At 42.8% G+C, this 65446-nt stretch overlaps 5 protein-coding genes, 2 non-coding genes and 1 pseudogene across 7 annotated transcripts; 3 read left to right on the top strand and 5 right to left on the bottom strand.

The window, feature by feature from the left end:
• Positions 1-27991: 27991 nt before the first annotated feature.
• Positions 27992-33028, bottom strand: LOC149115819 (uncharacterized). Its single transcript, XM_089285215.1, has one exon. It carries the CDS (start codon positions 32237-32239, stop codon positions 28244-28246), a length of 3996 nt encoding a protein of 1331 aa, XP_089141341.1. The 5' UTR covers positions 32240-33028; the 3' UTR covers positions 27992-28243.
• A 385-nt stretch (positions 33029-33413) lies between these two features.
• LOC149115817 (uncharacterized) lies at positions 33414-38328 on the bottom strand. The gene has a single exon (XM_089285220.1). The coding sequence runs from the start codon at positions 38326-38328 to the stop codon at positions 37831-37833; it is 498 nt and encodes a 165-aa protein (XP_089141346.1). The 3' UTR covers positions 33414-37830.
• LOC149115818 (uncharacterized) lies at positions 34253-35436 on the top strand. Its single transcript, XM_089285218.1, has one exon. It carries the CDS (start codon positions 34253-34255, stop codon positions 35195-35197), a length of 945 nt encoding a protein of 314 aa, XP_089141344.1. The 3' UTR covers positions 35198-35436.
• A 549-nt stretch (positions 38329-38877) lies between the features above and the next one.
• On the bottom strand, positions 38878-40077 carry LOC149115816 (uncharacterized; annotated as a pseudogene).
• Positions 40078-40824: 747 nt separating this feature from the next.
• Positions 40825-43437, bottom strand: LOC149115815 (uncharacterized protein F54H12.2-like). Its single transcript, XM_089285216.1, has one exon. It carries the CDS (start codon positions 43128-43130, stop codon positions 41742-41744), a length of 1389 nt encoding a protein of 462 aa, XP_089141342.1. The 5' UTR covers positions 43131-43437; the 3' UTR covers positions 40825-41741.
• A 2087-nt stretch (positions 43438-45524) lies between these two features.
• On the bottom strand, positions 45525-46809 carry LOC149115814 (uncharacterized). The gene has a single exon (XM_089285217.1). The coding sequence runs from the start codon at positions 46710-46712 to the stop codon at positions 45621-45623; it is 1092 nt and encodes a 363-aa protein (XP_089141343.1). The 5' UTR covers positions 46713-46809; the 3' UTR covers positions 45525-45620.
• Positions 46810-50638: 3829 nt separating this feature from the next.
• Positions 50639-50710, top strand: Trnam-cau (transfer RNA methionine (anticodon CAU)). Its single transcript has one exon. It is a non-coding gene; the product is annotated as a tRNA-Met (tRNA).
• A 462-nt stretch (positions 50711-51172) lies between these two features.
• Positions 51173-51244, top strand: Trnah-gug (transfer RNA histidin (anticodon GUG)). The gene has a single exon. It is a non-coding gene; the product is annotated as a tRNA-His (tRNA).
• Positions 51245-65446: the final 14202 nt, after the last annotated feature.

Raw genomic sequence — 65446 nt, 5'->3', positions numbered from 1 at the left:
TAGGATTAAAGACGATCCAAACCAAAAGGCCTGGAATTAGTAAATGCTAGCGAATGGAACGCACATTTTCCATTCGGAAATTCCGTTTTAGGAATTTTGGCCAATTTTTAAAGAAATCCTGTTTTCACAAAATTAATCTTCACTTACATTTCATCCGAAATTTCCTGATTTTAAACAATTATTAGATGAATTTTTTTGTGATATATCCGGAATAATCAAGGTCGAGGTAAATCTCATCAGCTGACGCCGAAGACTGATGCTGATAACACTAACATAACACTACATTGTTTTAAAGAAAACAACGACAAACGTATTATCGCACCGAACACAGTTTATTTTCGGCAAGCCATGTTCTTACTTCGCTGTCCGTGAACTTGACATTGCTCTTGGAAATCAAACATTCCGCGCGCAACCTACGGATAGCAGATTAGTGAATAATCTGTAAGTTGCGCTGTTTCCCAGAATTAACTGTAGGCTTTTAGCCTATGAGAAGACAGATGGCGACTACAATGTATAATAATTTGGGTAAATGGTAAACAAGCAATATCACCTTTAATTTTTGAACAACTCAGACCAGATCTGGATTTATGTTTGCTGATACATTGATATACTCGTGAACGAACCATGAGCTAACCTCGAGCGTGTTCATGTCTTACGAAAAATAAATGGCATGCAATGCATGCAGAAGCGATGACGTGTACGTGCTGTTTCTAAAATTGTTCCAGGAAAATTGGAACATAAACAGACAGGCTGATGGTTAAGCTTAATTAAAAGTAAAAGTAAGATACAACCTGTGTAGGAAGTAGCTGTATTGTAAGTAGCTTTGCATAGTTGGGTTTTGAGAGTCCAAGCTTACTTGTTCCCTTTGTTCAATTGTTCCTCTTTGAACTTAATAATGCAATTCACCCCTTTCCCTTTTGTTTACTTTTCGAAATGGCCGGTAGTGAGACTTAAAAATTTTTATGAAATAAAACAATGTAAAAGAATATTGTGATAGATGTCCCCAAGAGAAATCCAGTGGCGGATCCAGACTTTCACCAATACAGTTTATTTCACGTTTCACAGATAAGTTCAGATATTTCAGTGCTCATACACTGCTCTGACAGTGCTCATTCAATTGAATTCACCTTGAGACAGCAAAAAGTCCGGGCTAAACAGCGCTCACCAATACGTGAATTTATTGTTGATCCTTGACCTATCGCGTGTGCAACTTGCTTGTAGATCTAAAGTTGTATGTATAAATGATGTGTTCGTATTATCAGTTTGCCGGTGAGCGCAAATTTATCCGATATTGCATAAAGCACAACCCACAATAAAAATCTTCTTTTAAACGCTGAAATTAGATACTCCGCGGATCCTACAAACTGCAAAAGACAGCCGCAAAGGATAAGTTCCTAGTTCCCCGAAACCAAGGATGGCGAATAAACTCTTTCTGCTGATCCTAGAAGCTGCAAAGAAATGAATAAACTTGCATCTCTCCGGATAAAGTGAAAGTTGTTGTTTAAAGTACATCAACAACATACGCAAACTTGAAAACAACAAAAAGTATTTTCACAGTTTCTCTCTGAAATGAACACCTTATCTTGAAATAACAGACATTTGGCAACGCTAATTACCTCACGGGAAATTAATTTGTTGTTTTAACCTTATACCTGTTCTTAATGAAGCTTCCTATTGATTTACCACTGACAAAACCATTATCTATTGTTTAATCACAATCACTCTTCCGTTGAGAGAAAATTTAATATACCACATTTGTAAAACTTTACAGAATACTAAAAACTGCAAATAAATTGTAACTTGAATTCATTATCACTACTGTAAACCTTTTGTTTTATTACAAAAAAGACCTGTTTTCCATTGTGAATGGTTTTCAGCTCAAAATCCTGTCAGGGTTAAATCACGTCCTCTAGACTCTTCTGTTTGTTTTTTCACAAACCAGACCTAATTTGTGTTCTTATCATGCGCGACAGTTATAAGCTGTTCTCATTACAGCAAAAAGGATTAGTTCTTTAGCGAATTACTTTTTTTTTAAAGTTGAAAGATACATTACATTGCCTCCAGGTAAAATATAAACAATAGTATAAACCTGAACTTCCCTCTCACATGACTTGAGTATTCTTTGGCTTTCATGTAAATGTTGTGTAACCCAACGGCTGCTCTGTTTTCCATTAAAGAGACCATTATCTAAGCTACATTAACCCATTCTGATCAAAGCAAAACCTTCAGCTAGCTGACCTTTTCGTTACACTATTCCCCATTGCTTCCTGCTATCTCAACTGGTTTCAAATATAAATGTTGTGTAACCCAACTGCCGCTCTGTTTCTACTTAAGACACCATAATCCAAGCTACATTAACCAATTCTGATCAAGAAAAAAACTTCAGCTAGCTCACCTTTTCGTTACCTACACTATTCTCCATTGCTTTCTGCTATCTCAACTGCTTTAACATGGAACTTCTTCAATTCTTTTCTTCAATTCTAGTTAAATTTCACAAATATTTCAGCCCACAAATATGTTTAGTTCAGCCCTAAACAAAGCTCTCCAATACGTAAATTAAATGTACCACCCTTGACCAATCGCGTGTCCCAAACACACAATGCTCTTCTTCTAGTACAATTTCACCACTATTTCAGCCCAGATATATTTACTTCAGCCCTAAACAACGCTAGCCAATACGTAAATTAAATGTACCACCCTTGACCAATCGCGTGTCCCACACACACAATGCTCTTCTTCTAGTACAATTTCACCACTATTTCAGCCCAGATATATTTACTTCAGCCCTAAACAACGCTAACCAATACGTAAATTTAATGTAGAACCGTGACCTATCGCGTCTCCCAGCCACATAAGTTCAGTTCAGATATGCCGCTCTGTTTCTACTTAAGACACCATAATCCAAGCTACATTAACCAATTCTGATCAAGAAAAACACTTCCGCTAGCTCACTTTTTCGTTACGTACACTATTCTCCATTGCTTTCTGCTATCTCAACTACTTTCACAGCAAACTTCTTCAATGTTTTTCTTCAATTCTAGTTAACTTTCACAAATATATTGTAGCTACAGCAGTTAAGTTGTGCGCGCGCGATGTAAGACACTTGAAGCGGCGCGCGCTTCTGCAACAAATTTGCACGCGCAACATTGCGCAAGTTTTCAACGGGTTTCTTATTTAAGCTGTTTTATGCTTAATTACTATACTTTGTAGCTTTAAGAGTACTATTTTTTAGTCATTGGAAGTTTATTTGAACGTTTATTCAGTTATTTCATCCGTATTTGTTTCGCGTGTACGCTACCCCTTTTCCTAGGTCTTTCTAGTAAGTTCTGTGGTGTCGCAAAAGCACACGCGTAGCGCCGCGACACCCACCTAGCGTTATAAAAGAGTAGTTTTTTCGTTAGCAAGATCAGTTGACGCAAGATCTGTTAATTCAACGCAAGTTAACAAGTTCCCCAACTTTATCATTGTTCTGGTGATCAAGGCAGCACCAGGGTAGTTATTTTTTACGCTATTTTAGTTTGTTTATGTAAGCGGTTTGTATCTTTAGTCGTTTAGTTCAGTTTCATCGCTTGTGAATTGTAAATTTAACTCTTAAGATTTTAGATAAAGTCAAGTTGTATACGACATCGTTTTACCGTTACTGTAAATCGATCTTAAGTTTTCTCCTTTCACTTTTGTAACTTTCGCAGTATTTGAAATGTATTTATATCCTGTTATTTTCGCAAGCTAATGTGTAGTTTATTTGTATCTTTTATTTTAGTTCTCACGGTGTTTGTAGAGTTTTCAAGGAATTTTAATAAACAGCAGTTTGTGAACCGACGTTAACCAAATCACCATAATCCAAGCTACATTAATCAATTCTGATCAAGAAAAAAACTTCCGCTAGCTCACTTTTTCGTTACGTACACTATTCTCCATTGCTTTCTGCTATCTTAACTGCTTTCACAGCAAACTTCTTCAATGTTTTTCTTCAATTCTAGTTAAATTTCACAAATATATCAGCCCACAAACATGTTTAGTTCAGCCCTAAACAAAGCTCACCAATACGTAAATTTAATGTAGAACCTTGAGCTATCGCGTTTCCCACACACATAAGTTCAGTTCAGATATTTCAGTGCTCATACAATGCTCACACAGTGCTTATTTACTACCTCCCAGACTGTATTTCCCTCCCACAGAGCGGCGAGTCGTGCGCGACATAAGCGCAGCGCGACAAAAGTTCTACGCTGCCTATTCAAAAGAATGCGATGCGTGCCAACTTATAAGCTCTGACTGCGTCATCACTTAATAAGCCCTTTTGATCAGGTTAACTTCATAGTCTGCTGGCAGATTACGCGACAATGACAAAACATCTGCAAATAATGAAGCTCGTGCACGAAGAAACAATCCATGTAGAAAAATCGAACTACGGTGTAGTTAGCTGGGGTGCCACCGTTTTTTTTTTTTTTTTCTTTTTCTTCTTGTGTGATCTGTGAGAGACTGGAGAGTTAGATAGCTTGCTTCATTAAGTAAAATCATTGCAGCCCCCGAGCGAATACAACTTTCTTTCAAATCTCACACTGAACCACAAAGACTGCGAGTGTAAAATGAGACGCCACGATGTTGTAAATTCCTTTTAGAACTTTTTCCAGAGTTATTACAACAGGCGAAAAGCTTTTGCGGAAAAAAATATTTTGTGTTTCTAACTTGACAGTCGCCTATGGAAGCGAAAGGCTTTCGTAAATTCTACCCTGTTTGCAATGCGGTGAAACATCACCGTCGTCTCGCAACGTACGCTTCCTCGGCGTGAAAAAACTCGAAAAAATTCAACTGTCGATCGGGAAGACACCTTTATGCCCTTGCAATGTTTAAAGTTCGACTTCACTAATATTTCAACGAAAAAAAGTCAAACAAACAAATAAATGGCATTTTTAAAGTTTTTAATCATTGTTGTTATGTTTCCCTTGCAAACTACTTAAACAAACAAATTAAATGCAGTGATTTAAATACCATGTGCGCATTGCGGACATGTGTGGCTCACGGGTTACTCTAGTTACTTAATTGACTTCTGGCAATACTCGTCAATAGCAGTTTTTTTAAAGAAAAAATAAGGAGGAAAACCAATGAATTGTGCCTTATTTCCAGTTCGTTTGTATCTGAATCTGGAATGACTTTTGGTGCATACGACATGAGGTACAAGAAGAGCTGCACTACATGAACTGCATTGCTCCGATGGATTTACCCATTCTCGATTGAGCCACTCTACCTTGCCAAACATGTTTTGCTTGTCGCCTGAAGACGAAAGCTGTCTGCTTCACGCGACTCAGCGCCGCTAGGTCAAGTGCCCGGGTATTTGACAAATCACAATAGGCGGTGAATAAGGTCGAAGCGACTATGCTCGCAGTGTAGCTGCGAAAGATCTTCAGAGAAATCAAGGATTTTTTTTTTATGAATTACATACACACATCATGGAAGCCATCGTATACGATTCTATTATGCGAAACAGCAAGGTCGCGTAACATCAAAACGGTGTTCTTATTGGTTTCAAACCTAAAATAAGTACATGGATGTTCTTCACCGAGAAAAGGGGTAAAAGAAAAAAAAAAGGACCACTGGCTTTAAAAAAAAAAAAAAAAAAAAAACAGAAAAAGCCGACGGATCCTAAAATCGAACTTTGGGATCCACTGGATTGGAACTCGAGTGCTAACCATATGTAACACTTAAGAAACCTTGCTCCAAGGGGAAAAATCATTACAAAGCTTCAGTCTTATCTGAAATTGGCTAGCAAATATGCGACGTGGCTAACAAATTTCCCGTGACGAATCCTAAGAGCGTCTGCCTAGGAAGCTAAGTTCGCATATTTACGATCGTTCTTAGGAAGTATAAATACTGTCAAGTTCTAAATTAAAGTAGCTTACCTTAATTCCCACTTTTCAGTGTGCGCGTGAAACAAGAGCCGAAAACCGGATAGCTAAGGCATGCAACGGCGCATAAGTCAGCTTAAAAATTGAAGTTTGTGTTTTTAACTTGCGTGTTGCCATTTTTGGCTAGCAAAGGATTAAGGGTTTTAGAGAAAAAGGTGAATGAAACACAGGTATCAAAAACTGTGTTCGTTCACCTTATAGGATTGCATAATTATGTTGAAGCATCTCTGGAAGTGCACTTTCTTCGCTCCGCTTCAGTAAGTCGAAAAAGGTCAACCGTCTGTCAGGATGACACGTTTATGTTCTTGCCAATTTAACATTTTAAAAAGGGCGACTTCACAAATATTTCAACGCAAATAAGTCAAAACAAACAGATAAATGGTATTTTATAAATGGATAAATGGTATTGTTGTTATTTTTAATTTGCAAACTACTAAGTAGTTTGCAAAATAAAAATACATCAATGTTTAAAAAAAACAAGTTAAATAGAATGATTAAAATACCATGTCGGCTGAGCCCTTCAGTATGAGGGTTTTTTTTTGTTATTTTAATCGCCTTAAATTCAAATCCCTGACATTTACACTTTACGTCTACGTTCTATGGATACGTAATTATAAAGGTCTTTGAAAGTCATTATCAACTTAATCAACAAAGGAGAAAAAAGCTGAAATCAATCTGATAATCAACCCAACGTTGTAGTGCCACGATATGTTATTCTAGCATCAACACCCCGTCGTCTCTACTTTCTACGCGACGGCGTTTTAGCAGAAATTGTTAGAAAGCCTTTACGTAGAATTGAGAACATAGTCTGCCAGTTAGAACCTATATTGTCAAACGATGACGAAAACTACTTGAAAAGGAAACTTTTGTGAGACCTCCATATTCTCTAACTCATAGTTATTTCACTCACGACTGACGTACGGTGATAGCTGCTCTAAGAAGCCAGTCAAATTGTCAACTTGGCTGAAACACGAAAAGGGTCACTAGGTTTGCTTGATAGCAAAAATTGTTAAAGTGGGTTCTGACTGGATAAGCGAAACTTAAAACAACTGTGAACTGCAAGGCACTGGAATACGATTAGCAACGGTAATTCGCGGACATCCTATCTCCAGTAGTCGACTTTTTGTCAGCGCGGAACAAAAATGCCGAAGTCGCAAAAAGTCGACCGTTTTCCACCTGACTGCAGTGACGGAAAACCCGGCTATGCTCGGGTGAATTCTACAAACATCACGCAATTGGACTGAAGAGGACACTCAACGAAGCAATTTAAATAGTAAATATCAAAGCGTAACTCTTGTGGTAAAATATCCTGATTCTTCTATTTGTTTTTACTGTGTTCAATAAGCTTGTAAAGTGCGATTTGATGTTGCAATACCGAGCCCGAGGAAAACGCTCTTAGGATCCTAATGACCTTTGTTTCCTTCACCGTGCACTGTGAGAACAAATAAAACATGTTTTAGCGCCCATGTTGTTGTCGCCATGTTATAAAAGACGGCGTTCAGACAAACACATATTATGTGATTCTTTCGATATACAGAACGGGAAATTGGTTCACGCTTTTAGCTGTGCGTATATCGAGATATTGATGCACTTGGGAAGTTTGAGCAACTTGGGAAGTCGAGCAACTCCGACGTACGTTTCTTTCGTGCTCTCCAAACTTTCCGCGTTCATCTATAACTCGATATACCGCACGCTAAGCATGAACCAATTATTTAACATGCCGGAATAGTGACAAATGCTTAAGCTATGTATATTAAACAGAGGTCTTAAAGCGTAAACTACTTCCCTTTTCAGCACTGAAACAATAGTGGAAATAGCCGCAAGTCTGACCTGACAGAAGACGACGAGATTTCAAATTATAATGATAGCTATCTTTGCACGACTTAGGCTCTCCTCAAGCGGATATATGCTCTTAGAACAAATTGCGAGGAAAAAGTCGCGATAGGAGAGCAACTAACCGTAAAGAGCTCCTTTACTGTACACATGCAGGCAAACTGTGGCTACATGATAATAACCTGCGCTGAGTAAAGATCATCTATAGACTTATTTAACTTTTTTTTTTTTTTTTCATGTCTTTTTCTTTAGTGTCCCCGCGTGTCTCGTGATGTTAGGGAGTGTACCGTGTTCCTGATTTTATCTACGCCCAACTCAAGTGCCATGGATTTTGATTTAGTGCGGAGCACGTGCTGCAGTTTTCACTGATCAAGATTCCTTAAAATGTACTCAGGTTTATCTTGTGTGGAAGACCAAAATTTAAAAAGTGATGATTTGTGAATGTTTTGATCTTGATGGGCAAGATCACTGACTCTCATAATGCATGATTGCAAACAGAAAAATTATAAAAATAGTCATCATTTTGAGTTATTCATGCATAATAAGTTCCGTGAGAAATGTTAGATGACAACATAACCTGAACCATATCAAGCTGGATCTCTTTTAAAACTAGATCTAGCCGGTTTATTTAACTCCTTTTTAAATCGCTTTATTCTATAGTCTCCTGTCGTCTCTCAACGCTTCCTCGGCGAGGAGCGTTTCGTGTGACTTCAACGGAAGACTACCATAAAACAAGCCCCCAAGAACAAGTCTGACCTCTCACTCATATTTTATCAATTATCACGTTTCCTGACATTCTTTTCTGAACAGACGGTCAATAAGCGACCGTAGAATATATTCAATCCTATTTAAGAAATAGAAAACATGTACCATGTTTCTATCGAGTTATAGAAACACAAGTGGAAGTTTACAATGTTCTTGCCAAATCCTAGGGAAAATCTGCATTGACGATAGTTTAGCCAGTTATTTCTCTAGTAGTTCAAATATATTGACCAGTCTTAGCAATCGCCAATTCTTTTAGAAAACTGTGTCTGACTGCAAAAGAAAATCATGCTGCGTGACCTGAACTAGACGAGCATGAAACCAAAATAAATAGCAAAACAGAATGTCGCATCTTCCGTTATAAATGAGAGTCCTTTTTAAAAATACTCCTCCCTTGATTCAACAAAAATATGTAGCTTGAATATTTCTTCATAAACTGCGTTAAGGGTCGCAAATTCTTGGAAGTTATCCCCAAAATACACAACTTGAAAGTTTATGCAAATTATGTGCAATGCAATTTGAGCGTAGTCACAGGACTTGTTTTCGCGAAGGAATATATCATGATTCGTTTTGGCTCTCTCGAAAGGGATTATTCGCTATCCAAAGGAGATATGACTGTTGGAAAGGGTTTAAGATCGCAACACGGCAAAGATCTTCATCTTCGTGATCTTCTCACTCCTTACACTCCGTCTCGTCAGCTACGTTCATCTTCTAAAGAACTTCTTTCCATTCCGCACTTCAATTTGAAAACATATGGCGCAAGATCTTTCTCTGTAGCAGCTCCTACACTCTGGAACACTCTTCCGTCTGACATCAAGAACAGCTCCTCAGTGTCCCTTTTTAAACATAAACTAAAAACGTTCCTTTTTAAGAAAGCATTTTTATAACTTTTTAGCGACATTTTTTTATTTTTACTTTGTTTGTGTTAAGTGTTTTTAATATTTCTAACTGTAAAGCGCTTTTGAACTTTTAGGATATTGGCGCTATATAAATATTTTATTATTATTATTATTATTATTATTATTATTATTACACAATTTACTCGGATCGCCACGACCAGCAAACAAACTTCGTACAACATCTGCTAGCATGTAAAAAGTAACCACCGTAAGTTGTAAAAAGACCTCGAAAATTCTATGCAAACAACTTCTCCATCAATGCGAAGGCAGGTGTGCTTCATTCTTGAACCAAAATGGTTTAAACTCACAACTTGCGATAGGATGAGGAGGATACTCAACGAAGCAACTTGAATAGTAGATATCTAAGCGGGACTCTTGTGCTAATATATCCTGATTATTTAATTTGCTTTTATTGTGTCCAATACGCGTTTTCGTAAAGTACGATTTGATACTGTGGTACGAAGCCCGAGTAAATGCTCTTAGAGCGTCTAGTTATTATTTGTAATACCGTTAGTTTATTAGTTGTCTCTAGTCATTGTTATCAATTTTAGTCTCTTTGGTTCTCTTGTTGCCTTCAGTTGTATTTTAGTTGTACCTAGTTGTACATTAATAATTCGTGTAAACATGACCCGCCTAGATTAGCTCAGCTATCAGCGGGCATGTTATAATTGTAATTTTAACTTGAAAACAAAAATAAAAATGCGTGTATGTATGTGTGTATGTATGTATGTACTGAACAGCACTTTACTTTACCTATTTTAAAGATGATCCGGTATTACAGAGATGACGATAAATTATAAGCAGAACTTTAAAATAGCCATCTTCGTGAGTCTTCTTTTCCTTTGTAGCTTTAAACCAGCTGGTTGTTTCTATGTCTCGCTTACGGGACGTAACTGGTACAAACCCAACAGTTTACAGTTTAGCCGAACAGTGTATTGTTTATTTATTTCCATTTCCGATTACTCAGATTGCCGGTCTCTTTTCTTTTCTAAGTTTTAAAATGAATTACAATGCTATATACTTATTAATTCTGGTTGAAGTACAACTCCATGTCCCATATAGCGATTTAAGTTCTAAGGGATCGATGTTTTATTGTTGTGGAATGTTCAAGGAAACCGAAATCTCCCGGTTGTTGAGCCACCAGTTCCTGTTCCGCTACTTTTGTCGGCAAATCGCCAAAGTCGCTTGTTTTTCTTAAGAACTGCATTTTAATCGCAGGACCAAAGGTCTGACATCCTGATGATAGCTCTGATGGATGCAATTGAAGTTTGTCGCCTCCAGGAAGTGTTCCTATGACAGAGTGCTACTAAACAAACAGTGTTTCATACTTAAGATCATTATAAGATCGGTTATATTTCTCAGCAGGAGGTATTGATTGTGCCTTCTGGCGCTCAGTATTGAGGAATTTAGCATGAAATGTTTTCTTTCTACGTTTAGGTCTGATAAAAGGCGCAAGGTCATGCTTCTTTAATTTAGGTCAATCTATCATCACGTACAAACTATACTTAGAAACGAATTGAAAGTTAACAAAACTGTTGAATAATGCCATTCAAAACGGCGTCAAAACCCGATTTAGAACGCTCACAAATCCAATATCATGACTTTAGAAATTAAAAGTTCGATTTAGTTCGATTGTCCAATTATTTTTGTGTGATTTCGATTTGGTTCGATTGCCGAACTCAATCGAACTCAATCCATGGATTGAGTTCGATTTAGGTCGTTTGAGTTCGATTGAAATACAGTTCGATTGGATTCGATTGACTATGCCGGGTATATTCACTTGTATTCTTCACAATATGACCAGCACAGTTGGCTTGATAGCTCAGTTGGTAGAGCACTCCACCGGTATTGCAGAGGTGATGGGTTGGGATCCCGTTCAGGCCTAAAATAATGCGTTAATCGTGGGTGACATTTTGTACATGTGTATAATGGAGAATGTATAATTTCAAGCCTCAACAAACCCGATTATATTTGCTGCATTAGCATCATGAGTGTTTCAGTTTTTGATCGAGCTAAAAGAATACCAGATTTGCAGTCAATTAATCCACCGGCGTCCCAAGCTCACGTCTCGAGAAAAGCTAAAAATAAATGAATTCTCAGACACGTACTACGAGTTTATTTATGAAAGCGTTAAGTGCACGTTGTGTGAGTCCAGGGCGGTATGATGCTTAGTGATTCTGAACTGACGCAGCGTTACGTCACGCGAGGAGCCGTTGAAAATTTGAACAATTTATAAGGGAATGTATTGGGAACGAAATACGGTCAATTATGAACATTTTACACGTAAGATTAATAAAACTTACTCATTTCTTGTGTGTCCGTTGTGATTTTTTGTGATCTCTGCTTTCTTTGCCATCACTGTATTCCGTTCATAAGACGATAACAGTGATGGCAAAGATAGCCCGAACGCTTTCTCGAGACGTGAACTTGGGACGGTTGTGATTAATCTGGAGCATTCTACCTTCGCTAACGAAAGTCGTATGCTGATTAAGAAAAATGTAAACAACGTCTAGCTGACTCAAACTTTCGTTCTTTTGTTTTCAGATACATTCACTTTTTCATGAGTTACCTTTTTGAGGGGGACATGGGGATTTGCGGTGTTGCGGTGTTGATGTTTTTTTAATGCGGTGATGCGGTGAATAAAAAATCTCAACTTGCGGTGTTGCGGTGATCTCAAACCCCACGGTGTGCGTTGTTTGTGTTTTTCACGCTGCGGTGTTCGGTGAAATGAAATAGTTTGCGGTGCTGTGGTGTTTTGATTTACCTTTCTCAAACCTAAATTTGACCAAACTTCGTTAATCCATGCTAATTTATGACAAACACGTACCATTGAGGTTAATAATTTGTAACAAAATACAGACCATCACTTTCTAGTCAATCTTCAATATGCTTCGGCTGTCACTTTTATTTCTCAAATAAATCTTTAAATAAATTAAATAAGCACTTAAGTCGGACTTGATTGCTGTTCGACGAAAACACTGCTTAAATAAGTAAACAAACATCTCGCGAACATGATATGACTCGGCTAAGAGTGGCCGGTATTTTTTTTTCCTTGAAGTGACAGAGTCTGATCTTGACTAAAGTATTAAGTCATGAGGGGGACATGGGGATTTAAGTTGTTGCGGTGTTGATGTTTTTTTTTTTTTTTTTATTGCGGTGATACGGTAAATAAAATCTCAACTGTTATGAGAAAATTCGCCGTTCCACAGACAATTCTTTATTATTTGGAAAGTTATAGGAAAAACCGACAGTAGCCTATTTTCAGTTAACAGCTAGAGTTCTTATATAAGTTTTGTTCTTCATTGTACTTTGCCGATTCTTTGTATACCTGAGCGTGTGCAACGCTGTTCCACTAACTTTCGTTTACAAAACAAGAAGTTCGTTATCGGGTCATTTGAGTTTCTTTTATTATTACAATCTACTTTCCGTTCCCCCAGGAACTAGCCAGCTGAACTACTTTTCACTAATGAAGTTTTATTAGTTTTCTCGGAGGTTAGCCAGCTGAACTACTTTTCACTAATGGAGTTTTAATGCTGTCTATTCATAGGATAATTTTTCCTTGCTGTCGGTAAGACCAATTCAGAATTTCAAATTTAAGTATCTCACTTTTAATTTCCTAAGTTTGTTCTATCTTAATCTCAGCCTGTGTTATTTTAATCCTAGCACTCTATTTTTAATTTTGGAAGCCTCGTGGTGTTGATTAGAATTCGCTACCTTAATTAAGTACTTTCCGCTCGTATTGTATACTTGAAGTTACGTTAGCATATTGTAAACACTTGACGTGTAAAGGATGATATATAAGCAAGTACGTTTGTAAAGCTTTTTCGATTACATCGATTACATCGGCTACATCGTTACGATTTTACAGCGGCTACTCCGCCGAGTATGTCAATTTCACCCTCGACGTTAGAGTGCAGAATAAACTACTGTTGGACCAAGTTATGTCTCTTCCTTGACGTCCGTAGTGAAGACCATTGAAGTAGATCCTCGTGTACCAGGAAATCGTGACGAATTTCCGTCCCCGCAGCCAAGCAGTGCTCTCCAAGAGTTAGATTCCCCCAGTTGTCAGTTCAAGTGTCCGTTCAGTCCGAAATTTACAGTGTTGCAGGAAAAACTTATCGTCACAGTAGTTTACCGAGAAAAACCTATCGTCACACAACTTGCGATGTTGCGGTGATCTCAAACCCTACGGTGTGCAATGTTTGTGTTTTTCAAGTTGCGGTGTTCGGTGAAATGAAATTGTTTGCGGTGCTGTGGTGTTTTGATTTACCTTTCTCAAACCTAAATTTGACCAAACTTCGTTAATCCATGCTAATTTATGACAAACACGTACCATTGAGGTTAATAATTTGTAACAAAATACAGACCATCACTTTCTAGTCAATCTTCAATATGCTTCGGCTGCCAATCCGGAGCTGTTTTCATTTATACGTAACTTGACAAGTAACTTGACTTCTGCCACCCAGAGCTCACTGTTCGGTAGACACGTGGAGGAGTGAGGACAGAAACAATCCTGGAAATTCTGGAAACGCCAAGGCCGAATACAATGTATTATTGACTGCGCAGCTTTTTCCTACGAAAAAAGGAAAAGGCGGCGAAAACTACCGGCCACAAAATATATTCAGATGTCGTGTCGGCAGGGAAGAAAGAAGGCTTTCTAAGCTAAGGAAGCTTTGTAACTTACACACGTTTACTATTTTTTTCTCCTTTTGCTATTCGGCTTCGTCTAGAGGTCATTCTGATACCGGTCTATACCCGCTCCGCTTGACCTTCTAGCTATTTTTTTCAAACGATTATCGATATCGAACGCAAACGCAGCTAGCTCCGGAAAGCAACACTTTCAGTCCAGATAGGGGTTCAGTCCGTGAGTTTATACACCAAGAAAAGTGAGCGAAGTAAAAGAAGAGAGGGATCTGGGGTAAAGGCCATCTCTCGAGGCTCCTCTCTTTTTTCTTCGTCCGCTTCCTAACTTCGCGCAAGGTTTCTTCACAAGAGCAAGAAAACTGATTTACAGGCATCAGCAGTATCGACATATGCACAATGAAAAGGGTTGTGATGTGTTTATTTTGTGGAAAATTGTTGAGGTATAAAATATTATTGTAAGTGTACACTCGAATCATGGCGCTAAAAATACGTGTTGCGGTGACGGTGTTTCGTTGACTTTTCTTGCGGTGATGCGGTGTTCGTTAATTTTTTTTTTGCGGTGTTGCGGTGTTCAGACCCCCCCCCCCCCCCCCTCCATGTCCCCCTCCTTTTTGCATTCTTCTCAAGGAATGTACTTTCCTATCAAAAGATGTGAAATTAAGAAATAGGCGGTGTGTAGTTTATGAACTATGTAGGAGTGAAGTAACGTTCAGTTACGATCACGTAACTGTCAAACGTTACAACTCCGGCACTGAACAACGCTTTACTTCAACTATCCTAGAGATGATCTGGTATGAAAGAGAGGATAATAAATTACTAGCATAAGCATAGCATAGTATTCTTACATTCTTATATTTCTAATATACAGTACAATTTAATCAATGCTATAAATAGATATTTAATTAATTTTATATCTACAAGGCCCCTATGGATACCAGCCTTGAAGCTGAATGGGTACCTGGTAGAAATAAAGATTTACATTAATTTTCTTTACTAGCAGAACTTTAAAGATGACGTCTAGCAAACTATACCCAACAAGCCTAACCAAGATTGTAGAAATTACGTACGCAATGTTTCAGGGACTTTCCAAGAGACGATTGTACAAAGAATATATCAGAAGAAAAGTCAACAACGCGCCAGGGGTTAATTTGCGCCCAAAGTTTTACATTTGCGAGTACTCCTTCCTTCTCCCCCAAAGAAATAACGTGACTTGAGCCCGTGATCCAATCCAACCAGTAACTGGTCAGCGGTTAACTTTAGAAAACACACAATCTCGACGAGCTCTAAACCTGAGCCCGTGATGTAGTCACATGATACTGGTCAGCGGATAGCTTGTTGTGACAGCTGTCAATTAACAATAGCGTGGACGCCCAAAATCAAAGATGTAGCTATGGTAATGGTGCTACTCTCTTAGTTTTCAAGGCATAGGCGTAAGGACGGACGGACGTACGTACGTACGGACAGTCACGTGACCAAAGGTTACCAAATTTTCTAAGGTATGGGGCTCCGCTCGGGCGCCTTCGGCGCGCAGGAGCTCCGCTATAAACATTGAGGTGCCAAGACTGCGCAGTACGGATTGGAAATCATCTGTAAACATAGCCACCTTTTTTAGTGTTCTTTTCCTTCGTAGCTTCAAACTAACAAATTGTCTTTATGTCTCACTTACAGGACTTAAGGACGTTAAACATTGCTTAGATTTACGGTCTCTTTCCTTTTCTATGTTTTTTCCTTTGCTACTGTAACGCTATATACTTGTTGATTCTGAAAGAAATACAAGTCCATGTTCCGACGTCGTTACGTACCAACACAACGGTCAAACGTCGGGCATGCGCGAATGGATACATTTTTGGCAGCCGCGCGCCAATTTCCCGCGCAAACATTTCAATGAAAACATGGGAAACAACCGGTGTCACGCAAAATTTACGAAAAAAAATTGAAAAGTTCATAGAAATCTGTAAAAGGAAAAGAAAGTAGGTAAAAGGAATACTTAAGACCTTTCAGCCACAAAGTTAATTAAGTTACCGGTATTCTGTTAATTTACCATTTTGTTTTAAGCGTTACCAAAAACGTTTATAAGTCTTGAAAACCCGTGTCGAGCCGACGGCGTAGTATATTTTTGTTTGTTTTTATTAATCATACGATGCGTGACGCCGGAAACGGACGACAGGCGGTGTGTAAAAGAAGAAAAAACTGGAGAAGAAAAAGACAATTGAAGTGATTCGGCTTCGCTCAGGCGAGCTAGAAAACTTTTGTGAAGGTCTAGGAGGATTCCGTCTGGATCCTGGATTTGTCTGAAGCACAGGAACGAGATGAATCGAACTACAAACGATGTTCCTGTCCATCGTCATCGGGCATAGCTGGCCAAAATACCAATCCCAAACCGCCTGTACCAGGTCTTTGACCAGGTGGGAAAATCTTTTCCAAACTACAAACCCGGGGACAAACTGGTACACTAAATACAAAGTCGAGGCGGGCAAACAATTCAAGAAGCGCGGAAAATACATACCGCGGAAAGGAAAGACCTGCAACAAGCAGAAGGTGGAACAATTTTTAACTCTTATTTCTGTTAGCTCTCGTTGTAAAAGCTAAAACACAAACAAATATATAAATAACGAGGACAATCTCATTTATGGGATGTCGATGACTCACAAAAAGAACAAGGTTATGAAAATGTTTTGGCCGCCTTTAGTTGCGCCATAGCTCGCACATGCGCAGACGTTTGACCGCTGTGTTTTACGCACCTATATAGCATTTTTAAGTTTTAAGGTAAGAGGTTGATCAATGTTTTATTGTTGTCCGCTGTACGTGGAAACCGAAACGTCCCGGTTGTTGAGCCACCTGTTCCTGCTCCACTACTTTTGTCGGCAAATCCCCAAAGTCGCTTAGTTTGTGACTAGAACTAACCTTTAATCGCAGGACCGAAGCGTGACCCGTCATCCTCATGACAGGTCCAGATGGACGATTGAAGTTCCTCGCCTCCACGATGTGGTGCGAAGAGGTTCCTACGAGAGAGTGAAACTAAACAAGCAGGCGTAGTCCTTGATCGATAAAAATCGATACCGGAAATCCATCGATTCAATCGATATCAATCGCCAATTGCTATCGCTCGATATTTCCAATCAATAACAATCGAACTCACCGAAAATGTTTCTACTCGGTTGTTATCGATTGACAAAAATAGGTCCGCAATGCATATTTGTGAGCTTATGCTTAGTTTGGTTCCATTCGGTTGGAGTGTTGTTTTTAAATGTCAGTATCTGGGAGTTGAATTGCGACGAGCGAGAAGGCAATCACTTGAACCTGATATGGGTGTGGAAATGAGTGAATAAAGTAACATAGATTTTTTTTATTTCTGACAACAATTTAGTCAAGTCGTTGCAAATTGTAAGTGGGAAATTTGTTGCAGAATACTGTTTACTTAGTAACTTTATCCTCTAATAATAATTCTTTATTTAGCTCTTAGGCCTTATGAGACATAACACAACAACAATCTCTCTTCATTTAGGTTTATTTTATGCAGTATGTTGTGCCTTGTCCCATGTGAGTTTAAAGTGCACCTAACCCATTTTTTTTTTTTCATTAAAACGAATCCACTTGTTATTCGAAGCATTTGGGTGAAAAAAGTTTTGAATTTGGTTGAATCCTCGATTTTATATGCCCTTTCAAAGTCGCGCTTGAATTCTTACGCGACCGCGTTTAGGGAGTCTGGGCGGCAGTTGCTGAGTACGTCTACCCAGGGACCAAACACAATATCGCCTCAGTCAGCTCTCTGTATTTGTTCAACAAAATGGAAAAATTGCTGGTTGGCTTTAAGCGTAAAATTTTGAAAATAGCGTTTGGACGTCTGCGGAAGTAATTCCAGTGAGAGTTCTTCAATGGTTCTCACAGACTCACTCCGCTTGTTTCGGTTCGACAAAATCAACCCTTCGTTCACGTCTTTACGTCGTGTACCATGGACCGTTAGTCACGAGTAAATTGTACAGTATATCTTTCGTTAAATCTGGGATATTATTGCAACAGCCGATAGCACTTATGAAAGGCGTCTCTGAGCACTTTTCAAATATCTGTTGCACCATCCTGAAGGAAATAAGAGGACGTGAGATATTCAACCTTCCTGGGTAGACGTCGCAATAGCCACTGGACCCATTCTCCTCAAACTCGGTCGCGAAACAAAATGGCGGCGTTTTGGTTCAATTTTCGAGATTTCGTCGGGGCACAGAAAATCGAGGATTAAACCGAATCCAAAAATGTTTTCGTAAAAGTATTTCAAATAACAAGTAGATTTGTTTTAGCGAAAAAAAAAAAAAATTGGAGCTAGGTGCACTTTAACTCTCTGAGCTCGGCACCGTTTACACATGTGAAGTGAACTTGTACTGTGTAGTGCTAAGATGGTTTACTGCAGTAATGACTGAGCCTGTCACATAATAACATCAACAACTGGTTAACTTTTACAAAAAAGCCTCAAACCTTGAGTTGCAAAAGATTGCATTCTCGAAATCAGCGCCTGTGACGTCATCTAGCTGCAGATTATACAATAATCATGTCAAGGACACTTAAGGTCACGGGTAATCATGTCAAATTCGCGCGCTTTGTGTTCACTTGCTTGGCGTCAGTGCAGAAGCAAACACGTGACTTCCATTTTTTTCGTTCATTGTATAATAAAACAATTATTACATGCGGTTTTTGTGATATCCAGAATAATCAAGGTCTCGGTAAGGGTTATCAGTCTTAGCCTTCGGCTTCGGCCGATAACCCCTACCTCGACCTTGATTATTCTGGATATCACAAAAACCTCATCCAATAATTGTTTATAATTAATTTAAGATTAAAGATATAATTAATGAGTTAATATTATTATCGTTTCTGTACTTTAAGACTACTAAAATAAAATCAGGGGAGAATAATGACAGAAGACATTGATTTAATTACTTAAGAGATTTCAGTTCATGAATAATCTTGTGTGTCTGAAGAAAGGCATTTTCTTTGTCCAGCATACTTAGTAAAAGTTCATTTTTAATTCTAGCTTTGACGTCAGTTTTTTATGCGTTTGTCCTCTTATTGATGATAAATTGCGTCATAACAACAGATGACAGAACAGATGAACCATTTGGTTTTAATTGGCCAAAAGAACCTATCAACTCCTGGGGAGGGCAGCCATATATGGGCTATATAGGTATGTGCCGCTGCGAAGGGTATGGTTTTCAAGCAGTTTACTCTAGGATAGGGTATATAAATCAGAGTGTTTGGGTCTAGAATAGGGTATAATTTTTGACAAAACTGACTAGTTGGTTGAAGATTTTATCTAGACTAAGGAAACCAGGAATTGCCACTCAAAAATATAAAAAAATCAAATCTGCAAGTTTAAATTTACGCAAATCAGCCTCAACAGTGTCGATAGATGGGGAGATTTAGGGAGTTTACTCTAGTATAGGGTAGCAAAATTCAGCTGAACTAGCTCTGGTATAGGCTAAGGGTTCCAGGGTCCCAGCGGCACATCCCCACCCAGAAATTCCCAAAGTACCCCCCCCCCCCCGGGCCATCAACGCTCTTGCTGTCTTCTTTTCTTACATCCAAGCAAGTGCTATTAGGCTAAACTTCGGTGAAAAAATACTTAACCTCGAGAAAACGCTGAACACTTGGCAACGAAGAAGTCTAACTCTTTATGGAAAGAAAAACATGGTCATTACACTTGGGACATCTAAATTAATTTACTCAGCTGCTTCCTGTTCCAGATGACTACGTACAAGAAGTAAATACGCTAGTTTTTAATTTTATTTGGGTAGGGAAGTCCCCTAAAATAAAATTAAAAAAACATTATAATTGGAGAAAAGAAAGCTAGATGGCAGATTGAAAATGTGTGATATTAAGATCATAGAAAAAGCGCTCAAAATAGCCTGGGTCAAAAGAATTCAAGACGAGTCACAAGCCTCCTGGAAAATAATCCCCAACCAGCTCTTGCACAAACATGGTAGTCTTGCTTTCCTAACAAAATGCAACTTTGCAACAAGTATACCAGACCTTGATGAAAAGCTTCCCACATTTTATAAAAAAAAAAAAAAAATGTTAGATTGTTGGTGCGAGTTCAAAATCTCAGCGGGCATCGATTCCAAAACAAATCCTAAAAACGAAAGGTGTGGAATAACAGGAAAATTCTTGCAAGAAAAAACCTGTTTTTTGAACAAAATTGGTATGACGCAGGCAATACCGAGATAAGCGGCATACTAAACCTAAATCACAACTTTTTGAAATGGCATGAGTTTGCACTAAAGTCCAATTTGAATGTTCCTTTTGCCCTCGTCGCGAACGAGGGCAATTTGAAAAATGCGCTTTGTTGCATGTCGACTTTGTTTCGCGTTGGAATGAAATAAACGCGTTTAGATCAAACTCAGAAGCGATACGTTTCTGAAATTCCTTTTCAAAATTCGTTTGAAGCCGGAAACCAACTTACTGCAGGCGCGTTCAGCCAATCTGTATCAAGTAATCATGATTGATTATCAAAATTGCCCAGAGTAAGCTCAGTAGTGTTTAACCTGAGTATTGCTTGATATTTTTTGTAATTAGCTTTGTGAGTAATGTTAGTGTGTGTGCGCGAAGCCTTGCAGCCGACTGGTTCAAGGCTGCCGGAGCTTATCCCGGTTTCTGTAGCATGAAGCGGCTAGGAGTATTTCTACTCCCCCTGGACGGGATGCTAGTCGATGCCTCCAGGAATCAGGCTTCTTCGCCAAAGTCGTTCTTCAGCTCCAACTGATGGTAGAGGACTTCTACAATCATGACCTCACCGATTCTATATCGTTGACGATAAGACAGAGATGTCTCAGGACAAATGTCGTTTTATGCAAAACGCCGAAGAAACAGTGGAGTTAAAAAATGGACACTATCAAATCTCAGTTACCATCCAAAAATCGTCAGGCCTCAGTACCAAACAACATGTCTCAGGATATGCAGCGCGCAAACTGGTTGAAAAGAAACTGGAGAGAGAGCCGAGATTGTTGAAAGATTACAAAGCCTTCATGGAAGACTTACGCACGTAGGTCCGCGTCAAATGCCGTACTTCACATGAGCTGAACCCAATTCAACCAATTAGGCTCATGTGAAGCTCGGCGCTTGACCCTGATTTTATTTGGAGCGGCTGAGGCGTTCTTTACGCCTGGCCAGCCGAGAATAACGCTTGGAGACCGACTTTGGGTCAAACCCCGATCTTCACATGAGTCGAACCAAACGCATAATCAAAGGTCTAAATGCGCCATTTTGACCTTACCTTGAAAAACCACTGAACAAGACCGCTTTTGTTATTTATTTGGTGTAGCAGATCGGTTCGACTGAATCAAATTCGACGTTTGACTCAAACAGGCGTTCTTTTAATTATTTGAGTCGACCCAAACTGTCATTGGGTTCGGCTCATGTGAAGTACGGGGTTTGACCCGGGCCTAAGAGTTGTTTGTTGCGAGGCTACAAACTTCGCGTAGTGCAGTTTCACATAGTCCGTGCTCTGTGGAGAAATGCAATGACTTGCTTATATGGAAACACTACATCAGAATATTTTCAGTTAGATCCACCTGCTATTGAAAGCTACTTTGCATGAACATTTGTACTGAGTTTTAAGGCATTTAAGGCATTTTTTGTACAACCATTTGACAGTCAGTGAAGTGGATGTTTGAAATCCGTCAAACTAAATTTCATGTAATATACCACACAAGAGAGACAGTGTTTCATCGGGATATCCAAACACCGAGAAGAGAGTTGAAAATACGACGGGCAGCGGAATATTATTGACGAAATTCGAGGTGTTTGGATAGCCGATAAAACACAGTCTTGAGTGTTTGATATATCTTCTCAATCGAAACAAAAACTAAGGAGTGAAGAGAGAAGTAAAATCGTCAAAATCTATGCTAATTAAGACCTGGTATCCAAACTTCCTTCACGGTTGTGATTTTCTTTGTTTTTACTTGATGAACTATTAATGAGTTTGAGAAGTAATTAATCACGAAATCCTAATAGCCAGTTTTACCACACAAAAAAATGTAAATAAAGTAGAGGTTAAGTGTGCAAGTGGTTATTAGTGACTGGGGCCTATTGTATATTCAGTTGTGTAGGTAAAGCCCCTTATTTGAAATGATCACCAGCACATTATTTAATGCAAACAAAAGTTGTTTTAATAAAGTTCTCAACCAAGGGTGAAAATGCGTATCTGTCAAAAGATTTAACCCTCGTCTGCCCCTTCTTGTTCACCTCCTTAACATTAGCGCTACTCATAATTTTTGATTAAGTTATATATCTAGTTCACATTTATGCAATTAGCGTTGTAGTTGTCCCCACCTTTGATGAATGGTGGCTCTTGCTGTCATCACTCCATGAAGTGACAGGATAAGTGTTAACGCTACGTAAGAATAAAACCCACAAGCGTGGCAAATTAACCCCAGCAGGGTTGTTGTCTCCATTCATCAAACTGATGCATTCCTCCTCATTACCATCTTCAGCTGTGCCCCTTCCCCAAGATGTCATTGCTCTGTTGCTAGTGGTCAATGCTTTAGCTCCTTCACTCTCTGAAATTCCTTTGTCACTGGGGGCACATGGAGCGATGGCGTTGGAGGTAATGACTTCTTGAATTTCTTCCAGAATCAGGTCCTCTTCGCTTAAGTCATCAGGACTAATTCCACTCGCTTTCTTCTCCTTCTGCATTTTAGCGTTGAAATCACTGAGAAGCTTATTGAACCGCTCTCTCACTGGTCTTTGATCCCTTGGCATTACAGCAAAGTCAGCATGGGTATTTATTGCAGCTGCAACCTCTGACCACTTTTGGCCTACTTCCTTGCTTCCAATCCTTTTTATACAAGACCCCTTTTGCCTTACTTCACTCCACAGAATTTTGTCTCTTTTCTCATCCCATCTAAATGCTCCACTAAAAAAAGAACGAACATAACTAAGGTGTCATTGTAGTTTCGGTTTTGAATTAAAAGCATTAATCTCAATGACGTAGTTTTTTCTATAAGGTTTACAATATGTACCTTCACAGAGTGTTAACAAGAAATTAATTGTGAATAACTTCACCAAACCGTTAGGCCCGGGTCAAACGTCGTACTTCACATGAGCCGAACCTAATGACAGTTTGGGTCGACTCAAATAACTAAAAGAACGCCTGTTTGAGTCAAACGTCGAACTTAATTCAGTCGAACAAAACTGCTACACCAAACAAATAACAAAAGCGGTCTTGTTGACCAGTTGTTTTTCAAGGTAAAGTCAAAATGGTGCCTTTAGACCTTCGATTATGCGTTTGGTTCGGCTCATGTGAAGACCGGCGTTTGACCCAAAGTCGGTCTTCAGGCGTTATTTACGGCTGGCCAGAGGTGAAGAACGCCACAGCCGCTCCAAATAAAATCAGTCGAACTTAATTGGGTCAAACGCCGAACTTCACATAAGCCCAATTGGTTGAATTGGGTTCGGCTAATGCGTTTGACCAGAGCCTTATTTATGCTCTCGTGATGTTTGTAAACACGTTTCTCTATTTTAAGAGCTTCACTGAGATCTCTGATAAAACCTAGAGCCACATAACAACCAAAACAGGTTTAATTTAACCTGGTCAGGGAACAGAAGGGTCAAACACAGAACACTTTTATTTCTCAAATAAATCTTTAAATAAATTAAATAAGCACTTAAGTTGGACTTGATTGCTGTTCGACGAAAACACTGCTTAAATAAGTAAACAAACATCTTGCAAACATGATATGACTCGGCTAAGAGTGGCCGGTATTTTTTTTTTCTTTGAAGTGACAGAGTCTGATCTTGACTAAAGTATTAAGTCATGAGGGGGACATGGGGATTTAAGTTGTTGCGGTGTTGATGTTTTTTTTTTATTGCGGTGATACGGTGAATAAAATCTCAACTTGCGGTGTTGCGGTGATCTCAAACCCTACGGTGTGCAATGTTTGTGTTTTTCACGCTGCGGTGTTCGGTGAAATGAAATTGTTTGCGATGCTGGGGTTTTTTGATTTACCTCTCTCAAACCTAAATTTGACCTAAATTTAGCATGTAAACTTCGTTTTCGATGCTAATTTATGCAAACACGTACCATTGATGTTAATGCATCAGTCAATTCCAGCAGTGTCCATCCCCCCCCCCCACCCCCGGGGGTCAACCCCCGGGCATTAGCATTTTTAAAAAAAAAAATGGGAAAATTTTCCGGGGTGGGGACGCATAAGCTGTCTAAATGCCCCGGGGTGGGGACGAATAATGAGGGCAAATGCCCTGCCCCGGGATCGTCGCCTTCCAACACCTCTGCAGTTTTTTTTTATTAATCAGTGAATAAAACGTTCAACTGTTCAGTATGTTAATGTAGTGGTAAGACTTCTAGGACAACAGTACGTGTTAGTTGATTCTGATTATATTTATTTATTTCTTTATATTTTGATTTTAACATTAAATATTTTGTTGCATAAAAACCATTTGTTTTGAATATTTCGACTAGAATAACGACAATCCCGTTAACAATGTTTACAATAAAACAAGTATCATTGTTTTAGAAATCTCACAACTTTAATATTTTATTTCAATACTTGATTATAAACAGTTCGTTGAATCAATAACCAAAAAATTTAAACCTAGATTACTTTGTTCAACAGTGTCAAAAGCACGTAACAAAGCTGGACCCTTCCATCCACAAAAATGGCATAAACATACCTTTAAAAACATCGACAAGTTTCTCTAGACCCTGACGGACAAGCCATTGCTCCACAAACGCCTCGGCTTTTCCGCTGAACTCATCCATGGCACTTTCGAAAACACGTGTGTCAAATGTCCGGCGATCGCCCCGGGGTACGCAAATGCCCAGCCCCCGGGCCGCGATAAAATTGCGAATGCCCCACCCCCGGGACTGACAACGTGAGCAAGTGCCCCGCGGTTCCCCGGGGGTGGGGGGGGGGGGGGATGCGCACTGGTAGAATTGACTGATGCATAATAATTTGTAACAAAATACAGACCAATTTCCAGTTAGTCTTCAATATGCCTCGGCTGCCAATCCAAGGCCGTTTTCATTTATACGTAACTTGACAAGTAACTCGACCTCTGCCACCCAGAACTCAGTGTTCGGTAGACACGTGGAGGAGCGAGGGCAGAAACAATCCTGGAAATTCTGGACACGCCAAGGCCGAATATAATGTATTATTGACTGCGCAGCTTTTTTCTTCGAAGAAAGGAAAAGGTGGCAAAAACTACCGGCCACAAAATATATTCAGACGTCGCGTCGGCAGGGAAGAAAGAAGGCTTTCTAAGCTATTAAAGGAAACTTTGTAAATTACACACGTCTACTATTTTTTTCCTTTTGCTATTCGGCTTCGTCTACAGGTCATTCTGATAGCAGTCTTCACCCGCTCCAAGGTCCTGCGACTTTCTACACCTCCTATTTTTTCAAATATTTTTTCGATTATCAACATCGAACGCAAACGTAGCAAGCTCCGGAAAGCAATACTTTCAGTGAAGATAGGGCTTCAGTCAGTGGGTTTATACATTAAGAAAAGTGAGCGAAGTAAAAGAAGAGAGGGATCTAGAGTAAAAGCCATCTCTCAAGGGTCCTCACGTTTTTCTTCGTCCGCTTCCTAACTTCGCGCAAGGTTTCTTCACAAGAGCAAGAAAACTGATTTACAGGCATCAGTAGTATCAACATATGCACAATGAAAAGCGTTGTGATGTGTTTATTTTGTGGAAAATTGTTGAGGTATAAAAGTATTATTTTAAGTGTAGATGAACGAATCATGGCGCTAAAAATACGTGTTGCGGTGACGGTGTTTCGTCCACTTTTCTTGCGGTGTTGCGGTGTTCAGACCCCCCCCCCCCCCTGCCCCCCCATGTCCCCCTCAGTCATGTACTTGTCAAACTGAACGCCTATTCCTGCGACTATACACAGAACAGTTATAAAATAAATATAAAATAATGTTTAACCTCTCTTTTCCGCTAATACTGTAATTAATATGTCAGTATATAAATAATTTAATACCGTAGCATAAGAATTACCACTAATAGCCATTACAAGTCAAGTTAGGTGGGTTGTAATGCATATTTTGTATATTTGATCAGCAAAGAAAAGTCAAGACAAAAAATGTATTAATAGTTTTCAGTAGTAGAGCAGTGTCGGATTTGGGGGGTTAAATGGCAGGCTACTTCCCTTCTTTTCAACTCCACATCCCCGGGAAGAAGCCGATTACGCGAAGTTAAGCGTCAAGTACAAATGATATCGGATTAAGGATTTGGAGTCGCTATGTATAATAAACAGAGGTATCTTAGCGCTTTAAATACTTCCCTTTTCAGCAAACCGGTGTTGAACTAGCCCCAAGTTTAGTCGACAGAAGACGACACGATCGAAAATTAAAACAATAATTTGTGAACGACATAAGCTTTCTTGACTGCGGATGTCATGCTCTTAGAGAAAATACTGTTTCTATAAACGTCGCGACAGGAGAGGAACCAGCCAAAAAGAGTTCCTTTAGCTAAAAAAGTATACATGCAGGCAACCTGTGGTCACTAGATAATAACCTGTATTGAGTAGATTGCTTATACACTTAATTAACTTCTATTTTCATGTTTATTCAGTGGTCCGCGGTATTGTGTGATGACCACAAACGGGAAGACGAGCCCCGCTGCTCAATAAATAAAGGAAGCCCAAATAAACGAGCCTTATCTCTCACTCGTATTTTATCAAGACTTATTGTATAAGGAAAACATATAGCACTTAACGAAATAAGTCACAGAGGAAGTTTCCGTGCGGTACAAATAAAAATGATTTCACTTAAATACTTAAAAGGACTCTCAACCATGAACATTTATCTATCAATGCACAGCGGCCTAGGTCAGACTGAATGTCACGGCAACAAGCTGTGTCATAAAAAGAAACGAGGTGGGACTGCTTCCGCTCTTAAGCTGTTCTTAGTTTTTGCCTGCAAAAAAGTGCAAAAGAACAATAGCACAAAACTTTCAGCAGCTACCAGGGATATTTCTCAGACTTCAAGCCGAGACACTTTTTTTCGAATGTTTCTGAGAACAAGGCGAAACCGGTTGGAAGCATACATGTATTAGACATATTAAAACATTTTTTGCTCGGGTGGGATAAGCTCGTCATGACGTCAGTACGGTGTTCTTTTAGTTGGGCTGTTTTCACCAACAAGCTCTTCAAAATCATGATCATCGGCAATAGTGTAAGGTGCTTTTATTTGCTGCCAGGGTTTTCACCTCTCCTATCCACGTCACATACATGTAGCAGGCCAATTTTTAAGCAGTGTCGTAGTGCCTGCTTGTTGCGAGAGGTGAAAAATGATACTTTGTAATAGTTGGCGTAGGTTCGTTCGCGTTTAAATTTATTTTCTTTGCATTCCTTTAACGTTACGACATCTACTACCGCTCAAGGATTCGCGTTACCCTTCTTTTTACACATCCTTGACTAGTTTAATTTTATGCGTTAAACGTTTTTATGTTCATCTCATTTAGTTGAAGTAACTGGCAATCATCGTTCAACTATTTGGAAATACGTAAAAGTTTGAGACCAAATAGCTTAAATATTTGTTAGTGTCCCGGACCTGTTTCTGGATGTTCCACTCCAATGACTGCCTCTAAAGTTAATCAGGGTATCAACTTGAAGCTGGTAAAAGTTGAAAAAAAAAAACATTGATCGACGAAGAGTTAAAGCTTGAAAAGTCACCTTCATAAGCTCGCTACATTGGTTTAATCGTCAACCTTATCATATAGGCGCGTTACTGTTATCGTGTACACGGACTGAGAACGTCGTTTAAAATCAGTTTGAAGCCAAGCCGTTAAAGCTGCAAAACTTCCGTCGAACACACCCACACGTAGCCTCAGTTCCAGAAAACTTAGAAGCACACTTTTTCAAATTGGGTTTTCCGTTTCGGCAGTCGTCGGATATGTCTCTTTCAAAAGCAGGGCTTTCATTTTGAATGAATAAGTGCATTAGTAGTATAGGACGCTTATAGGGGCGGTAACCAATCAGAAGGCCGTGCATATCATTAAAAAAGGCTCTCGACCAATCAGAGGGCAGTATTTTCGATTTGCATAAACAAGATGGTGGACGTGTTTTAAATATGCGCCTGCAGTGGCGTCAGCAGTCTTTTGCATCCAGGTCATGCGCGTGCTCAAATAAGGCGATAGACAGGAAATGAGTTTTAACAATTGATTTTTTTTATTGATTTTACAGGAAGTAAAAAATTACAATGGTGCGTATCCGTATGGAAACGACATGTAAGTGTTCGTGTCTACGACGCGTTTGTCGAAGACGAGTCCGTAGTGTTTGGTGTGAGTGATGACCTTGAGATGTTTGGTGGCTGGGTTTCTGTAAAAGAAGTTGGGGTTTACGACGGGGATGTTGCGTCGTTCACCGTCCTCGAGAGGTTGTTCGAGTTCGTCGAGTAGATTTTGTTTCATGACGTCATAGTTGAGTTGGTGTAATCCTCGTACATTGAGTGAGAAGCCACGCACCTTACAGCAGACTTTGCCTTGGTGGGTTTTGTACCCGTAATTCTTGGGTCCAGCGGAGGTGAAATCGATGATGTAATCACCGTCGTCGAGCTCGTTGGTCATCTCTCCGAGGTAATCGCCTAGCGGAACGTCGGGTTGGCCTGGTTTGTGCGAGTAGATGACGGAATCGGTGTCAAAGTAGAGGACTTGTTGCTTTAACAGTTCCAGGTAGCTGTATAATTTGAGTCGAGCCCAGCAGGTGGTGAAAGCGGCGATGAAGATGTTGATTCGTCCGTTGTCGGGTTGATTGTCTTCGAGTTCGGCGTGGACGACTTCTAGGGCTTCGTCGTTGGCGATTCTGACTTGTTTTATCTCGTGGAAGGGATTGGAAACGAGGGCAAAGAGGTGCGCTGCGGTGTAGACGACTTCGGTAGTGGGTTTGTGTAGGTTTTCGCCGAACTTGCCCCAGAAAGAGTTGAGCATGAGTTTGGCGGTGGCTTTGCGTCCGGGATTTTTCTGGATCATGTCCGGATCGAGAGCAATGCCTTCTTTCTGGCGGTATTGTTGCACGTACTGTACCCTGTCTTGGGGGGTGTGACACCAGTTAGGGTAGCCGGCGGATTCCTGTTTGATTTTTAGCCAGGTGTTCACGTAATCGGCGAAGAGTCCTGTACGGCGTTGTCTTTCCGGGAAATGGTAGACTTCGTGGATCTTGATGAGCGTGTATCCCATGGCAACGGCTTTCTCGATTTCGGGGGTGCACCAGGTCCCTCGTAGCGTGCGTTGCTCGGCCGTGTGAGAGCATTGATGTGATTTCTCGAGGAGGGGTTTGTTCATTTCGTGTTCCACGCACGATCGGCAGAGTGGGAAGGTGAGTTTTTTCTCGTGCCGAAAAGGTAGAACGGGATGGTAAAGTTCGTGAGGTGGTAGTATGTCCACTTTGGCCATACCGAAGTAGTGATGGATGTCTTGGTCGTCTGGGTTGACGATGACTTGCGGGTGTCCTATGGGGTATTTGCTTCCCTTGTTGACCCAGGGGTAGAGCGACGTCACGTCGATGTACTTGATTTTCTCTCCTTGAGCCACGTCGGCCACGTGATGCAGTTTGACAGCGTTCGTGCGTCCTCCGAAGAAAGCGTCTCGGGGTTCGAGCGGTTGGACGATTTCGAACGTGTCTAGAAACTGGCTGAGATCAGGGTCAGTTTTTTTTTCTAGGGCCCAGTCGCATTCCCACTTGACGCAGAGCTGGTAACCTTGGCGACTGAGAAGGTCGTGTTTGCGGAGTGTGGCCTCGTAGACTTCCTGCATGGTGCGATCGGCGTGATAGATGGGATATCGGTCTCGATGGGTCGGGAAACAGCGAGGACATCCGTGCCATAGACATCCGTGGAATTCGTAGACGGTTCGAGTGGTCGGATCGTATCCGTCCACGAGCTGATTGGCTAGTCGTACTTCGCCTCCGTTTCGTACCGTGAGGATACGATCACCTTGACCCGTGCGTTGCAACGAGTGTTCTTGCCAGGCTAGCCATTTCAGGGCTTCGACGGACTGATTGGATCGGGCGCCGTGCCATCCTCGCGGGGGTCTGGAGGCGATGGTGTTGAGCGGAACGAGTTTCTTGCGCCAGAATCGTTGGCAGGCGGAGGCGATGGTGAGGCATTTCTCCATGGGGTCAAAGTCGGCTTTTTGTTTGAATTCTTGCCGGAACTTTTGACAGCCCGCTTTGAGGAGTTTGACGTCCGACTCGCAGTAGGCTTCCATTTCTTCCCTTAGTACGAAATGGTAGTCGTTGTCGACTTTCTCTTGGTACCACTGTTCGAACTCGGCTTTCTTTTTGGCGGACATGCCGTCGGGATCGTACATGTCTCGCGGTGGCATGGGACCTTCGTACGCTTGATTTTCTAGGGTGTTGAATTTGTGTGGGAAGAATCCTTTACGCAGTTCAGTGATTCCGAAGGTGGCGGGAAAGTTGGCCAGTGGGAACGGGAGAAAGCAGAGGGAATCTTTGAAAGTCAGTCTGTCGGATTTCAGGGACAGTATCTTGGTGCCTATGGGGATTTGGTCCGTGACTTCTCGATGGGTGGCGTAACAGTGTTGCAGGATGAACATCCCGTCGTAGCCTTTGAGATTGTGATAGATGACGATGACGTTCCGATCCTTATTGTCCTGGTCGACGGTGAGGGATTCGAGGTGTTCGAACATGGCTGCGGTGCAGTTGCGCCCGTAGAAGGAGTGACATATCTCATCTTCGTCGTTTTCCAGGCAGAGTAGAATGGGTGTCTGATTCCCTTCGGCGTCGGTGATGGCTTCGTAGTCACAGTACACTTGAAGGGGAGGGTCTTTGTCTACACAGACGCTCGTGTCTGGATCGTCGGGTCCGGGTTCTTCGAAGGGTCGCCCGTTGACTTGGTCGCGGGGGACGCGTATCCTTTCGGGCTCGTCTTCGTCTCTGGGGACGCGTTGGATGTAACATCGGTGCTTCGGCAGATGGACTTGTTTTTCGCAGATGCGGCATTCGCCCCATTCGCACTTGTGATCGGGGGAACGACGACTACCTCCTCGTCCTGTCCTGCGTTTACATTCGTAGACTTGGCAACACTTCTCACACTTTTTGTGAGTGTCGCAGATGGAGGGGATGGTCAAACTCTGCCGTTGCAAGTGGTCGTTGTAGCATCGGTCACCGAAGAATTGTCTGTGGCACAATCGGCAGATCTCGGTGGGTTCGGGAAACTTGCCTGGCGCTAGGGGTCGTTTTTTCTCGATGAAATCGGGGCAGTCTTTTCGTTTGCAGGCGGGACACCATTGACCGAGGCAGGGATGATGACGAAAGTCGTCGTGATCGTAGCCTCGATTGCATTCGTCGCAGAAGTAGGATTTGCCGATGAATCCCTTGAACGAATTGCATCCGTCGTAGTGATCGTCTTCTTTGATGAGACGAATGATCTTATCTGAGGGTTCGGGTCCCGCGTAGATGATCATGTGGGGTGGGTCGATGGACATGACTTTGATCTGGTAGCCAGGTAACGCTTTTTGAAATTGTTGCAGTTCGTGAATGCCGCAAGGTCCTTCGGGAACGTTGGCTCGACGGTGTAGGTCTTTGGCCAATCGCTCTTGGACAGGACAACCCTGTTTGAGATTGTGGTAATCTTGGTCACGCGAATTCTCGTTCGCGTCTACCCAGGCTTTCATGGTGACGATGGCTCGGGCGCAGCAGAGAGTGTCTTTGTTTCGGATGGTCACGCGCGACCGTTTGACGATTCCCCGCACGGCGGCGCAACTCGGCCTGTATCGTTTTCCGTTCCCGCTGCCTGGACCTGGGGTACGTATGAAAGTGGTTTCCATGGTAAACGTGTCGTCGGGGGTGAATTCTTCGTTGGAGTTGAGTTTGGCCGCGAGAGACTGGAGATAAGTGGTTAGTCTTTCACTCCCTTCTTCGAATTCTTGCACGGTGAAGGTGGTGGACTGAAAGGCGTGCGTGAAGGCACGGGACTGCATGGTGAAATGGACCGTGGAGTGGGGTGTCAGGGTAGGATCCTGAGCGATTTGTTGCTCGATGGATCGTTGAAGGGCCCGAGTCAATTCTTGGCCTAGATTGTCCTCGCGAGTCGCGTCTCTGTGTTGTCTGAGCGTGGCTTCGTACCGTTGTTTGTGGAGGACGTTTCTCCAGTGACGTCGAGCGCCTATGGGTCTTAAGTCGAAGTCTAGGAGGGGTCTTGTATTGTTACCACCACCTCCGGTTTGGAGCATCGCTTGGGCGTCATCGTCGAAGGGGAAGGCTTCGTCGTAGGTCCGTCTGTTCTGTAAAAAGACATCAAACACAACGTTTTTTAATTAGTCAGTTTTTATTGCCAGGTCTCCAAGAGAAGGGGTTTGGGACAAGAGCGATTTTTTATCATTTACGTTTAGGAGCGCGTGTAAGTAACTATTTCCTAAATGGATTAAATTTTTCTCGCCACGCTTGTTGACATAATAACCATAGAAAGTTGAGATACGATAGGCACGATCGCAAAAATGAGATTCCCATATATAGTTACTTTTTATGATTCTTATGTGACCGTAACCCCATCGTCTTTTCAGTTCGCCATAATCCAAGATTTCTTCGAGAAGGTTTCTCATTTGATAATTGTTCCTTCTATCGCGTATGTGTTGCCAAGTTGCCAAGTCAAGTACGTAACGCTTTAGTTCTTCCGGTAACCAATCCCAGTAACTCTATGAAAAAGATTAGGGTTAGAGTTCTAAAGATGACTTTCTTACATAGGGTACACGTCATACTCACTGCTTCATATTGATCCATCAGTTGGTTCATCTGTTCATCGGTCACTGATTCATATTGATCCATCTGTTGGTTCATCTCCTCGTCGGTCAGCTCCTGTGCCATGGTTTCTTCTTTCCAGCGCTCGATACAAGTTCAAAACTCAGAGTGACTCGAACGGTTCGACTCGATTTTTTTTATACACACGGTATAATGGTGTCCAGTCTCCGACCGAGTGTAGGGGTATATCCACCTATCCCCCGGGTCGGTGGTAACACGTGACTTGGTCTCGATCTCATGGATTGGCTATCGCCTTATTTGGACATGCGCGTCACAACCTCGATTTCATATTTCTCCTTATTTGGACATGTTGCCCTTATTTGGGCATGGACGCTATGTTTTGCTACCAAAGGCACCACCTTGTTTTGCTACCAAAGGCACCACCTTGTTTATGCAAATCGAAAATACTGATTTTTTTTTTTTTTTTTTTTTTTTTTTTCTTTTTTGCGAGATTTTTTTTTTTTTTTTTTTTTTTGCGAGATTTTTTTGCGAGATTTTTTTTTTTTTTTTTTTTTTTTTTTGCGAGATTTTTTTTTTTTTTAAAATGTAATCACTGCATGCAGGATTAGAACCTGCGCAGGATAACATTCCCACCGGATTTTCAGCCCAGCGCCTTAAACCACTCGGCCACCATAGCTTGCTTAATCTTTTGAAAGAAATATTGTAGTATTAATGCAAATTTTGATGGCTTACCCCCTGGTTTTTTTTTGCGAGATTTTTTTTTTTTTTTTTTTTTTTTTTTTTTTTTTTTTGCGAGATTTTTTTTTTGCGAGATTTTTTTTTTTTTTTTTTTTTTTTTGCGAGATTTTTTTTTTTTTTTTTTTTGCGAGATTTTTTTGCGAGATTTTTTTTTTTTTTTTTTTTTTTTTTTTTTTTTTTGCGAGATTTTTTTTTTTGCGAGATTTTTTTTTTTTTTTTTTTTTTTTTTTTGCGAGATTTTTTTTTTTTTTTTTTTTTTTTTGCGAGATTTTTTTTGCGAGATTTTTTTTTTTTTTTTTTTTTTGTGAGATTTTTTTTTGCGAGATTTTTTTTTTTTTTTTGCGAGATTTTTTTTTTTTTTTTTTTTTTTTTTGCGAGATTTTTTTTTTTTTTTTTGCGAGATTTTTTTTTTTGCGAGATTTTTTTTTTTTTTTTTTTTTTGTGAGATTTTTTTTTGCGAGATTTTTTTTTTTTTTTGCGAGATTTTTTTTTTTTTTTTTTTTTTTTTTTGCGAGATTTTTTTTTTTTTTTTGCGAGATTTTTTTTTTTTTTTGCGAGATTTTTTTTTTGCGAGATTTTTTTTTTTTCTAGAGAGTATTTTTTATGCTCTTTTAAATGAGATATAGTAGATATAGAGATATATAGAGATATAGAGATATAGAGATATAGAGAGATATAGTAGATAGATAGAGCACGATTATTCTCCACGCCCATTTTAGAACTTGTATGAGCGTCCATTACGGAAGACCATGCCTGCCCGCTCCGCTGAAGCATTGAAACGACAGAGAGTGAGAAGAAGAGAGTTCGTGCGAGAGTGGAAGAAAAGAAATCCGGAGAAAGTTCGCGAGCAGAAAAGACGGTATCGTGCACGGTACAAGATGCGTGACATGGTGCGCGACGCGTTGAATCGTTATAGGGAACGCAAACGTCGCTCCCGTTTACCTGCAACACGACAGTGGGAAGAGCATGATTACGATCCGGATGAAATTCTTCGGGGTTTGTTGGGAGTTCGGGTTGAGCTGACGGATTTCAGGAAAACAATACCACCGTCCAACACCACGACCACCGCCGCTAAGAGCACTACCACTGCAACACGACAGTGGGAAGAGCATGATTACGATCCGGATGAAATTCTTCGGGGTTTGTTTGGAGGTCGGGTTGAGCTGAGGGATTTCAGGGGAACACTAACGCCATCCAACACCACGACCATCGCCGCTAAGAACACGATCACCATTACCACTGCAACACTACCACCAACCAACACCAGTACCACCATTACCACTGCAACACTACCACTAACCAACACTAGTACCACCATTACCACTGCAGCACCACAGGCATTACCCCCACCGCAACGCCGTGGGAGGGTGGTGTCTTATTTCCCCACAGCCGCTAAGAGCACGACCACCGCCGCTAAGAGCACGACCACCAATACCACTGCAGCACCACACGCATTACCCCCACCGCAACGCCGTGGGAGGCGGTTGTCTTATTCCTCCTCCTCCTCTGACTCTGACTCTGAGCCTGATGAAGGGTTGGTAGCAGAGTTAGAACGCATGTTAGCGGAACCCGAGGATCCTGTAAAACGGAGACTTTCGGAAATCAGGAAAAAACAGGAGAGTCGCAGAAGAAAACCGAGTGAAACGAGTACGAAAAGAACAAGAAATGGAAAAGATGATCGTGGAAATAGCTAGTGAGCTTGACGAGATGTCATCCATGCTTCATGACATGGGACGCTGGTTCGCGCAGTTTGAACGCGAGGATACAGTAGAACAGAACCGTTGCCATTTCTCAGTCACCGTCGAACTTATGGATCAATTGGAACATTATTTTATTTTCGTCTTAAAGAAAAAAAAGAGACTCTTTTTTGAAAAACAACAAAGCGTGTGTAACTTTTAATTACAACAACAATAAAAGGTTTTACAATTTCCAACGTTTCTTGGTTTGCATGATTTTCTTAACAATGCGTTCTGTCATGGTTTTACGTCCGGGTAATTTGTCGATGGCCTGGATCATCTTGGTGTCGGCGTTCCATTTGTCCTGTAAGTTCTTGGCCCTGGAATAGTCAATGTCGTGTTGTTTGGCCAGTCGGTCCAGACGGTTGATCCCGGGGTCTCCACGCGCCAGACGTTTCTTCAGTTTGGTACCAGGTCCCATGTACTGATAACCGGGCCAATGAAACTCGATCCCAGTCTTGGCCAACCATTTTTGGATGTCGATCCCATACCCTCGTTGGCGACGGCGACGTCGGGTACTTCTCCTCGGGGGTGGAGGTGCCTTTTTCCTCTTCTTAATCCGAGTCATAGTCCAGTCCCCTTCTCCAGGGGTCTTCGAAATCTTCCCACCCTGCTTGTAACTTTTCTGCGGCTGACGGTTTGGCCTTCTTGTACTTCTTTGCCTTGCCTTTGGGACTGTAACCACCGTCGTCGTAGTCGATACCGAGTGATTTCAGTACACGTCTGGCTCTATCGGAGATGGGTGCTTTTTTCTTGGACGATAGGGGAGTTTTACCTAGCGTGACTGGTTTGGGTGGAATGGTAGGTTTGGGGGTTTTCTTCTCCTTTTTAAAACCTGACGTGGAGGGTATGGGGGTTTTCAGCTCCTTTTTCAGTCCTGTCGTAGAAAGGGGTTGTGGCGGGATGATCACGGGGGCTGCGGCTGGTTGGTTGACTCCCTTGAGGATCTGTTTCAACAGAGTTTCGACGGGTGCGTCGACCATGCCTTCGGGTTCTGTCGTTCCCTGGTACGAGATGGGACCGCTTTTACCCGTCCGTATACGTTTCACCAGTTTCCCTTCCTCGGAGGCGATGGGTTTGGTCATCTTAACGGCCATGCTGTCGGGGATGCGTTTGTCGTTCAGGATGAGATGTTCTTCGGCGGCCAGACGTCCGGCTTTGTTCAACAAGGCATTCTGGCTGATCTTCCCCTTGTAATAATCTTGCAGACGATTGAATTCTTGAACGGGCACCATCATGACTTCGTTCATACCTTCTGACTCAAGGTTGTGTCAGGAAACTCGGACAATTCTCTCAAGGCCGTCTCGTAACAGTCTTGCCAGTACCGTATGGATTCGTCTTTCTTTTCCAACTCGAGTTCGAGACTTCGAACGGTTCGCTTGCCTTTACCGCACTCCCTGCACAACTCGATGCACCCACCGGGCGGCGTGGTATCTCGTTTCGTTTGACAGGTTTGGCAGAAGTCACCGAACTTTAAAGCCATGTATTCTTGATACAGGTCGTGGTACCTCTTGTTCAAGTACTCGTACGAGTCTTTCCATCGGGCTTCGCGACGATTGGCGTCTTGCAACAACTGCACGAGTTTAGGAATGGTATTGTGGGACTCGTCTTCTCTCGGTGGGAAATTGGGTATGACGTCGATCCCCTCCAGCGGGTAACCGTCCTCACTGCGTCCTTTCACCGTACACAACATGCTTTGAAACAACCGTGCAAACCGCTCCAGAACCCCGCTCCGTTTTGGGTGAGGAGATGTTCTCTTCGACGCTTGAGAGAGTTTTTGCGTCTACCCACTTCGCGCAGAACCCTTTTATGTCTTTTCAGTTTCCCATAAGTCGTTGCGTTGATGGGTATCCTCTTTTTCAGCAAATTGAGAACCATCTCGCTGATGGCGTTGATCTGATCTTTGTCGGCGATTTGTAACATCCGTTGACGTTTGTTCCGATTGGCTTCTTTCAGGACGCGCGTCAGGAAAGGACGTTGTCGTCGTAACCGCTTCATCGTGGACTTATGCACACGAGTGGATTGACGTACTCCTTTTATCGCTTTCCTCGACGCCTGAAGGCCGTTTGAAAGGGTATCCTGCGTAAGACTCTTTCGATCTTTCCCCTGTTCTTATGGATATGTCTGTCCATTAAACCGAAGGGTCCAGCCAGAGCACCCATACCCGCGGCTCTCATCATACTCGCCAAATCACCCCCTTTCTGTCTCCTTCTTCGTCTCCTCCTCCTCCTTCGGGCTGTCATGGTGACGAGTGAGGTGTACGACGACTAGCCTCGTCCTTTTATTTTCACATGATGGAGCATCGGAACTCTTCGCCCTTGTGTGGAATTTTTTCACCTCGTCTCATTCGTTCCTGCATCCTTTTGGTATGCGCCCGTTCTTGTTTGGCTCTCAGGCTTTCTATGCCTTTGGTGATACCCCAAGCCGCCTTGGGTAAACCCGCCACCACAGTGCCGATCCCTTCTCCCCTTTGGTACCGTCTTCTTTTAGTGGTTTTAGCGGTTTTACGCCTTCTCGAAGACGCTTTCTTTCTCCTCGGCCTCTTGGGCATGTTGGTTCTGAATGAAGAGGTTGGCCGCGATGTCATTTTTTTATAGCGGCACGTGCCTAAATCGTAGGGCGTAGTCTCGAACGTATCGGTCGTACGTGGGAGATGTGAAATCCGTCACCACGTCGTCCAACGTTTGCATCTTGGTCAAAAACCCATCCAATTCCTCCACGCCACCCAAAGCGTAGTTCCGGAGTTCTGTCAGCGTCTTTTCGTACGTCGTGTAAGCGAATTGGGCCATGTCCATCTTGAACGAATACTTCTTGAAATCGTTCCATCCTTTCAGTAAGGTGGCGAAAGCCGTCAATCCTACCACCGTGTACCCATCTTTCCACACGGATCCCAAGACGATACTCACGGCCACCGTCAGTAAGGCCAGTCCGTTGAGAATGGCGTTGCACAACTTGTAGTAACCGAACATCTGCCTTCGACACCACCAATACTTGTGGTAGAAAGCGTACAAGACGTCCAAACGTTTCAGGGAATCCAAATCCACCACGGTGTTGAAAGGTTCATCCAATAAACAGACAGAAGTACTCATGACTCTTTTCTAACCAGTGCCAAACGTAGTCTGACTTTCTGTCGGGACGTTCGATCCTTTTAGCTTGTTGCTTGTATTCCCAGATCTCGTCCTTGAAGGCGGTTTCCACGGATTGGTTCAGGATGTCCTGGACTTGTCGGTAACTATCGCACTCGTCCGCGATCCGTTTCATGTCTTCGTGATCCATGCTGGTCGCATCCCAGTAAGAGCGAGAGCATCGGCATAGATGCAAAAAGTAGGGGAACCACTCGACTTCACTCCTCAACATCTTGATTCGAATGGTTTTTCATCGACGAGGGGGTCGTCTTTTCTTAAGTCTCACGAGTCTTCGGATCCCGCGACCCACGCCCACTCCCACACCACCAATGGCAGCGGTCGTTCCAGCTCGGATGCCTGTTTTCACGGCGCGACCACCCAACGCTTTGGCCAATCCCAAGGCAGCCCCTTTACCAATGGGTAACATCGCAGACAGGGCATTCGCAAGAGCACCGCCCCATTGCTTTCTCCTTTTCGGTCGACGACGGCGTCTTCTCATGGTTGTTGTTGTTCTCAGTTACGTACACTGGTCGAATTGCGTGTGACGGTAGGACGTTGTCCGTTTTTATAGGTGGTCGTAATCGTGTTGGTGGTCGTGATGCCCGCAATGCGACGACCCGCGGCCGTCTGTTGTTGTTGGCGCAAAATCTCTTCCAATTGTTGCTGCATCTGGGCTTGGTCGAGAACACGGTCTCCTCGCCTCCTTCTTCTTCCTCCTCCTCGACCCGATCGAATCGACGAAGGCGGAGTGGAGTCACTACCACTTCCTCCGCCTCCGCCTCCGCCTCCGCCTCCGCCTCCACCTCTGCCTCTGCCTCTTCCACCGCCGCTACCACTAGCGCTACTTCGTCTGCGGCTGCCGGAATCACTGGAGGACGTTGGTGTGTTTTGACGTGGGACGCGTCTCGGTCGTTTCCCTCCTCGAACAGCGTGTGCCAAAGGGGTGGACATTGTTATTCGTGGTGCCCCGACACCTGCCGTGACATTGGCGCGCGACACCGATCCAGCACTGCCGACACCCACCGTGACGTTGGTCTGCGGTGCACCCGAGCCAGCGGTGCCCACTCCGACGGGCGAGACATTGGGCAGGGGCGGTGTTGCCAGTGACGATCGCGGTGAAGGAGGCGTGTGCAGACTCGTACCCACACCCGCGGCAGACGGAATCGGAGTACTCGTCCGAGCCGGTGTCCCCCAAGGCGAATAATCTTCCAGAGCCGAGAAGTTGAAATCGTCACTACCATAAGAGCTCATTTTTATCCATGTACCTTTCTCTTTCTATCTTCTTCTCGGCGAGTTCTCGTTGTTTATGAACCAAATAATCGAAACCTTCACCGTTATATGCGTTGATGATGGACCGTACTTGACGGTAACTCTCGCATTCCGTGACCTGTCTCATCGGTTCGTAGTCCAGCTCGTGGGGGTTCATGATGTATTTGAGCCTGTTTTTACATAGGTGAATGAATAGCGGAAACCACTCGACCTCGCTCCTCAACATGATGGGGTTGCAAACTGATGGCATCGGACGAATCCTTCGTCTTTTAACACATGGCTGAGGACACGTTGATCGTCCTGACTGGCTGGATGAAGATCCAATAGCATGTAACCGTAAGGTCGATCGGTGACCTTGCGAAACGTGTCCAACACCTCCTGCCATTGCGTGGGAAACGATTGCAGAAGTAAATTTCGTATCCCCAACTGATCCCGAGGGTTCTTGAAGGCCGCGATGTAATGCGCGTTTCTGGAAATGGTCTTGGCGAATTTTCCGTTGGGGAATAGATCCTGACACAAGTAAATCACCGTGATGTTCCGATGATGCGAGTGTTTGGTGAAGAGATCCAACACGCGCTTGTCGTTACCACCCTCGTCCATCAGATCGTCCAGCACCAACACACCCCCTCCAGGAAACCATCGGGGTAACTGTTCGCTGTCGGGGATGCCTTCGTAAAACTTGACTCCACCCTTCTTGAGCTTTTGGAAACCGTCTTGCCACGATCCGTAGCAGTAATGAATACTCTTCGGTGTCTGTTGGAACAAGTCGCCGTTCTCCAAGAGCAGTTTGGTGGTGAACACCGTCTTGCCGCACCCCGACGGACCCGCTATCAACAAACTCGACGGCGTGTGAAATTGAAACGCTTTGCGTCGTTCCATGATCATGAAATGGCACAGGGTCTCGAGACGTTCCGTTTTTATCTGAACAACTTGGCCAATGGGGTCTTGACGGCCGGGATGCGTTTCAACAGACCCAATAGGGTGACCTTACGATTGAAACAGATGGGTTTTTTCTTGGCCCTACTCCTGATCTTGGCCATGGCCCTCTTGGCAGCGGCTCTCTTGGGACGTCCTTTTTTCTTGGCAGGCGCCGATCTCTTTTTTCGAGGTTTTTTCTTGGCGAATTTACTCAAATCTCCGAACTTGTCCTCGTACCAATGCCTCTTTTTCATTCTTCTTTTCCTATCTTCCTTCTCGGAAAGCTTCGGCATGGCAGGGGCGGCTCTCTTGCGTTTCCTACGCGTGGTCACCGTCGCCGGTAATGCACCGGTGTCCAGGACGGACAGCGGTTGAAAAGACACTTGTCTTTTGGCGGGTTGAAGTATTTTCAGATTGAGTTGTCGTTTTGGCGGTTGGTTTTTCTTGAAATGAGCCTCACTGGGTTGAGGCGTCTTTCCGCCCGCTTTTCCATAGCGTTTTTCTAACCTGGCTATCACGTCGTCCAAATGTCTATGCCCTTGAAACTGAAGAGCCATGACTACCACACAACCTCTTTTTCAAAAATGAACCTCTTTTATTTCGAACAGCTTACTTTATAACAAATGACGCACTCCTCGGGAGGAACCGCTCGTGTCCTGGTGACACGGGGTTTTACAAATCTTGCGCCAGGCCAACTCGTCCACGATCAGACGTTCTACCATGTGTCCTACTTTACGATCGTTCTCCACAAACTCGTTTTTCTTAAAACGATTCAAGAACTCGTTCATGTCACGACCTTCGGCTCGGTCGATCAGGAACATCAGGGCGTAACCGCCGCAACTCTGGCTGAACAGGGACTGCAGACTCTTGCCGTTGTGAATCTGGTACTTGAAATGACGATCCAACCATGCTTGGATCGGTTCGGCGGTTCCGTACGCGTCCAACGGTAGACCGTAACTGTCCAGGATCTCGCACTTGTTCTTGTCGGCCCACAAAGCGATCCAATGCACGCCCGGTTTGTCGTGAGGGTCCGTGTTCACGATGTAAGCGGTCGGTCCTTCTTGAGGGACTGTCCTGGGAAGCCGATCGCAAGGGACCGTGCCGTAAAAGACACAGCGTAGGGACGGATTCGTCCGGGCCAAATGATCCAATTGTATATTATTCAAGGCTACTTTCTCCATTTTTTCTTCTCATTGGTACACGTCGTAGATGACGACTCGGTTCTCGTTGATCTCCAGCAAATTCTCGAATTCGCCGTACAACAAGATAGTCAGGTTTTCTCCCGGATTGGCTCCGAAATCGATCACCAGACGCAGTTCACCTTCTTGCTTGGGGTTCAACACTGGACTGTCCAAACATCCATTGGCCGTGTTGTCAAATACAAACATGTTGCATCTCTTGCCGTCCCCCCAATCCACTTTTCGGACCATGTTTCCTTTTCCCCTGCACAACGCTCCTGAGGCTTGGAGGAATCTGTAGTAACCTCTCTGATCTTTACTGTCCCCATCGTGATCGAGCTCCAAGGTCTCGTAGGGGTATTCTTCACCTCTCACCAATTGTTTGATGGAAGCCAGATTGAATTTTCCAAAATTGAACGGATTGATCGTCACAGTTCCGTTGAAGGCAGTTTGTTTCATCAACAACACCACTAACCGATTAGGCAATTTATTGTGGAAAGGATTGCTGCACTCGAAATGACGATTGTCGTTGGGATGCGAGTAAGTGCGAATTTCACCTCTCACCGTGGGGTAAGTGGCCACTCTTCCTCCTTTCAGGCTGGTCATGATCTCTCGGTACACCGAGGGAGTCACTCTCACTTGAGACAGGAACAATCTCACTTTCACGTCGGCTTCAGTCAGTCTCAGAGTATCATTACCATGCCATCGGATGGTCCACAGGGCTGGGGCATTGAAGTACATGTCGATCTGGATCTGCACGCCAGGTAACAGTAATTTGCTGAGATGAAACACTTCCAGGAAAGGTTTGAACCTCAAAGTCACGGCTTCTCCGTCCAGAAACTGGGCTCGTCCCTGGACCACATTCTTGAGATCTTGGGTTAAAGCAGTATATTCAGCGTGAGGAGTAGTAAAATCCAACGCGTTGGCTGTCAATTCATCGGCATCTCCGTCGTCGGGTACACCGAGACAGTTGTACCATCCGCTGGGTGTTAGGATCGATTCACCGTCGTCTCGGTCGTGGTTCAACAGGGTCTCGATGTAGGCTTTGAGGTGGTAAGTATCCGTCTGGGGGCTGATGAGAGTCCCATTCAATCTCACATTGATCTGTTTGAAGAGGGTGTGGGCCAGATTATTGGCGAGTCCCATGACATCCGCTGTCAGCAGATTCGTGTTGTTACTTTTCTTAACGGTCAATTCCACTTCGAAGAAACTCTCGTTCAAGTCGATAAAGTCTTCTTGAGGATCGACTTGGAAGGTCACGGGATTGATCCCCGTATTGAACGGGTTGATTCTCACCAAACGTCGAGACGACATGCTGACATCCGTGGGAGGGGTACTGAACATGTTCAGACGAGGGTTACGAACCCCCGCCGACCGGGCATGAGCCACGAGGTCCGTCATCGTCTACGTCGTCGTCTCCTTCTCAGGGCCGACTGCACCCAACGATAGTTCGGGCGTTTTGATCGGGACGGGAAGATCGATCCGCCTTTATACGTTCGTCGTATCGGGATAAGTCTCACGCGCCTCGAGTAAATGGGATTCATACTCCAAAGAGGTCTTTCCTCACTTTTTTCGCCAACGCCCGTTTGATCTCTTGCGTTGCTTTACGTTTCACGGCTCGTTTCGCTCCTCTCTTGACCCCGGCGAGACCTCCTCTCCAATTGGGCTTTCCTCCCTTGCCGCCCGAATTTAAACCTTTCAGACCTTCCGTGGCCGTCTGGGTGATAAAGTCTCGTAGAATGCCGGGACCGCGTTTCTTGACACCTCTCCAAGCCATGCCGAATCCGTCTCCGGATTGCCTCATTTTATCGGGATGAAATCGTACCAACGTTCCACCGATCATTCTTTCTTAAAGTGTAACGTCACGATCGTATTGCCAGGTCCAAATCTCACCAGTTCTCCAGTTGTCTCAGCCACTTGCACCTCTATTATGTCAATGACGTCTTTGCGCACGGGAATATATTGAATGTGGTAAGGCTCGAAATACTGAACACCCGCACCTGTTCTAATCAAGTTGACCTCTCTCAGTACATCCGTGACTTGATTTCCCACCACGCCACTTCTACACACGTCCGAGTAGACGAACAAGGAACGCGAACTGCTTCCCACCACCACCTCGAACGCTTTGTTCAGGTTTAGAAAACGCCAATTGCAATAGATGCTGAGTTTTAAAAAATCTCCATTTCCTCCTGTATCTGTGATGACACCCCAAAAGACAGGTGATCCATCCTTGTCATGGACGTCCCCGACGACGCTAATGTCCGGAACGACATCGTCAAAAAGTTCCAACTGCAAATTAGGTCCCAGTTCGTAACCACTGCTGTTCTTTTTGAGCCATCCCATTTTTAAAGCCAGTTCAACATTGACGTGGAACGTGGGGAAATGTATGACCGGACGATAGGTGTTTTCATTGTCCGTGACCAGTTCATCACCTTCCCACTTGAACTTGACGTAGGTTCTCTTCCCATCATTCGTGACATATTTGGATCCCAATTTGGGTCCGTAGTACTTGAAGACGCGTTGTCGCGTGAAAAAGGAGATCATGGATTTCATGAATCCGACACCGTCCACGTTGTAAAATACCTCTTTGAGGTCATCCGTGTCGAAGTAAGCTTCTCCAAACCTGTAATAACTACTCGATTCTACGCGTCTCCATGCGAAGGAGGACAAGACGGTTTTATCCTCAGAAGCGGTGAAAGAAGGCAACGTCACGTGCGCATCCGGCATGGCGATGCTACTCATTCCCACTTTCCACCCTCCTTCTCCATTCAGGCGTAGGGGACGTGGTAACCTGATCTTGAAATGGTTCGCCTTGTTGTCCGGGAACTCGCTCTTACCACTGTGACTGGGTAAGCTGACGTAAAAATTACTCATCCTTTCTTGAAATGCAACGTGATCGTGGTCACGCCCGACGCAAAGTCCACCAGTCGTCCGTCGTTCTCAGATACCTGCGTCTCGACAATGTCCAAAAAGGTCGTGCGCACCGGTAGATATAGGATGTGTCTCGGTTGAAGGTCGATCACGTCAGGATCGTAACGAACCTGTTTCAACAGGTCCGTGACTTGATTCCCCGTCACCATACTCTGTCCCACATTCGAATACACGAACAAGGAACGACGCTCGTGACCGAACGCCTCTTCGTAACTGCGATCCAAATCCGTGAACACCCAATTGATGAAACAACTCAAATGTAAGGTGTCGGGGTCGATCTTGTAAAACGTCTCGTCCCCGTCATTCTGAGCTATGATCAAGTCCGTGGCCGTGGGTACGACTTCCTTGGGAAATTCTTTCCTCAAGTGAGGTCCCAAGACGTAACCCGGTCGACCGTTTGGCAAGGTTCCCATCTTGACCCATTTCATCTTCTTGGCCAATTCGATGCCGATGTTCATTTGCGGGTAGACGCGTTTACCGTTGATCAGGAGGCTGAGGCACGTTCTCGAATTGTCCAGGACGCATTCTCCATGCTCGGCCCGATGCATGACCGTGTACAGCAATTCGTTGGGACTGTCTTTCTTGTACATCGTCACGTCAGCATCCGTTCGATCTCTCATCCTACGCATGTATCGATCTCGTATCATGTTCATTAACTCGGTACCGGTCCTCGGCGTAAACTCTAAATCGCCCTCTCGCGTCGCTGAAGAGACCCGGCTGTATAGGTTTATGGAGGCGTTCACCATGTTGATCCACCAGATTTCAAACAGAAGAGAATATTTCAAGTCCATCTTACGCGTCGCGGACGGAAACGAGAGGTCGCTGATACCCACTTTCCATCCCGACTCTCTCAACTGCAACGGGTTCGGCAGACGGTTCTTGAAACTGTGGGCCTTGTTGTCCGGGAACTCGCTCGTGCTGGCATTGCTCATCAGTTGCACGTAAAAGTCGTCGACAGACTCATTCATACTTAAAGTGCAATGTCACTGACGTCACGCCCGAGGTAAAGTCCACCAGTCTTCCGTCGTTCTCGGCCAATTGCACCTCCACTATATCCAAGACGTTGCTGCGCACGGGTTTATATTGAATCTGAGTCGGTTCGTACGTCGTCTTGAGCGAGTCGTGGGGGACTTCTCTCAAGAGATCCGTCACGCGATTCCCCGTGATGGTGCTACGACCCACATTCGAATACAGGTACATAGGACTGCGAGGCGGAGGGAGGTTCGGATGAACGACGACTCCCCGATAGGTCTTGGCGTATTCCTCGTCCAAGTAACTGAAACGCCAGTTGCAATAGGGACTGAGCTGTAACGTACCGGTGCTGAGCATACTCCAAAATTCGCGAGATCGATTGTCGCTATGGTCAGTCCAGTCTTTCTTGAAATCAGACGGGACTTTGTCGTTGGGAAAGATCTTGATCATATTCACGTCCAAGTGAACGGAGTAATACGATTCCTCTCGAATCAAACCCAACTTCTTGACCAGTTTAGAACCAAAATACACTCTGGGACGATGTCTGTCTCCGGACTCGTCGAGGAACGTGTCGGTGTTGTCGATAATCAAATCGTTCCCCTCCCATCGGAACACGGGGTAGTATTTTTTCCCGTCCGGTGCTCGTAGACTTTCACCCGCATGATCCATGTAATGATACAGGCGTTCGTGAAAACGATGGATGAGGTATTGCATGAGAGATCTGCCGCTCGTCACTTTGTGTCGGACGCGGTTCAGTTCCTTCCCGTAGACGTCAAATGTGACGGGGTATCGCGAAGGACGCCACGTAATCCCGTCGTCTAGCAACCTGAACGTTTCAATGGTCCACTCCATACCGAACACGTAGTCGTCGTCGTCAAAGTCGTGCGCTTGAGGGACGGGTACTTGATGCGGTCGTGACGGAGGAATCGGGTAAGACACGCTCGCCAATCCCACTTTCCATTCCTTGTCGGATTCAAACAGGAGCGGATACGGCAGACGGTTCTTGAAACTGTTGGCCTTGTTGTCCGTGAACTCGCTGGTGCTGGCATTGCTCAGCAACTGCACGTAAAAGTCTTTCATTTTTTCGTCTTGGGCTTTTGGGTCACGTACAGTCCCTTTTTATCCACCCAACTGTCGTACTTGACTGGCCAACCTTTCCATCGCACCAAGACTTTATCCCCTTTTCGTTTGACGATCTTGTCGATGCGAAACAGATCGTCGTCTTTCACGTCCACCTTTTGCAAATCTTGCGCGTAAAACGTGCCTTCGACCGCTGTGCCGTCCCATTCTTCCACCTTGTACGTGGTGACCTTCCCAGGACGCACTCGACGTATCACAAACACCTCTTCGGTCCAACCGGGTAAATACCCTTTCTTGAATTGACGGAACTTCTTGTTCAGTCTCACACGATCCCCGACTTTGAGTTGCGGTTTCTTCAATTTCCCTTTTTTCTTTTTTCCGTAAAGAGTCTCCCACACGTCCTCGCTATTGGCTAAAGTCACTTGGTCGGGAGCCATCTTGATACTGCGATGATACGATCGATTGTACCCTCGGACCAGATCTTGTAACACGGGCACATACGTCATCGTATTCTTCACGGTGAAGTACCGGTACAAACGTTCTTTCAGGGTCCGATTGAACCGTTCCACTACACTGGATTTCGTATCCCCACGCGTCGAAAAATGATGAATGCCTTTCTGCTTCATCAAATCCTGAAACGTCTTGTTGTAGAATTCCTTCCCGTCGTCCGTCTGGAGATTGATGGGTTTTCTACCTCCTTTCAGGATCTTAGCCATGGCCTCCGTCACCGCTTTACCCGTCTTGCTCTTCAAGGGCTGGACCCAGGCGTGCTTGGAAAACACGTCCACCACCGTCAAGAGGTAACGATACCCTCGATTGTACCTCGAAATATTGATCACCTCGATCAGGTCGGCCGTCCACTGCTCGTCGATGCCGAACACCACCACCGGGATCGTGGGAAAACGACGACGTCTGGGTTTGTGCAACGTGTACCCCAAATCCCGTTGCAGGACCTCGCGAGCACGTCGTACCGAGATCTTATTGGCCTGGGCGAATCGCGTCAGACCACCCAGACTACCGGGTCTGGAAGGATCCCGATACCGTCCCAGTAACCTTCCGGTCGAAAGCGGCTTTTGCTTCTTCTTTTGACCTTTCTTCATAGTCGATAAAGTTTGTACACGCACTGTCTCCACAACTCAAAACGTTGCTCCCGTACCTCGAGATACTTCTTAAATGAATCGGGTTGCCGTTTCAACCACAAGATATAAACCACAAAACGCATCACGTTGGATTCGACGTCGGTATAGTCAAACACCTCCAAGGGCGAATCGCTGAAATGGTCGGGGATGGGTTCACCCTGACCGTATCGCTCGTAGACACTAGTGCACTTGGAACACAAGGTCGTCCAACACCATCGATCGGTTAGGGTCGTACACATTCTCGAGATCAACCAACTCAAAGCATGAGACATAATGATTTGAACCCAATTCTTTATTCACACTTTCTTATAGGTACAAAAAACGTCGTGCCTGATTGGTTCTTACGAAAAATCGACTCTGATTGGATAACACGAAAAAGAAGGCGAAGAAAAGACTTAGTCTGAATCTGTAAAGTAATCAACATGTTCCTTGATCTTAAGATCTCGTCCATACTCATCATCACAGTCTTCCTCGTAGGTATCCATGGCATAATATCTACAATTTTTCCAACAACATTCCCCTTTACCGGGTCTCCACTTCAGGGCTTCAACCTCGTTCCCCTTCACATAGAATGCTTGTCGCATACTCTCTCTACACTCACCACACAGGTCATCCTCATCCGCTTCAATGGCACTAAAGAAAAACCGATCCTTCCACAGATTACGCTGATGCATGAGATCGTAGATCAACTCTTCCAACTTCAGACACGTTTCCCTGTAATCTCCCTTGCTGAAAGTCAGTAACTCTGCCACCCTGGGACTCTCGTCTGACTCCAACAGATCACGGATGGCCTCACTCATCCTGTACGTGAGGTGATTCGTGGCGATCAAACAGACACGCTCAGCGTCCAGGGTGGGATCCCGACAAGGAACGAATTTGAATTGACCGCTACCACTTCTGTACATCACGCGACACCACTCACCGAAAAACAAAAACACGTGTTCGTTCTTCTTCATCATCTCCAAAATCGTACCACCCCAGTCAGGACGACGTCTCATCAAGAGCTCAAAAGACCACAGACTATCGGGTATTTGACCTAACGGTTCGAAGAGATTGTCAAAAATGTACAGGTCCACTCTGACATCTGGAATGGCATCGAGATCTCTTAAAGTGTGTACCTTCAAATCCACAATCTGTTCCACGAGGTCCCGAATCTGGTTCGAGTTGCTATAGTAATTCATCTTGACACCCTCAGACAAACTCGTTAAACTTCTTTCCTTCTCGATCCGCTCGCTTCGTGATCTCCAAGCCCGACAAATGAGGATAGCAACTACGAACGCCCCAGTCAATCAAGTGCCTCTGGAGCCTATAGTACAAAGGAGAGACAAGACGTAATTCCAATTCAATTATCCTAGCGTGTAACGGTCTTTCGCCTTCTTTTTCGATTGTATCCACTACGTCAGAAGCTCGATTCAACTGTTGTCTAAGATCTTCAAGGATCTCTTGCAAGTCTCTCTCATCCAAAATCCTAGGATTCATCACCGCGAATGATTTCACTGCGTCGTGCGTGCTCCTTTTATACCCAGCGCGTCACCTCCACATTCACTCAGTACGCGTACTTTCACGGATCACACGCTCATTTTTTAAACCAATCGAAATGAAGACAATCACATGACACGACTCTGATTGGATAACCAAAATTGCCTATAAAGTAGCACCGCGTATTCCGTCACGAGTCACTTTTCAGTAGAAGTCGTCATGGATTCACACGTCGAACCCGTCAGGAAAAAGAAAAAATTGTCCAAAAAGAAACTGGAACTGCTCTTACCTAAGAGAGTGGAAAGAGAAGTAGGAGGTAAACAACTACAATCCACTTTAGATAGATGGTTATTCAAAAAACCTCGTGCCAGACTCCGTTTCAACGAACGCGTCCTCTTCAAAGAAATCACCCCGGACTCGGTCAGTTGGACCACCGTCCCTCTCAAAGGCTTCTCGCGACCCTGGAGCGCCTTTTCGATCCAACGCCAAGAAGTCAAACGTCAAATGAAAAGTAACCATGACAAGCGAAGGCAAAGACCGACCCCCAAGAACGTGCGAAAAACCACCCACATCCTAGAAACCATGCGACGTGAAAACACCTTGTTGGGATACTAACTCGTTCTCTATCTTCACAGACTCAAAGCTACCTGCCATTCAAGGCGGATGCATGACCGTGATCAGAGACTCACCTCCTCGAACCATGCAAGTCCTGGAAGCCATGGGGCTCGACAAATTCAAGAAAGACGACCTCGTAGAAGTACCCCCTGAAGTGGACGACCGAGGAGAATTCACCGAAGTCCAAGTGTTGGAGGAATTCGACCCCGATCAGTTCCTGAACCAACTGAAACCACAAGATTCCATCTGCCCACGTTGCATGGTACCCCTGACATACGGAAGCGTGCGAACCCCAGACGGTGGTACCTGGGAATATTACCGATGCCCCTCTTCCAGATTCTACACCAAGTGTTATGTGACCTGTGGCGTCAAAGAGGTGGGCACTTACCTGAGACGCGTCGAAGAACAGACCCACCCCTGCTACAGGAACATCGACCCGGCTCGTTTCCGATGTCTATGCAGCAAGTCCCTGGTCTTAGCCACCTCCCACTCCCAGTCCAACCCAGACAGGCTCTATCTCAAGTGTCCCAAGCGTACCTGCAAGTTCTTTCAATGGATCGACGAATACCCACGAGGAGTCGCCGAAGCCATACTGATTCATGGACAGACCCCAAACTAAGAAAAAGACAGACAGTTTTTGTAAAAAACACACTCCGATTTTTATTTCACATTATTTTTTCAGTTTCTAAGAAAGGCAGGGTGGCGCAGTGGAAGCGCGTTGGGCTCATAACCCAGAGGTCCGAGGATCGAAACCTCGCCCCGCCCATTTTTTAATTCACATTTCTTTTTTACACGTTGGGTAATTTGTCCTCCGCGTCGATCATGGTTCGCATCGTTACTTGATCACAATGGTTGAAAGTACTATAATAATCGTTTATTGATTGATATCCCGAAGAAAAAGAGGGCGCCGGTCAATAGGACCGTGCACACGTCCCACCCTGTAATAAGTGGAATGACCAATAAAAGTTGTTTTTGTTCTATTTTCAGACTCCATGTCTCGATTTCCTAACCCTCAATGTCTATGGTGCAAGGAAGGATACACTTTCAAACACAGTATCAGAGACTACTTCCTGACACCCTGTTGCGACCAATTCTTTCACGGAACCTGTAAAGCCCTCCACACTGAGCGGTTGAAACCCTCGGAAAGACTCTGCCCTCATTGCAAAGCCGTGAATTTCGGACTGCCTCCCGATGACAACCCCAAAACCAAGTCCTAAAGAGGTAAGCGCTTCGATGGTCTAATGGTTAAGACGTTGAGTTGTGGCCTCAAAGACCCAGGTTCGATTCCTGGTCGGGGCATTAAATTTTTTCTTTTTTATTCCCTATAGAGACGATGAAAAAATCACGCAACAAACCATGTACATTCTCTCGTTAAAGGATCTTTATTAGTGTTACAGGCATGAATAAAAATGTTTTTTTTTTCACTCCTCTGATTCTGGTGTTTTTACAATTTGTTTGACAAATGCTCGGTACGCCAACTCGTCTCTGTTGTCCCAACTGCTCTTCCACGCTTCCCATCCGTCCTCAAATCCCTCCGGCAACTTCTCCAAACACACAGGGTCTTTAAACGAGATGGACTGGTCAGCAAGCATCTTCTCAGACAGCATTTTTCTGAACCTCATCACCTCATCCGTCAGCTTCGTCACCTCTTTCTTCAGGAGGACATCCATAGCGTGAGAAACGGCGCATTTCATTATCTTTCCAAGAATACCGTCATGAACAGCATCCATCACCCTCGCGGCAAGTTCTTCTATCTTCTCCTCTTCAGAAACACTATTCACCTTCGTCTCGCTCTCCTCTGAAGACATCTTCTAGTCGCCGCTTTCACCACCTGCTGGGCTCGGCTCAAATTATACAGCTACCTGGAACAATTAAAACAACAAGTCCTCTACTTTGACACCGATTCCGTCATCTACTCGCACAAACCAGGTCAAGCCGACGTTCCGCTAGGCGATTACCTGGGCGAGATGACCAACGAGCTCGACGACGGCGACTTCATTACCACTTTCACCTCCGCTGGACCCAAGAATTACGGGTACAAAACCCACCAAGGCAAAGTCTGCTGCAAAGTCCGAGGCTTCTCCCTCAATGTACGAGGATACAGGCAACTCAACTATGACGTCATGGAACAAAATCTACTCGACGAACTCGAACAACCTCTCGAGGACGGTGAACGACGCAACATCCCCGTCGTCAACCCCAACTTCTTTTACAGAAACCCAGCCACCAAACATCTCAAGGTCATCACTCACACCAAACACTACGGACTCGTCTTCGACAAACGCGTCGTAGACACGAACACTTACATGTCGTTTCCATACGGATACGCACCATTGTAATTTTTTACTTCCTGTAAAATCAATAAAAAAAATCAATTGTTAAAACTCATTTCCTGTCTATCGCCTTATTTGAGCACGCGCATGACCTGGATGCAAAAGACTGCTGACGCCACTGCAGGCGCATATTTAAAACACGTCCACCATCTTGTTTATGCAAATCGAAAATACTGCCCTCTGATTGGTCGAGAGCCTTTTTTAATGATATGCACGGCCTTCTGATTGGTTACCGCCCCTATAAGCGTCCTATACTACTTGCATTATCACTAAACTGTTTCAAAACTGTTCCAGGCGCTTCGGAAGAGCCCCAAAAAGAAGCGCTTCGGAAGAGCCCCCAAAATAAGCGCTTCGCAAGAGCTCCAAAGAGAAGCGAATTCTCGAGCAGTTACATGCATCCCACATATATGTATACCTGTATTGTGAAAATGGTATAAAAGGAAGCTTAGCCATGAAAATTTCAACATTGGAATCTGAGTTGACCGAAAAGAGAGAGCATCAAATGGCGTTGAAGGGCATTTTTGTAGTAAGTAACTTTAGAGAAACTTAAAACTTTGATACTGCTATTAAGATGTTTTCCCTAAGAGAATAGTTTGAAATTCTCTTCTGCAATGTCCTTTGGCCTTAGCTTTAAACATTAATTCCGACGCAAAGAGAAATGCCCTAGACTTTTCATGAAATGTTCTCACTAAAAAGAGTTGTTAAACTCCTTTTCACTATATTTCTGTAACCGGATTCTGATATCTCTACGTTGAAAACAGCTGCTCGTACGTTTATCGTGTTTAATATGTTAGCAGAATCTGTTTTGGTGACTTAGAAGCGTTTCTTTGTCTTGTTAATCTTTACCTATAGATTGCCGTCGCGTGCTTGCTGCCTCGCATGGAAGTTGTATCAAGTCTACATTGCCTGAGCTCGTTTTGGAAACTGAGTCAGAGATCATGCGGTGGAGGCAATCTTATGAAGATTAACAATACCACTAACTGTCCTACAGTTGCTGGCAGCAAGCAATGTGGAGTAACAGTTACTGGCACAGCTACCCAAGATACCAGCACACGTAAGTTATTGAAGAAAAGAGCCATTTTTTTTAAACTCAGTCGACTTCATAAGATTCGAAGTGAAGTTTATCGTCATGATAGTCGTACAAACGCCATTGATTCCTATTATAATTAAAGAAATTTGTTGTTCACACCAATCAAACACGTTGCAGGCCTAATTTCAATAATAAATAAGCAAAGTTACAGATTTTTGCTGATGGCCGGAGTGAAATAAGGCAATCACCAACAGTAGTCTCTCAGTCGACATAATACAGTCAACCCCCGATAGCTCGAACCTGTAATTAAGGGAAATTGAACAAGGTTCAAGTTGAAGGTAGTTTGAGTTATCTGGAGTAGGGAACAAACGACCAGAATGAGCGGGAAAATGGTATTTATTGTGCTTCTATTCATACAGTCTACATTTTATTGAAATTTAATTGTAGAGAAGTCGATCGAGTACATTTACATCAGTACATTTCTAACTTACCTTATAAATCAGAACGCACTAGAAACGTAGTGGAAAAAAAGAGAAAAGCAAAGCAGCAGGAGAAGTCAAGGTACTGAGAACTTTACAGGGTTGAAGGGAAACTGAAAATTGCTTCGAGTTAGCGGAAGGTTCGAGTTGTAGACGGCTCGAGTTACCGAGGTTAAAATTGCAGTAAATGGTTCGAGTGAGCGAGTGTTCGAGTCATCGGGATTCGACTGTATACGATATTTACATCATGACGTGGAAGACATAAACTTTCTAGTGCTTACTGCAGTGGCGCATCAACTCTCGTTTTATTTCGTTTCTTAAAGGATTTAAGATTGAAGAGCCGGACAAGAAGAACAAGCCCGGGTTGTACTGTATTCAATTCACTGATATACACGATTCTAATAAGAAATACGCACTGAAGGCCATCAATGGGGTTAGTCTTGCTTTTGAGGTGAGTTCAAAAGAAATCTAAATCACAATGGGATGCGACTGCAGGGAATCATGGTAGTTGCATTCATCATCTTGGCCTGGATATTTGTTTGGATGAAACAACTGCCATGATTCCGTACTATGTCTCATAACGAGAATTGGCCATTAAAAATAAAATAGTGTGATTAGATGCATTTACGCCGCTCTGGGTACCAATGGACTACAGCAAAACTAAACTGCTTTAAAATGCCAAATCATTTATTATCATTATCGATCATCATCATCATCGTCATCGTCATCACTTTTATAATGAAGTATATATACCACGCTCAACATTTGACCTATAAGTGGCCCAAGTAATTTGTTTCATTTAAGGTCATTCAACTGAAATAGAACCTGCACTGAGATTTTTGTGAAACTTTGCCTATTGATTGTTTATGTTATAGGAACTTCAATTTTGAAATAAAAATGAGGGGTCCCCATGTTCGTTTAGGTGCAACAGCACCTTGTTTATACCCATATAAATCCTTATAATACCATCATGATTGTAGTCACGATTGCTTGCTAAATTCACCTTTCCGACGATTGCTTTTTGTTCTACACTGAGAATTGGTCCATATTCATTTTACACAGAGAAATTTATTACTCAATTCAAAACAACACAGAAAAAAATGATAGGTCACCATACCAGTTTGCGAGAAAACGACGGTTTACCACTATGGCGAGGTCCAGCTGTAAAGAAAAAGCCGCCATGTTTTAATGCGCGCGCTCTCATCACGCGTCAAATTATGCGCAGTAGGGATGCGCAATGCAATACTGGAGAATGACCTTAAGTATGATTTCAGACAGAGTTACCAATAAATCTAACCATAAACAATCGTGGAAGTATCTAGACGAAGCCAAGCTTGTTTACGATTTTACCATTTAGATGACAAAATTCTCGGGGGAAAAATAATTTCTGAAAAGTTTTGGAAACTGATAGAGAAGTGTTCATTCTCAAGAAAAAGCAAATAAAGCTCGCACGCTACGCAAATGTTGCCATTTGACACCTTGTTATTGGATAGCTAAGTTGCCCGTTCCAAAGAGAGCGTGCTGATAACCAATCAGATTCGAAGTATTTTGATATAATTATGACTAAGGACCCGATCGACCTTTGAGACCACAACAATCATTGACGGTAGAAACACTTGTGTGTATACCATTTAACGGTCAGGGTTAATCACATGACTGTCGTGAGTTTTGTTTTCCGTAAACAATTTCTCCGGATTAGTGTGTACGGTAGACCTATAAACCGTTGAAATAAAGCTGCGTTTTCAAATTTCTCCGGGGTAGTGTGGGCTAGGCCTGATATGGAAAGTGTTCAAGCGTCGTTCTGTCGTAGCTCCAGTAGTGTGTTTAATTTTGCCACAGTACATTAGCCGGAAATTATGAATGAATGTCGTGCACAGTCCATTTTTTTTTTTTTGTATAGTTAATTAACCCTGTGATTTACTGACAGTTAGTGTTCTTCTCGACTGTAAATTATGTTTATATTGATTTGTCACTCGCTTTCAATTGCATTCACAGGAATGGGCCTGTCACGGTAATATAGGCAGTGATTTTCTGTTTGAAGAGCTGGCTACGACCAGTTACCCAACAAGATATACATACAGGCCGAGTAATTACGTGGCCAAGTGTCTAACAGGCCACTGCCATGGAGGACTATCTCTGATTAGCGTTAACGATATAAAGGATAGGAAATGTGTCTTCCGAAAAATACCTGTGTAAGTTTTGTTACCAAACAACACTTAGCCGGCATGGTATTTAATTCATTGTATTTAACTTGTTTGTCATTTAAGTAACCAGAAGTAGTTTGCAAAGTAAACATAACAGATGAATAAAAATTTTCAAACTACCATATTTGTTAGCCTGTGTAGCTTGGCGGTTCAAGGAAGTTTTTAAGCAATTTGGCTCCTCGCGACTTCGCCGGCTTTGGCGCTCGTTATCACGGCCTCGCCGCTCTCTTAACGCGCTCAAATTGCTTAAAAACCGCCAAGCTACGCAGGCTACCATTTGTTTAATAATATGTTTTGACGGAGTAATATTTTCGTTAAAATGTTATTGAATTTAAATCTAGCTGCGATAACTGGCTTTACCTATGTAGTCACATGAACTAGACCAGCACAGAATTAATTGTTTTAATAAAGTACAGAGAATTATACGGGTTTTTTACGTTGTAATCGTACATCTCTCCTGTGTTTCCCCCCCCCCCCCCCTCCTGTTATCGATATCCTTAAATCAACCTAACACAAAACAAGAAATTTGCTACTAGAGTACCTTGCCGTATAAGAAATTGATGTACTCGTCTCGTTTACTCTCGTATAATTAACAATTATTCACCGAATTGAGGTGAATTGGGGAGAAGATTTACCTTTTTACCTTACTGCGAAGACACATTTTGTTACCATGACATTTAGTTTGACCTAGGCTGTGCATTGATAGGTTACTGTTCGTTGTCAATAATTAAGAGTCCGTGATGGTTCTTTTATTTGTTTCGCGTTTTCCATGGCTCCAGGGCGGAGGTACTCCCAGAAAAGTTGGGTGCGGTTGTGCGGCCCACTTCCCATAACCCTTACCCCATTTTTGACCAAAATCTGCGATTTTTCCTACCCTATTTATGACCTGGCCAAAATTCGATACCCTATTTATGACAGTTGCGGCTGCCCCAGTTGTCTTAAAACTGAATTTATAAAGGACTTTTGTTGACGTTCTTATTGATAACGATGAAAAAGTAGCTTCTTCTAAGAAATATACCCAATTAATGACTAGAGTGCTAAAACCATACCGTATTTATAACCAAAATGGCCAAAATCGATATCCTATTTATGACTATATAAAACGGCTTAAAAACCGTACCCTTTGGTGCCGCACGTACCTATATAGCCCATATCAGGGAGCATTCCCCCCGGGCCATGCCTCTTAAAGAAAATTCAGCACGGTAACTTCCACTGTGACTTACTGAGTACCTGTCTGCGCGTAGTTGACTGTGTAGCTTTATAATTTTCGTGCTATATTGTCCAGCCAAATCATTCCATAAAGTTAGGTCACTTTGGGATTCCAATAGCAAGAACATAAACGTGTCTTCCCGACCGCCGGTGAATTGTTTCCACCTTTTAAGACTTTTATAGTGGAGCGAAGAAGGTGCACTTAGCGGGGTGCTTCAACGAGTTTCAACGTCATCATGCAATCCTTTTAACTATTATAGAATCGGATATATTCCTCCGTCGCTTGTTGACCGTCGAGACACTCACAAAACAGGAAAAGGAAACGTGATAATTGAGAGATATTTCGTTAAGTGCTGTGTGTTTTCTTTATACGCTAAGTCTTGATAAATTATGAGTGAGAGGTCAGGCTTGTTTATTTGGCCTTGTTTTATCTACTGAGCAGGGGTAGTCTTCCGTTGGGGTCACACGAAACGCTCCTCGCCGAGGAAGCGTTACGAGACGACAGGAGACTATAGAATAAAGCGACTTGAAACGGAGTTGTATTAACCGGCTAGAGCTAGTTTTAAAAGAGATCCAGCTTGGGATGGTTCAGGTTCTGTTAGCACTTAACATCTCTTATAAATCTTATTATGCATGACTGACTCAAAATAATGCTTATTTTCATTATTTATGTTCCTGCGGTCATGTATTATTAGAATCAGTGATCTTTATTCAAGATCAAAACATGCACAGGGCATTTTGTCATCTTTGGAGACCTCACTTTTGAGCCATCGATCTTTCGCACAAGAGCACTGTGGTTAAATCTCAAAGGAAATGGATCTGTGAGTTTCACGGCTCAGTTTCCACGTCTAAAAGAAAATCCATGGCGCTTGAGCTGGGCATCGATAAAATTGGGAACACAGTCTTCGTAAAACACGCCGGAACACTGAAAACAGTAAAATTAAAAGTTGCATTAGCCCTTTGAGTAATCTTTACTCGATGCAGGTTATTATATTGTAACTGCAGTTTGCCCGCATGTATACTTCTTAGCGTAAGAAGCTCTTTGCGGTTAGCCTTTTTGATCTGACCCTTTGCGGTTAGTCTTTTTGATCTGAGCAGCGGTTAATCGTCAAACTGATAAATAGCTGGGCATTATTGTTAAAGTGTACAAAGATCGGGAACATTGTTTAGAATCAGTTTGAAGCCAAACCGTTATAACTGTTGTTGGCAAAATTTCTGTAGAACTCACCCACGCGTAGTATACGTCGCAAAAAAGTACACTTTGCCAAAGTAGGTTTTCCGTTACTTCATGCAGTCGGGCGGAAAACGGGCGGCTTTTTTCAACTTCGTCGTCCATGTACTTACGCTGACAAAAAGGCGACTACTGAAGAAAGGAGGTCCGTGAATCACCTTGCTATTCGTGTTCCAGTGCCAGCTTGCAGTTCACGATTGTTTGAAGTTTCCCCTTACCCGGTCAGAACCCACTTTAACAATACTTCCTATCAAGGAAACTATCTGAGACTGTGGTCAACGAATTTGCAGAAAGAACAGGATACTGGAATATGACTCAGGCAAAGGCGATTCACAAACTTTTTCACGTGAATGAAAGGATACTTAATGGCAGACGATGTCTCGTACCTTACTAAGCCTAAATATACCATCGTAAAATTGACCAATGGTCTTCTGTTCAAATGGCCAATGGCCTTGTTTTGAAATGGCCAATCATCTGTCTCGGAAAAAGACATCTACTGTTCAACTATTTTCTTTCCACTGTTTTGAACTGAATTTTCGCAAATATTTAAAATCCCCGAAGAGCATGTCTTGGTAGAGAAAAGTTCCTCCACATTGTCTACTGACTTCCTCATATTTCGACGCGAAACAAACCGAGCAGAGAACAAATTAGGCTGCACAAAGAACTTCGTGAATAATGACGTGCTTTTAGTGTTTCAGTAGTAACTAATCATAACTGACAACTTGGCTAGCATCCCAGAGTAGCTATTACCACACTTCAGTCGTGAGGAAAAAAAAGCTCCGAGTTATTATTTATTATTATTAGAGAATGTGGAAAGTTACGTTTTGTAGTTTTCGTCGTGGCTTCTGTGAAGTTGTCCTGTTTTTTTATCTTTTTCTTTGCTAAAAATCTTCTGATAATAAAAGGCGGACTATAAATGGCGGACTATGTTCTCAACTCTACGTAAATTAACTGCTGCTACAGTTGTCATGTCAAAGGTAAAGACGAGGGGGTGTTGATGTTAGAATAACATATCGTGACTCTACAACATTGGGTTAACAGGTTGATTCATGTTAGGTTCGATTTCAGCATTTTTTCTCCTTTGTTCATTAAGTTGATAACCACTTCCAAAGACCTTTATTATTACGTATCCATAGAACGTGGAATGTAAAGTGTAAATATAAAAAAGAAGAAGTAGTGGCCCATCCAGAGTATAACTATTCGTACGCTTTTAGCAGTTCAGTCCAACTGGGATTTCAGTGGAACAGTTCGTACGATTCTGTGGAAGAAGTAAACCCCTGATAAAATCACTCGGACCAAGGGAGGAAACCAACAACAAACTCAACCCAAACAAATTATGACGCTTTGTAAAGTACTCCAACCCGCGAGGCACAGCTGGTAGCTCGAGTCTCCTCACTACTGCACTCCTGACGGTGGAATAAAACTTAATTTATGGCGTGTAACGGGCCAACTGTTTTGAGTGTACTATTTGCGAAAAGCTCTTTAAGAATCTTGGTAGAAAATATACTACTGATTGGTTCACTGACACAAAAGTAGAATCAGGAACATGAGGAGACGAAGGGAGGGGGCGGACCGGATGAATTCATGCAGGCCGTAAGCGAATCCCCTAAAACTTCCAGTCTTGTTTCTATTACACGGGAAGTGCAATTAACAGTTGATTTTGTTGATTTTATGATTGAGTAAGCTTGATAATCACTTAGCTAGGGTGTTGTGTTAAAGTGCCTATGAAGTAAAAAATAATTGCTGCTTATTTGAAAGGCCTTTCAAAGTAAAGAAGATTGGCCTTTCCCTTTTTGGAATATCTTTTTTCATTCTAGAGATATTTACGTTTTTGTATTATGTAAATGAGGAAAGTGATGACGTCATAGGTGGTTCCATTTGAACAGTAAAACACTGAATCAAGAATATCTCTAGAAATATTGGAGCTGTGTTCTTCAAACTTGGTACCACAAATGTGCATCACAAAAGAAACAGAATGACACCTTCTGTGTTGTTGCCATGGGAACACTTTTGGCTCCAGTCTCTTTCTGTGAAAAACCAAATATGCCAATTTGCAACCCTTCGAAAAGGGACAGAGGGTCTTGCTCGGAACACACATGATTCCCATATTGTCTTAACTCTCCCCATTAGATTGTTGGGAGTGGATGATCCTTGTTTAAGATAAAATCTGGTAATGTTAGTTTTAATTAAAACAGGACCAGCGGCATAACTGTTGTCATGGTGACGGCACGACGGGTGTCATTTTGTTTCTTTTGTGATTTACATTTCTGGTGCCAAGTTTAAAGAACACTGCTTTAATATTTCTAGAGATATTCTTGATTGAGTGTTGAACTGTTTTAGTGGAACCACCTATGACGTCATCACTTATAACACAAAAACGTGAATATCTCTAAAATGAAAAAAAGATATTCCAAAAAGGAAAACGCCATTCTTTTGTACTTTGAAACGCCTGTCAAATCAGCAGCAACTATTTTTTACTTCATAGGCAATTTAACCTTCTGGTGTTAAACTTGGGTTATGCCTCAGAGAGGAGAGGTCAGAAAACTGCACGTTTAAGCGATGAAACGCTAATTCTTTCTATGCCATGTACGGAATATTGACAAATTAAATTTTGCCCTTTTATTTCATGTTCATCGTTTGTGACTCGTTATTTGTGTTTATGGAAGTTTCTGAATTCAGTAAGAGTTATTCAGTATTTTGGGGTAGACTGTCATTAATAGTTTTTTTTTTTTTTTAATAGACAGTGACATGCAAGGGAGATTGTTGGTAAAAGAGACTATTTTGCAATTGCTGCTGGTTTTAAAGTTCTTTTCGTTTCCAATTTTTCGCATGGAATTATCAAGTGACTCGAAGAATAATTAGCATGTTTTTAATTCATAGTTACTGAGAGTGCGCAGAGTAATAGTAGGGAATCACAGTTAAGGGGCCACTTCATGATTCGAGCATCTTACCTGTATGTTCGAAGATGACTGAATCTATTTTCTTCCTCGATCTTTGACATCGTTCTTCCTATCTGGTTCATAGTAACATATTTGGATTTTTAACTTTGTTAGACTTTCAAATTTTTCTAAGATTTCACTGAAAAATTAAAGGCTATTCAGCTCCCTTTACGCCATGCTCGTTGCTTAAATGGTACAAATTTAAGAAGAAGGTGATATAGCAATTTGCAATAGAGTGTCGTTAAGCCAAAACCAAAGTGATCACTTTAGCCAACCAGAAAGGACACAGAAAATCTGATGAACAAATCCTTGAAGCAAATACACGTAGCTGACGTGAAGCACGGGAAAACCTGTGCGTGGGGTTTCACGAGTGGCTTTACTTCTGATTGGATTAAAAAGTATCGTGTAGTGTACTAATGCAAAACTGTAACAAATACTGATATCGTTCGACATTCAAGTTAAAACTTCCTTAACTAACGCAAGCTCAAGAAATTAACTCCCTTGATGCCAATTCTTAAAACATCGCGGAACACCAGAGAACGTGTCATTTGAGGAAGCTCTACATAAATGACTTGGCGTGGATAGGGAATGCTATTACTATCTTTACTTACTAGAAAATTGCGTGCCGAATTCATTTACTCCAGTCACCTTCTCACTCCAGTTATGTCTTCCTCGCCAATGACTGCGAACGTTCAGTTTCATGGCTAGGTGTTCCTTAGTAGCCCGCAAATGTCTGAATCCTTAAATTTCATTCCGGCTTGCGTTGGTGATCCACTTTCTTCGTATTTCGTTTATTTTCGCCTAATATGGAAGATCTATCACCTTCCGGATACGTGTTTCACATGGAAAAGAGCTCTCGAAAAAGATCTCTATCACATTTTTGACTTATCGTAAAGATAAAAACGCAGTAGCTCTACCTATGAAAGAGAAAGATAATTTTTGGAACTTCAAATCTTCCAATCACATAGAATAACGATGGCAAGGACACCTTAACGTTATTAGAATTTACAATATTTCGGAGAGAAAGCTACATCAGGCTTAGCTGGTTTTCGTTCAGGTCCTCTATTTTGGTGGAATTGGAATTTGGAGCTAGGTGTTGGTTTTTGTGGCGGGAGGAAAACCGGAGACCCGCGGAAAAACCCTCGGAGCAGGGCGAGAACCAACAACAAACTCAACCCACATATGGCCCCGGGCAGGAATCGATCCCTAGACGCATTGGTGGGAGCAAGTGCTCTCGCCACTGCGGCATCCCTGCTCCAAAACGCATGCGATGTTAGCCAATACGTCTTTCACATGTCGCATTCCGTCATAAATTTTAGCATATTCTGAAAATTACATAAAGTAGGTACTATCGTTATTTTTTTGCAGGGTCTATTGGTTTTGCGATTGAGTGAAGCCTGATAACGGATGTTTTGAACATAATCCTTTTAGGTCTTTGTTTTGGTTTGGACAACGATATCCTCCTACAAAACATACCACTCTATCCCTCAGTGGTTAGTTATTTATCCGTTAAATACCATATGGCATCGTTTGATAAGCGAGGGCCAGTATTTTTTTTAAGGATTAAAGGCAGCTACTTTAAGGCATGCTTTGTGGTCTTCCAATATTTGGATCCCTTTTGAGCAAAAAAAATAGATTATCTATTTGGAATAAGATAGTGTGTTCTCTACGTAGACATAAATTACAATACTGAATTTGCTCCACGATGCGTTTCCTCGAAGCTTTTAGAAAGCGATCGCCAAAACTGATCTAAAGAATTCAGTAGTTTGAATCAACAAGTCATGACAAAAGTAAAACAATCTCTTTAAAAAAGCAGTTAAGGTAAATCACACGTTTGTTGTAGCCATTACGACTTTGATTCTTTCATTCCACGAGCGTTCCAAATGCACTAGCACAGTTTTGGCCAAAACAGTATTAAAATTATGAGATTAGAATTAGGACTAAGTTCCTTTGCTTTACAACTCTAGGATACCGACCATGATAAATTAAGATATTACGTCAATTGTTCAATGAAGAAGAAGTATATCTAGCGGTTTTTTCGCGGTAAAAAATGCGAAAAAGTCTGTCTTTGTGAACTATTTTTGATCTGACATCACCACCTCGTGAATGCGCAACTCGTTATAACAGATATTCCATAGTTGCTGTTATTTATCGATTTTAGTAATAGCACTAGATCAGCACTTTACGTTATGAACGGTGAACGAGTGTCTCTTGGGCTTAAGGTTACTTCCCACCTTCAGAGGCCAAAAAAATTGTTTTTTCTTTTATTTGACAAAATTTAAGTTCGTCATTTTATTTAGTGTTTCCAACAGAAAAACATTAAAAATCTCAAAAAGCGGCCGAGTTATTTAGAAAAAGCGTATATTCAAATAAAGTTAATAAACTAGGAAGGTGTCACAATCTTGTCAACGGGCGAGAACCCTGGGGAAATTTTCGCGGCAAACGCTCATCGCTCGTATTTCACGACATTTGCATATTTTTCTTTACATCACGCACTTGACAGAAATTCTCCCGTGGAAGCTCTTTACGCTAACTCCCATGGAAAAATCAAAAGCAGAAAAAAGTCCTTGGGTAAAGAAAACGAAACAAACCGGCGTAAAGAAGACAGAAAAAGCTCCATATTGTCAAGGAAGGAAAAAAAACCTTGCCGAAAGCGACAAAGGCTCTTGGTTTGGCCAAACACCTTCGGCAATCTCGGCATCTGCTGAAGATCCGGAGCGTTCGAATATCCTTGGATCAAGTAGCTTAAAAATCAAAGTCAACGTCAGTGCAGGCTGCGAACAAGATTCTTCGTCGGAATCTGGCGGAAGTGATGAAGAAAATGAAACCTACCCAAGGGAACTCATTTTAGCAGTAAGAGTATTTCTCAAGCTGTCCGTCGATTCCTTAACGTCTTGTTTTTCAGCGGTACATTTTCCGCCTTTAACTTTTTTGGCGCAGGTTTTGCCTTTGCCTTTGCCTTTGGCGTCTTTGCCCATATTACGTTGCCATCCTGAATTGAACTCCACTGTTGCAATGCGATGCTTTTCCCGGGAAATCTTGAGCTATTGTCATATACACTAGGAGGTCCTGTTGTCCCATTGGTTTGCAGTTTTATCAGGCGTGATAATCTCCGGACGTGGCGCGAGTTGTTTACGAACCTTAACAAGCTAAAATCTCGCATTTGATTTTTGGAGGAATACATCCACTTTGAGCGAATTTACAGGGTATGCAGATTTGACGGATTTTCCTGAAATTTCGCCAGAACATTCCAGAGATAATGACAAACCAAAGTGTGTCGGGAAATTTTGATATTTAACACATTTTTCCCGTGGCGTCCATTTACGCAACACGTCTCGCATATTTTTAGCTACTCTAACTTTAGAAGTGGATATCTAGACAACCAATCAGAGTATCGAAAAAGCCCGACACACTTTTCTTGATTGATGCCTTGTGAATAAGACTCTACAGCCATTTTGCTCGTATTGAGGAATCCGATAACCGATAAATTCAATAGAAGAAGCCTGGGTCGTTTCACGCCTTACCGCCTCCTGACACTTCCTAAAAGAAAACATTGCTGAAATTGTATTTTTTTCGTAAAGTACATTTATTAAGCTTTCTTATGATATATAGTTTGTTGAGGTTGTATTGAAACTGGCGCGCGTGCGATTTTTTTCCCGAAGGGCACCCGCGAAGGTGGGAAGTAACCTTAATGTACCGGCTTTGATTCATCAGGTCAACTTCAGAAGACTCTATCCAATTACGGAAACTTAAGCGGAACAAGCTCCCACTCAGAAAAAATAATAAGTAAATTAATAAAGAAAACAACTTTACTTCAGTGCTATATGTATTTATTTGTACAGAATGAGACGAGCTAATTGGAAACACTAATCTAAACTAAAGGAGAGAAAAGAAAGGAAATCTAAATGAGAGAAGTAAAGAAAAGCTGACACTAACTATATCAGTAAGACTGCCATTTAACAATAAATACCGTAGTGGATTTCCGTAGGTATCAGTTCTCACTGTGCTCACGAACCTTTCTAAAGTCTGACGTCCAGAAATGAGTTGAAGGAAGTGTTGAAGGAAAACGAGCTCGC

Source organism: Orbicella faveolata, unplaced genomic scaffold (genome assembly GCF_042242905.1).
Source record: "Orbicella faveolata isolate gen_17 unplaced genomic scaffold, um_ofav_v1 contig_13, whole genome shotgun sequence".
Taxonomy (NCBI): Eukaryota; Metazoa; Cnidaria; class Anthozoa; order Scleractinia; family Merulinidae; genus Orbicella; species Orbicella faveolata.
This window is presented reverse-complemented; position numbering and strand designations above follow the sequence as displayed.

What these genes read in the sequence shown, in the direction of transcription:
- LOC149115819 (XM_089285215.1), bottom strand. Translation starts at nt 32,239, where the DNA reads ATGCTCCAAACCGGAGGTGGTGGTAACAATACAAGACCCCTCCTAGAC.
- LOC149115818 (XM_089285218.1), top strand. Translation starts at nt 34,253, where the DNA reads ATGCCTGCCCGCTCCGCTGAAGCATTGAAACGACAGAGAGTGAGAAGA.
- LOC149115817 (XM_089285220.1), bottom strand. Translation starts at nt 38,328, where the DNA reads ATGAGTACTTCTGTCTGTTTATTGGATGAACCTTTCAACACCGTGGTG.
- LOC149115815 (XM_089285216.1), bottom strand. Translation starts at nt 43,130, where the DNA reads ATGACGGACCTCGTGGCTCATGCCCGGTCGGCGGGGGTTCGTAACCCT.
- LOC149115814 (XM_089285217.1), bottom strand. Translation starts at nt 46,712, where the DNA reads ATGAAAGACTTTTACGTGCAGTTGCTGAGCAATGCCAGCACCAGCGAG.